Consider the following 69,610-nt stretch of genomic DNA (forward strand, 5'->3'; position numbering starts at 1 on the left):
GATTCTTTAGTTTTTCGAGCACGGCCGAGGAACAGCGGAATGAAGATTTGTTTGTAAAGGAATGAAACGTTTTACTGTTCTCGCTTCACGCGGTATGTTCGTACTATGAATCTTACACAAGTAAGCTGCCTCTTCGTTGTCCATAATTCCCCTTCACCTCACCCTAACGTCTTTACTAATTCCGTTTCTTCCATCTTACTTTTTCGACGTACGTCGTGTTTTTATAAAATGCAACGAAAGGAAATAAGGAAGAAGAAGATATAAGAACGTCATACAACAGTGCGAAACAGCGCGCCGTAAAGTTTAGACGCGCGTTTCGCTCGTCAAATACCAGCATAGCTTTGAATGATCCAAGGAAGTACGACTTCCTCTTCAGCTCCCGCTTTGCGAAGTTTTTTAAATTGTACCTTCTTCACTTTTCGCCACCAACAACCCACATACGAAAGTTTGATCTGAAATTTCTAAACGTCTTATTGTGAACGGTATCCTACACAAATGGCAAGAGTATAAACTTCTTGAAATAAAAATAATAATGGAACAGCAGAGATAATGTACAGAAAGAGAAATAAAAGGGAGGAGGATTTGCACAACAGCGACTAGAACATAGTGGAAGAGTTAACAACTCGAAGAAAAAACGTCCGGTCTATTTCATTTTTTAGATGGAAACAAAGTAGAATTTTACCGAGCTAATTAACCGACAATCACGGGCTGAAGTCGCGTATCGCAAACAGAGCAGACCCTTAAATCCGTGCTTAGCTACGTGAAACCGATTAATTTTACCATTTCGTTAAAAACTTCTATTCGACCGTCGCGTCGTGCGAAATTGAAGAGACGAAACAAAAGCTTCGTTGCGAACATAAATATCGTCCTTCTAAACCTACGTAGCACCGTGTGAGCAGAACAAATTTTCATATTTCAAAAATGGCTTGAAACATCATCTGCGTGAAACAGACAGCATAGTTGCATATTCATTACTGTTTCGTCTACGTTTTTTACACGCTTTACACGTTTTATGGATGTTCTTTCATTCGACGTTTCAACAGCACTGGTAGTTAAAATTCAAACACAAAGACCTGAAGCTTTTATGATTTAACAATGTTGACCAATGTTGGCTAAGGTATTACATTACACGACATAAAAGTACGGACAACGTAGCAAAGTATTCCCTACCATTCGGCAACTCCATTATTTCTGTATCGTATCCATCTCCTTTTATATAATTTTTCTCCTATTTCTACATCGTAAAAATAAAAACGATAGAACCATTATAATTGTCAAAATTCCATTATCTCCAATGAAATTATGAAAACGAATTTATGGTTAATCGACGTACTGTAATTACGATACAGCTAATGTGTAAGGTCTAATTAAACGTTTCGATGTATGCAATGTGTGTACGTCGATACCTGCGAATCGTTCGTATTTAATTCTCATACGTCAGGCATAATTATAGAAATAATAAAAGAGGAAATCATTAAGATAAGTGGTGAGCTTAATGAGCGCCAACGAAAGTTGAATTGATGGAATTGCTCGTGACAGGACGGGGCCCGTGATAACGAGCGCCACTAGAGATATCGCGTGGCATCGAATTTCCTAGGAATTCGATATATATAGTATATCAAGATCCAGCGCGCGAAGCTCGAAATATCGTTCCCGCTAATTGTCGGTTACTCTTTGGTACACGAACGGGTCAGTTCTAAATAAATTATGGCGGAACAGACGGAAAATCGATTCGGCTGGAGCGAAAGCTCATCGTCTGATTCCGTGCGTCGGCTTCGACCCTGTAACTTGCCGTTTGCCGATTGATGGCTGCCTCTTCTGTAGCGTTTCGTCAGCCACGAGAAACGAAAGCGTCGCGAATAGACGGAATTGGATTCCAGTGTAGTGATTGCAAATGCGACTACACCCGCATCCTTGTCATTCTGTCGTGCATCCCTGTATTCGCAGGGCACCTCGATTTTCAACTTATCGATCCGATTCGCTGGCGAGTTTAATTTTCTTCCAGCGTCATGCTTCTTCCGTCGCCTTGGCGTGCACCGCTGTCCAAGTATCCCATAAATATGTTACAGCTACACGGTCAAACACGTTTTTGCCCTGCTGACAGCCGCCCATTGATATTTCGGCGAGAAAGTCTAGCCTCGACGAGTACATTCAACGCTCACGATAATCTTCGTGCAACTGTCTTTCTATAAATAGAGGAATTTCGCAGCATGCGTTTCATGTTATTGCACTCTGTTAGGATTGCTTAATTATTATCTTTTTTTCTTTTTTTTTTATACGTGGGGAAATTATCATGGACACCCCGCCGCTCTTCTGCGAAGCGATTTCACCGACCAAAACCCCACGGTGGTCCGCCTGACGCTCAAGAGGGGTGCCCCGGGACCAAGAAAAGGCAAGAAAAATAAACCAAAAAAGACGGAGTTGATTAATTACGCTTGACGATTATCTAGTCACAGTTCGTTTCGGCGATAGCGCGCCAAGAATAACCGAGGAACACACTTACCGAAAGAATAACTCGATACTCTTTGGTTAAATCGGAAAACCAGGTCGACAGAAATACATGTGTTACTTTCGAAATTACGCTTTCACATAATTTTAAACCGGGTCAAGTTGGAACGGGGTATACGGTTCATATGCAGAGGTTCGTGCGTGGCTGTTTACTCAAGATTTTCGGCCCGGTCGGTTCGCCAGAAAGTTTGCTCGCGTTGCAATATTTCTGGTAACGTTTGCACGAGCCGACCGCCAAGGAACCAAGAACGGAGTCCACTTTGGGAAATTACTCGTAGATCATAAGAATTGTTCGACCATAAACCACCTATACGGTCAAGTCATAGGGCCGAATAAAATAAGAAACGTTCCATCTGTTTTCATAGTTTTTACCCGAAATTGCCATTGCAGCATGGATCGAAGTCGCTGCATCTCTCAGATACATCGAAAGCTGTGACAGAACTTTTGGCACCTCTTTATGATTAAAGAATGGATCCGATATTTTATATTCTCTCGTCTTTAAGCGTCAGACATTCTTCCGATAATTGAAAATAACGCGTAATATCTACTCGAAAAGTAAGCTTCAGAATTTTTGAAACGTTATTTCGGCTGCGTAGTCGGAAATGGAGTTGATCTCTGCTCTTGATGTTACTGAGAAAGAAGCTCGATGGAAGAAATTTCATCGCCTTCCGACGGATAACCGACAAAGTTGGACCTAAAGTCTATAGCGATATAAAAGAAACGCAAAACGAAGGAATGGGTCTATGAAGGGACTACGCGGAACGAATGATAGGATCGAAGTTCGATAGCGAAGATTAAACGAGAATCGAAAGGAAGCCAGAAGCAAGACGAGGGTGCAAGTCTGCCCGCAAAGTGAAACAAATCGCCGCGAACGAGCCCCGATTCGTCGACACAGTCGTTGATCCGTCCCCTAATTCCGTCATAGAAAATCCGGCAAGATTTTAAAGTCGATCTTCAATTCTCCTTCGACTTCCGGATAATCTTCTTGCGTTCTTTCGAGTACCGGTGAATTGTCGAATTTCGTCTTTGAGAAGTGCAATTTTCTACTCGATATGCTTTGCCGTAGAAATGGTCGAAGGGTATGATTTAAACGCTAAACGCTAAAACGGTCACGTCCCGCAATAACGGCCAGTATCAAAAATCTTGATCGCGAGAACAGCTTAATTCTCACTTTTTCGCTGCGTTTCCAGCAAAAACCTCTGGAAAGGCAATTAAAAGTTCCAAGCTGTTTACCGGCGAGCGAGCAAAAGCCGTGAACAGGTAAACAGAGAATTAAAGTTTCCGAAACGAAACGGGTTCGCCGGCTAGTGCTTAACGAGGACTCACGAAATGCGTCTTTTTAAAAATCCCGTAATTATGAAAACCTTCGTTATAAACTCCACCGACCAATCGTAAAATTTTAATGGTGCCACTTGGATCTTTACTCTTATTAATTTGATTTCACGCGTATAATTATCGCGGGAATAACGGAGCTGGCGGCGGCGCGTCGCTGTATATAAATGAGAAGCTTTATGCACGACATCGATCGGGTTCCAAAAACAGAGAGATATAGTTCAACACAGTGAACAGATTCCGCGTTATAACGCTTTAAAAGTATTTCCCTAGTTTTCTCTTATCGCCGGATGCCAGACCGTCATTTACGTTCACGGACATCGAATTTTAAACATCGTTATCAAGTCTCTTCCTTTAGTTACTTCGTGTTATTATAGAGTCACAACGTTTAATTGCTTCTTCGCGTGTTCGTTTCTATTCGATGAAACGATGAAACCATCGACGAGTTCGTTCCTACAATATTGATAGGTCGTTTGGCAATCGTGCCGAACTTATTTGCAGCAAGACTTTTTGCACGGTGTCCAACCCCGATAACGATCGGATAATGCACCATCCGTGGCAGAGAATCGAATCTAGAATCGGAAGTTTGAGATCTTAATCTACTTTTAATATCCTGCGTCTGAGAGGTCTCCCGTAGCTCAATGATCGCGGATCAACGCCAAGGAATGGAAAAGTTTGCTCGTTCGACTGGTGAACCGAGAGATACCGGTCGTTCATTTTCTCACGGAGATTGCAATGGAAAAGAAAAGAATACCCATCGATGGAAACCGAAGCTAACTACCCCGAGATCCTGGCCATCCATAGGGTCAAAGAGAAATGTCACGGAGGTGAATCTTGTCGAAACTGCAGATATCGTGTACCATCTCCGTTTTCGTCTCTGTCAAGATCAGGGAAATTCATCAATCTTTGTACGGACAATCCTTGTCGCGGCTTAATCTGCAAACGTATGTATCTCTCGTCACGTCTGACACGTTCTACTTTCTAACGAATAAAGTTCTATTCAATTGCCTTCCGATCGATTTTCCACGAATCTTATTAAACGATTATTTGTCTTCCAAGTTGATCGGTCTCGCGATATCGGCCGGATCATTTCTCCATCGTTAATAAAATGTCGAGCGTAACTAATACGCAATTAATACCGGGCACAGACCGAGCTATCGATGATTCAATGATTAGAAGTAGCTTCAACTAATTACACGCGTATCGTTCCGACCCTACGATTAATCATTAATTATCCTGGCTAATGAATTTCACGCAAATAAATACGATAACGTAGCGAAAAGTTTGATCTATGGCCACAATATACGGAAATACTTGTACCGATGCTTCCAGTCGAACGATAAATTCACAACTCCGAGATTAAATATATATATATCTTCTTCAACCAAGAAGCGAACACCTGTTTCAGAATAAACATTTATTACTTTCATTAACTCTGTCGTCGTTTCGCTCGCGTTTACGATACATTTTTGTTACTTGGTCCGTCATTCGTGCGTGTATGTGGGTCGAATGAACGCGATTTCTCTTTCGCCGGGCTAAAAAAGCTTGGTGCATATTAAAGTACATCGTGGCCAACTGCAAATCATAAATCAAAGATTATGTCTAAACCGCGTGCATTTTAAATAGCAATTAAATGTTTTTCCGCCACGTAGAAAATTTAATACATCTTCGTTCTAATTACTTTCCCTTCAGAGTGCTACTTACGCGCTCTTGCGCGTGGTTGCAACAACGCTTCAACATTTCTCCAGCATTTTCTCTCTGCATTTTTAGTCTTTCCTTCTGCATAGATTTTTTTCTTCGTTTGAAATTTGGTTGACCGCTGTAATAATTTTCGTTAAGTCAGATCCCCTGCTGGTAAGAGATATAGAGTAGGATAGTGTAGAAAAGTTTTGATATACTTGATACAGCGTGTCATCCGCATGCACTCGTTAATTTATGAAACTGCGCACCACCGTTTCTTGAACGAAACCGACCTTCATCCACTTTTAAGATATTTCACTCTCGTTAGACGTGTATGGCAAAAATTGTGAAATAACAAGTTCGATTCTAATTGGATTCAATTTACAATCATGCCGGTATGAGATCTGAAAAAAATATTATCGAAACGATAATATTAATTTTCGGACGGCGTATAATATGTGCGAGACTGCGAGATCAATTACTCTTGGAATCGCGTTACAAATTGTTTAACAGCACACACAATATTGAATTTCGACAGACTACTCTGTGTTTCGATTACATTCGAGGGTAACGGAATACATACCTTGTCTGCTTACTACCTAATGTATATCTGCTTACCAGAGATCCTTCATCAGTTGAATTCTAGGGGCGTTTGACTCGCAATATGCACAACGATCTCTAGTTGCAAGTTTACTTGGGCTCCGTTCATAACGGAATTGCAAGTGAAAACAGACTTTCGTCGATTCAAACGATCTTTTTTCTTTAATGCACGCTTTCTTGCTCTCTTTACGCATCGTCTGGTATGAAGTCGAATCGTCTGGTAAAAATCAAAGTTTAACGTGGAAAGGTAAAAGCTGAAAGCGAGGTTTGCAATCCGTCATGAAACACCGACTATGTGATAGGTAAACACGTACTTTGTTAAACTTTCAAACACAACACAGTGAATATAATCGCTGTAACGCATCGATTAAATTAACGAGACAAACGAGTGGAACTCGTCGCGTGACTATGGCTTTCAGAAGCTGTCTCTCGGTTGTCTAGCGGGTATATCATCGATATGATCGAGTCTGCTATCGACTAACTTGTATCACCTTCGATTCACGGTAACGGCGAATTCCCTCGAGTCTCGGTACCGACGTCTTACTTTATCAAATTTTATGGAATGGAAAAGCCGAGTATTTTCTCTGTTCGGTGGACAAGCGGCTTCTCGTGGGGATCAGTGAAACAATTTGTAATATATCGAAAGCAACAAACGGCAAGGAAACGTTGGATTAAATGAAATTGATAAGTGAAACGATCGCTGTCTCTCTCTCTATCCCCTTTCTCTTCGTAGCTGATATTTCTTTTTTCTCTCTTGTCAGAGCAACAACGTATTTGCTTGTGATCGTAGAATCCTTCAGGAAACCACTGCATCTCCAGAGACATCGCAGGAAATCTTCATTACCGGTATAGATAGGAAGAGGAGAAAATCCGATGAAATAGTCGGACGACGAGGCAGATCGGGGCAGGTGTGGAAGTTTCGAATCCAACGGGAGAGAGACTGCGTACACGGGTCTTGCATCAGAGCGTAATAAAGGCGATGAGCGTTCTTTCATCAGGGAAAAAAGTTTTGTCCCGTTTTGCCGCGGGAACTTCCGCGGCGCCAAGAAAATCTAGTTTGTCCCTGAGTGAATATGCATGGAATAGGAAAGGCAGAAAATATAGATATCGTTCTTAATGCGATGCGCGAAGATACGTTTACCAAGGTAAGAAGCAGAGGCGAAAAAGGAAAGAAACGAAAGGAAGAACCGCGCTATCCTCTATCTTTTGAAATGGGAAACGCTATTTTTATTCGGCTAAATACACCGGAAACATTCCACGGCAAAGAAAGGTAATTTACAATATGGTAAGGGGAAGGTTTCAACGTTATATACCAGCGAACCAAATGAAACGAACAGTCGATTGTATATTATCGGCGTGCGAAACCCTGAATGATCATTGAATGAGCAATTATATTTCGAAGAGATGGAGCTGGTTTCGATCGAAGGTGCGATAATATTTTTCTGAACGACCAAGTTAGAAAAAAGAGAAAAGCGACGATGATGGAGGATGATGAAGAGGTTAACGCGTTTTACGCACGACCCTCCATTGTTTTAATTTAATTTTTACTCGCGCGTTTGTATAATCCGCAAGGGAATACTAGCAAACGTATTCCTTATCCTGTTCGTTTTACCCTGTGTATGGCGCGTTCGTTTTATCGGTATTCTTCTAGTTTCATTACACGTATATACAAGCAGGCACGTACCAGCGTAAGTACAATCAGAGTTTTTAAAGCCAGAAGTGTGGAAATATTGTGTTTCTAGCGTCTGTATTAGAACGCACAAGCTTTTTCAGTCTCTTCCACCTTTTGTCTTCAAATTGGCACGCTCGCGCCGCTCCGGCCGGAATATGAGCACTAGACGCGTACATTTTGCTTAACTTTACATGTTGTTCTCCTCCTGTATCCTTTCGCTAGGAAGCTTTGTAACTTTGTCGCGCTAAACAAACGAGTTCAACGTTTTCCTTTATCCAATTTCTTAATTTTCTTTTTTCCTTTTCCAAATTCTCCCACCTAATTTATACTTAGAGCATTAACTTTATTTATAATTTGAGCGTATAACGTGGCGAGGTCTGATCAAATTTCTTGTATCAAATGTAAAGTTATCGCATACCGCGTTCAACCGAAACCGTGCACACGGTTATGCACGCTTGAATGAGGATAGGTAAGAAAAAAAAAAATCGAGTTGACCGATTCGTCGGTTATTCCATTAACTTTGGTCAGTGAGCAGTAACGAAGCGGGGCTAGGCAGGGAGTGCAATGTAAATTGGCGGTAAAATAAAAAGAGAGAAAATTGACCAGGGGGTGGTGGCGATAGGCAGCGCGCGTATGGAATTTCCGGTGGTGTCCTTTGAGCCTTCAGTGGCGGAATGAGAAGCAAAAAGTGCCGGAAACAGATGTATCCGTGCAGTTTTTGCTTTTTCCTCGCCTCTCTCTCTCTCTCTCTCTCTCTTCCTCTCGATCGATTCACCATTTTTCTATTTGTTCCTTTTCCTTTTTTCGTTTCGAAACACGGTGGCTTCCTATGGTGATATCGAGGGGATGCACTTGATCGCTAAAACGCGTAACATTCTTTGCATATAGATGCGATATCTCGCTTTTTCTTTTATGATGCATTCACCTTCATACTATAGATATACATACAGAGTGATAAAAGTCGAATTTGAAAAATTTATCTTAAAGTAATACGGTATATCTTATTTCTATTTTTTTCCATAGAAAAATTATTGGCTATTCGTGAATTATCTTCGCCGTGTTTCTGATAAATATCTCTTCAAAAAATACGCACGATCTATAACAATGAAATTGTTTCGTAGAGTCGTAAAGCTTCGGTGAAATCCCAGACCACGAAAAACGATTGCCTTTCCAATTATACAACATAATCAACGATGATGCATTAGGCGATCCATCGTTCCCAGTAGGAACCAGTTGTGAACGAACTCTCTGTTTGATTTCAATCTCTGAAGAAGTAGAACTGAGAAGATATTTGTACGGTAATCCAGAGGGTAAGCGTATCCACAAATCTAATAACGTAATTGCATGATACGAAGAACGAGCTACTGATACTCGTTCTTCAAGGCGAACAAAATAAGGGAAATAAATATCACGTCCACGTGAAACTAGTTTATGCTATATAAAACAAAAGGGGAATAACAACGTTCGTTCCTCTTCATGACCACAAATATATTCGAATATTCACCATTGATTCGTACAAAACTACACCTGTGTGCTACATATATCTATCTATATATATGCGTGTTCAGCATTCACATAAAATATGTTATCTGCGCCAGATAAGATACTCTTTCCACGTCGGCGAGTGTAGCAATAAAGTCAAACGTAGTAAGCGTCGATCCGTCAATCGGTCGTTTTATCGCCATCGTGAACTTTTCCACGTAGATAATACCGTAGAACAGGTAGAAACTTTCCGCATTTGGTCGTCGGTTATCGAGCGAAATGTTTTCACCAGCTACGCTCTTGTTTTTCCTCTCATCTGTTGTTCTTTGTCTAACAGCAGAATCCACGGTACGTATTTACACGTTTTTAACACGTTAAATTGTACGAACATTAATTACGCACTTTCAGAACGCCTGTACTCTATTTTCTGTTCCATCCACCATAGCATGCTTATAGGAATTTATTAATAGTCATGCAAACTCCGTTGCCCAATTTCAAACAAATTTTCGTTAGATTTCCAGAGAGTATAGTGAATACTCACAACGCACGGGGTAATTCATGACAGCGAGTGTTGCGAAATATTCGTCGGCACGTAAATACAGGCGAGTTAGCGAGGAAAGCAGAGACGTTCCGAGAGTTAAACGTCGTCGGCAGCCGTCTTCTCGCAATCGGTGTAAAATTGGAAAGGAAGGAAACCGTAGGTTCCAGTAGGCGTTGAACGCTCTCCTCGGGGAGCTTTAAAGCCCAAACTTCTCTGGTTTTCGTCGTCTGCATAACTATTGGTTGGCGCGCGCACACGACCTCGTAAAGTTCTGCTCGTCGAAAGTCCGCTCCCGGTTATCGCGTGATTAAGCTGTTTATGCGACCGATATTGCGTTTCCGGGTCGCATGATCTTAACAAGGCAAGTTAAATAATAAACAAAAGAGCCGTCCTATCTGACAAACTTTTAACGAGAACAAAACAAGTAGCTGGCCAACAAATATTTTAACTTAATTTCGTGAGAGATCTCGAGATCGTGCCTTATTTTCTCGCGACAGCAACGTAATCCTTGCAGTTTTCCCTTTGTAGGGATCGTAAAATCGAAAAACATTCCCTCGATTCGATTTTCGAATCGGGACAGAGTTTCGTTCTCAAACCATCAATTTTAGTTATATCGTCGCGTTGGAAATGAACTGCCGAACGAGTCGGTAAAATTATTATTGGGCCTCTTGCGAGCGTGTCACAGAAAATATGTCGATCGGTATCTATATAAACGTTTACTTTATGGAAATGTGGCGTCATGGACTACGCTAGGAGATTCCAATTTCGATATTCGTACATCCAGCTTTTCTTGCTATTGACAAAAGAGCAAATATTTCGTTGGAGAAAGTTATTTCAGTTGTTTGCCTTTAAGAAAAATTCATACGAATACCGGACTTTTATGATTCTTATAGAACATCCTTTTTTCCTAACAACCACAGTCTCCGCAGTCCTTTATATTTCCTCGAGCGTTGTCTCTCTGTCGCGCTGTCAAGCTTCGTGTTTATATTCTAATGAATCGATGTCCAACTTTGATACGACATACGTATTACAATATAACTCAAAGAAGTCGTGACTTGCCACGGGATCAATACGATTTACAGAACGAATCTTTCTTTGGTGTTTCAGCGGACGTAGCGAATAAGAAAGAGAATGGTCAAAGTTTTACTGGTTTAGTTAATTATCGACCGATTGGCTGGCAAGAACGGAAAAACGTTGAAATTTTGTTTGTTTCGGTTGCCCCCGCGTTCGGTTCAACGAAACAAAGGCCCGGCTATCCTCTGGTTCGGAAACGAGAGAAACGAGGGGACGAAGACCGCGCCCCGAAGAATATTTGCATCGAAAACTGGATTATAAAGTTTCGTTGTGTTATCACTACTTAAGAGATTAAGGTTTTCTTGCGCAGAGTCTCTTGGGAATTCTAATCGTGCTCGTTAACACTTTGAAACTCGATCGACGGTCTTTGTCTTCTCCGTGACTAAGAAAAATTGCGCTCCGTCGTTGATTAGAATTCTCATATGTCGCAGGAAACTACAACGAAGAACACAGTTGTCACGTTATCAGACTCGGAGATTCTTCTAACAGTAACGGCTTGTACGACTGCGCCCGTATTAGTCGTTCTTCTTCCAATGCTCATTTACTAGTAGGTATCCTATAAAAAGAAAGGAGCGTTTTAGCCATCTTGTGAAATGTACGTTCTTTGTCCTAGTCGTTTGCTCGATATCGACGGTACGTCACGCTATACACCGTATAGAACGTATATTTTGCACTAATGAAAGAACGTATTCTCAGAGGGTGATAAGGTTAATCGCACTGGCTAATGAAATCGCTTTGTTTCTGTCTTCTATTTTATCAGTTTAATTTTCGTCGTGTATCACGTGGTAGCGTCTTGTGTCAAATAAAATAATTCCTATGTTTTTATTCGTTTAAGGGTACGATACTTCGAGTACTAATTCATACTTTCTATTTTGTTTAGCAAATTTTGTAAAAGCGACTTGCTAAATCAAGTCGTATAGAGATGAGCATTGACCAACAGCACGGGGACGACACGACCATCGTAATGTAAGATGTTATAAAATGTCTAAATGCGTAAATACGTAATGTTATGGAAAATGTAAAATGATGTAAAATACAGATCTCAATTTTCATAAAACCAGTTCGTCTATCTTATTGAACTGAATTGAACGAATGAGCGAATCCGGATTAACCGCAATTATCAATTTCATAGGGAATTTCATATGGGAAATACGATGTCCACCGGTGTCCTCGTTATACAAATTTTCTATCCTCATTACGATGAAACGCTACTGTCCACTCGCTGTTAGTACCGTTAACGCAGAATTAAACGTAAAATCATGTATGATACCGTTCAAAATCATGTGTGATGATGCACACCGATTTTGATTCGTGAATAAAGTTTTACGATTAGCGAAGGATCAGCCAGTATAAATCGTATAGTCTTTTAAACTCGACGGATAATAGTGTTTGAACGTCGTTATATGTTGTCGATAACGGTATGGCAACGGTGTGTGGACTACGTTCGCGTTGTAATTTTAGGGAATGAAATTTTGGAGAACGTCGGTTCGGATAATTACTAGGATGTATCGGCATGTGTTTGTTAAAGCCGGTTATTGAATAATAATTTCGACCAGGCAGTCGCGGCATCGAATAGTCGAGTGGGTTGGAATAAAAACGTGGGTCCATCGTCACCGATCATGCTGTTCGCGTTTAGTTACGCAGGACGCGCGACCATTTCGTTTAATGGAATATCCGTACACGATTGAACAAATCGATCCGCAGAATTTATCATATTATTACGGGACATTGAGAAACACGATGCTTTCCGATTCGTTTGGCCGGCTACGACATCATGGGAACAATTGAAATTGCTGATAATATGTTTCATCGATTCAGTCAGTTTAACTCGTACGATTTTTTAACTTCGATGGATATTCATTTTTCATTTTTTATCGGACATCGCGAATATTTTCTTAGTCCGGTAGTTGTTTCTTCTTTCCAGTTCATTATCTTCGTAAATGGAATATCATATTGCGAGGGAATAGAGAAATTGTTTTAAAATTAGATCAAAGAATTAACGTTTGTCTCTTGTCACCGCCGTTTATACTGCCATATATCATCTTTCCTTGACGACTCTGTTAGTCCAACGTGTAATTGCACACGACGAAGTATAGAAATTCGTCACTGTAAATTCCGTATAAGCGCTCGAACTTGTGTCACAGATACATGTCATTCGCGTTCAGAAATCTAATTCGTAATGTATTACACTTCCATTGGCGTTTGTAATTACACAAACTCCAAACAAGCTTGAAACAAGAGTGTTTCTACATTCGTTTACAAAGGATAACGTCGAATATTCATTACATTTTGCAATTCAGTCGAGTTGAATGCAACTAATTTAAAGAGCAAAAATTTTCAAGAGCATAGGACAATGTAGTAAAACGAACCGTATACATAAAGCTGTTGTGCAACGAACAATAATATCAAATTTGATATAACCAGAAACTTTCGCGAGGTATAATCGGGTCGTTACCCGACTCGGCAATGTTTTCTTTCACTGCATTGCAAATTCGAAACGTCTCGTTAACGCGTGAAAACGCCAAGTTTTATAGAAACGTAGAAGCTTACTCAGGAATTTCAAAGCTACTCACCGTGAAAATTTTCTTGTCGGTCGTATATATGAAAAGTTACAATGCATACTTTTATTCATTTCCAGTGAATAAATAGGAAACACCTTGTCCGAATCGTTTCGAATCTGAAATCATTCGATAGATATACCTGCTGCCAATTAACCACGCTTATTGATTTATCTTAATAAATCGGTTATTTTCTTGGCAAATTTATCCACGGGACCGTATTGCACGATAATTTACTAACCAATAATATCAACGAATTGACAAGTGATGAATTATGAATTCGAAATTTTTGTTCTACGAACACTCCTACATAAAAGATATAACTTAGAAAAAACGAAGCTGGCACCCCGCTGGGGGTAGCCACCCACATGCTATATTTATTTTTATTTTATTTTTTTTTTTCTTCACCAATAAGATGTAACACTTTACCAAATGTCCATAAGGACAAATTGTAAAATAACCAAAATAAAATAAAAAAAAAAAAAACAAACACTCCTTATCATTTTACCTTCCATACGACGATTCGTTGACCTGTAATTTGTAAAATTTGCTTAAGCTTTACTATTTTTATTATTACACTTATTATTGTTACGTGAGAATATTTATTTATTAGTATTTTTATAATACTTGAAGAATTTCATTAACAATTTTCGTTTTATTTTATTCAATACAGCTCGAATGATAATATAGAGCGATATCGATCGTCTATACGTTTTCATTGTACGGTAAGTACGATTTTACCTACCGTCGACAATACAATATCGCATAGAGATAAACCTTACTATTGGCAGTGATAAGAAATCAGAACACGTCTCGAATTCTAAAGGTGTAAAGCTTAGGAGGTGAATGAAAAGTCACGCGATAAGGCGAACAAATATTCGGGTTTACCGTGTTGCATAGGGTAGTAGCATAAATGTGCGGTATAGGTAAGTCGTATTCTATTACTGCCGGTTTCAATTGGATTACTATAGTGGGATAAACTAAACCTCGATAACGGATCGGTATCGCATGTATCTCAACCGCGGAGGTTTACGTGCACGTGTTAAAGAGTATTTTAGATCTCAAAAGCGAAAGAATTCGGCGGTGCTCTAAAGCTCTAAAGCGATAGAATCTTTACACCTTCAAACATCGTAGCACTTCGAATTTCCTGGCGTTGTGCATGGTGTGTGCCATGTGAAGGAACTACCTGCGTATGGATGCAACAGAGAGTGAAATAATCGAATATGAAAGATATACGTATAGATGATAACATCTGTATCGTGCATACACCAACCCCGTTCCCTATAATCTTCGTTACTATCCAACAATTACGTTATAAAACACTACTTGGAACATCGAGGAAACTACAAAACGGACCCTTTACTGGGAAATAATAACTCGGACTTTCCGGATACTCTGCGTGTGATATGTAACAGTCCTACACTGAATGATTAATGAGAATAGTTTATTGATCTTCGTTGGCCGCTGTTTTACGAACATTTACATCAGGGTGAAAGTTATTTCGTTCCATGTTTCTAAAGAACATTCAGTGAAATGAGCATGTTTAACGTGAACATTCGTCAAGTACTGTACATAGTGGAATTGGCTGGAATGTTCACGTGCACCTGGCCAGTTGATCCGAATAGTAGTAAGAAACAAATCTTTCTTCGCAACATCCGATGGTCGTTTGCGATATTAAATGTTATTTTCCTAACGATATCCTTGGTGTTCGCTATCTTTCACTTTCGACACGATATACCTATTTTAATGAAAACTGCCTCCGAAGTAACAGCTCTACTGGAGGTGCTCTTCGATTTGATTCTTTGTAGAAGGAATAACGCTCAACTACAGGTTATTTGGTTTTGAAGCACGAGCTTAAAGATGTTTCGTAATAAAGATACGGTAAAAAAATTTGTCGATCTTTTTAATCGATTCAGGTTCTGATAGGAAAAGTCAAAGCATTCCTAGAAGTGGCCGGTGAACACGAGACCAAGGCAATAGAAAGATACATGGATCGTTACAAGCAATTTCTCTCGGTAACTGCAATGGGGTATATCACAACCGCGGTCTCATTTAGTTTGGCGCCTTTCTTCTCGGCCCAAGAATTACCAGCAGATGGATGGCTTCCATTTTCCACCGAATCGCTCGGAATATATTGCATGGTCTACGTTAACCAAGTCTACTGCATTTTTCAAACGGCATTCTGCATTGGCGTTGATTTCACGATCGCTGTTTTGTTCAGTTTCTCCGCAGCCAGACTAGACATACTAAGAATGAAACTACGGCATGTAGATAGCTCTGACATACTGGTAAGCTGTATCAAGGAACACCAAGAAATAATAGGGTAAGATAAATTTCTTTTCTATTAAGATATACATACATATATAGCCTTAGTGTAACGTTTGGACAATAGAACAACGCAGAATGAGATATTTGAAAAAATTAAATTAATCGGATATTTAAGAAAATTGAAAAGCATAGTAAGAAAAGAATGGTTTGAAAAATAGGCTACTGACTATGAAGCGAATTTTTAAAATACTTACTGTCAATCGCTCTGAAGATAACACCCGAGGTGGCATAGGGGTAAGAAATGCACTCCTCTCACACGCACGTCGTTTCTTCCAAGTGTTCTCCTCAGGGGGACGACACCATTTGATTGATTTCTAATAAATATACATATAACAATGTCATATGCTCTATGATACAATCGCGATATTTTGCTAATTCATCGTACTGATAGATTGTACTGACATATTCAGTAGCTTCGTCTAAACATGAATCAAAATTTTTGTACTATTATCTCGTGTTATCAAATAATCGTCTAAGAAAACAGCCGAACATGACGCTTATGTCATTTGTTATTTGAATTTTTCTTTCATATAATCAATATTTCATTGGCTGCGTTGAATCAATGCATGATGCAGTGCATCGTACTGCATTTATCATTTAAAGGTATAGAATAAACAATGCCAGAGAGTTAAATCTTTACCGAGTTAAGTAAATTGAGACCGTGTCATGGTCAGATTTGTGGAGGATACTAAAGCTACTGTTGAGACTTTATTATTCAAAACGAACGCCACGATGGGAAGCGCTGTGATATGCGGAGCTTTCCCTCTGATTTACGTGAGTCTGGCCTGCTCGACAGCTTTCCTTTCTGCACCATTCGTAGCGTAGCGTAATAAATAAGCAAGGAATGGGATCTTAATGTATTATACATCGAGCCGTTTTAAATGAATATTTTTATAATAACATTCAGAATCAATCATTGGCCGTAATGAGTCAGTATCTTTCTTTCGTGGTGTCTGGTTGTACCCGCCTGTACGTCATCTCCTGGCCAGCGGACGATTTAAAAGAAAGTGTAAGCTAACCAAATAGTAACGTTGATAGAACATCATCTCATCTGGCATCAACTTCGTCTTCATACATTTTCTTTGCAATTAAACGAGATTCTACTCTCCTCCATTCCAGAGCCCATAATATTTAGCTTGAGAATTGAAGTTAAACTTCTATTTGCAGAGCGTGCAGTTCGCAAAATCGATCACCGACGTTCAGTGGTTAGGAAAGCCAAAAAACATGAAAAGCTCCTTGCTTATTATGATGCAGAGAAGTCAGAAACCGCTACTCATTAGAATGAGTGGTTTGCTACCGCCTCTTACCTTGGAATATTTCGCAAACGTAAGCATGTTACTTTCAGAGGTATTTCTCAAAAAACTGATATAATTATTTGGTGAAATGATTTATAGTTTATAACTACAGTATCGTCCTACTTCATGGCAATGAGATCAATGATTGAATCGTAATTTTCCTGATATACGTTATTTGAATATGTAAATTACTGAAACATGTAATAAATTTATTGCGTTCGAGCAGAAAACTGTACAATATTTGCTTAATATGTTTCTTTAGAATTAGATATGTTAACACTAATTTTACCAGGCCATTATCAAGCCGACATTGATCAATTTCTCAATTTTTGTTAATATAGCATGTTTGTGTTAATATTACGTAAAGAAATTAGACGAACAAAAGAAATAACAATGAATGTAGAATTTTAAATTAATTTTGAAACTGGTCATTTGACCGGGCCTGGTAAAGTTAGTGCTAATGGAATGTCTTACCGATTAATCTAAAGTTTCGATGCGTTGAACTTCCTTAATACCAGTTTTAGCTAATTGTAAGATCTGTGTCCATCGACGTCCGCATGTATTTTTCTGCTTTCGTCACTTACAGTACATTTCGCGACACTTGTAAAGACGTTTGTAATAGCACTTTTGGTCCTTTCGAGTGGCAACATAAGAAGATCGCTTCAGAAATAGGGACGTGCACTGTAGCTTCGTGTAGATACAGTAAACAAGTATTTGTATAGCTGAATATACACATGACTTTATGCACGTATACAATTCTTTTTCGAAGAACGTTTTCTTACTTTCCTGAATTATTAGCCCTGTTGCGTGATAACTACCCTTTGCACCTGTCTAGCACGGTACGTACTCTTAATGTATAATGCAACCAATAATGATTAGCGTTAAGTCAGATAGCAGCGCACTACTGTAAAGAAAATCGCAAACCGGTGGTACATATTCTTGGATGTAATAATTTATTAAATTTCTCGTACGTATACAGCAATTATATTCAAGAAACATCTGCGAATACTCAGTTGCTTTCAAAGCATTTTAGTTACATATATTCTCGATAGTTTGTAATATATCGCACCATTGTGCCGGTTAAATCTACTTCATTGGATTCATAAGGCAACCACTTTATATAGTTATGTTGAAACAAATAACACCAGAGAAAGTTATCCATATTACTTGGCTCAGCGTAGTGATAAGCCTTTGTTGGCCACTTCCTATCAATAGCAACAGAAATAAAATCTTTTGTTTCAAGATTCTACAAATCTGTAGCGGCATTAGTGGCTGCTTGCTATTTATGCCGATATTATATTCGATTTATTTGCACTTAAATGATATCGTCATTACCTCTTCCTGTGTGTGCCTTTTATTAGGAGTGTCTCAAAATATTTTTCAGACTCTTATATGCTTCATCAAGCACGATTCTCTACAGGTAAGCTTTAATTTCAATCACCATCCCACGTAAAACTAGGTATGTAATTGTTTAGAATACATCTCACCGATTCTGATAAGCTTGAGATCTTTCTGAGTATGTGTTGCAGTATCAGAAGTGATAAGATTGATCTTGACAACATATTTCAAACTTATCTAAATCGGTGTGACGTGCCCCATTCTACACACTTGTCTAAGATTACAACAATGTGTTTTAATTACGCGTTACAGCGTACAGTCGAGGAAATGATGACTTATGTTAGAGAAGCACAACAATACGAGAAAAAAATCTTCTACAAGTACATCAAGAAATGCTATGTTTTCTGCGGTAGTTCCATGGCATGTACGTATGTGACAGCGACTTGTTTTTCGTTACGACCTATAGTCTTGCCAGTTTCTCTCCCATTTGATGCGGAGTATCCATTTCCTATCAATTATACATCAATGTATGTTATCATATATGTGCACCATGTTTGCCTTTGTATTCAAACCGCTGCACACGTATGCGTAAGCTCATTTGGGGCGCTTTTACTTTGGTTTACGGTAGCGAGATTTGAGTGTTTAGCCGCGGAATTGGAGAAGAGCACGAACATTGATGCGTTGGTAGTTTGCGTAAAGAAACAATTACATTTAAAAAGGTAAAGATAGTATTTGAAAGGTAATGTGTGTATCAAACGATGCATTTATGTTTTAGTAATATTTTTCTAGATACGCGGAAGAAGTGTTTAATAGTTTTCGATTTTTGGTACTGTATGCCATTGGAGTAGCCACCTTTGGTATCACTCTTTGTTTTCTTATGGTGCTTGTAGTAAGTGAAATTTCGAAATTTACCACATTTTACATATAGTGTAACGTAAAGTAAAATGATGCTACTATTTAATTATTGACATGATTTATTTCAATAGAATGTACCTCTGTTTGTGAAACTACAGTTTATAGGCGTATGTGTCACGGTACTTACGGAAATTTACTTGTACGCGTGGCCAGCTGATTATTTGAAAGATATGGTAATAACAAAGATGTGGTTTCTATGTTCTGGAGAAATACAAATGTTCACTTTTTGAAAATCAGTTAATTTTTCATAATTTCTAGAGTATGGACGCTCCACAAAGTATATATAACTCAACGTGGTATGAACAGAAATTGGGAATGCAGAAAAGTCTACTGAATGTGTTAATATATCGACAACCGCTAACGCTTTCAATCGCATGTATAGTGCCAGAGCTCTCTTTGCGTTACTACTGTTCGGTAAGTTGACGTTCGTGTGCCATAATTATGACGAGGAAATTATTCAAATCTTCTATCTTGAATAAATGGCAAATTTATAATATTTCAGTACCTGTCCAATGCCTTTTCCATCTTCACTACTTTGCGCGTTATGATACACGATTAATCAGGATGGATGTGTTCTGAATGTGGTTCTATTCGTATAAAAGAACATTCGTTGTATTCGTTGTAATCGTGATTAATGTCACTAAATTTTATAACTAATTGTGTAATAACATCGTATTTTATGGATATAACACACAAATGTATGTACGAATAAAAACTATTGTTAAAATATAATTATGAAACCTATGAAATATGTCTAATTAAATGCGCACAGTTAACAGTGCTAAGTCATTGAGAAAATTTGTAACAGAGTATGGAATGATTCTGCGATGAGAAAGAAATGAATAAATTTACATACCTTAAAGAACATATGGCAACACAATAAGGGTAGTAGTAAAATTTGTTGCTTCGAAAAAATAAACATGCGTTTATTATCAGAGTGAAAGTACCACGCGAAAAGTTTATGCAATAAGCTTATTTCGTCGAAATTGCAAATAATAAGAACATTTTGTTGAATATATTTCTTTAATATCAAATATATAATATTAATAGAATTATTTACCAGGAAATTGAAACCTAAAATTTTTAAGCATCGAGCTACTTTAATGTCAGTTATGGTTAAGGATTGTGTTCATAATAGTTCACATTTCCCTTCTCCTTGCATTACTTACAGTATATTTCGGAACATTTTCGGTGCTTTTTGCATTCGACGTAAGAATATCGCTTCAGGAAAAAGGACGTGGTCCGTAGCTTCGAGTAGATAACGCAAACAAGCTTTTGTATGACTGAATACGCATATAACATTGTACGTGTACAACTCTATTTCAATGAACGCTTCCTGACTTTCGCGAATATTAACTCTGTTGCGTGATAACTACCCTTTGCACGTGTCTAATACGGTACATACTTTTAATGTATAATGCAGCCAATAATGATTAGCGTCAAGTCAGCTGGCAGCGGCCTACTGTGAAGAAAATAGCAAACCGATAAAACTTGTTCTTCGGTGTAATAATTTATTAAATTTCTCGTACGTACAAACCAATTATATACCAATGACGATTGTGAATATCCGCTTGGATTAAAAACGATTAAATTACATATGTTCTATCCCTCGACAGTCTGTATATATCGAACTCTGGCACCAGTTAAATCTATTGCATTAGATTCACAGGGCAAACACTTTTTGAAGTCATGACGAAACAAATAACACCAGAGAAAGTTATTCACATTACGTGGCTCAGTGTAGTTATAACTCTTTGTTGGCCGCTTCCTATCAACAGCGACAGAAATAAAATCTTTTGTTTCAAGATATTGCAGATCTGCAGTATTATAAGCGCCTGTTTGCTGTTTCTGCCAATGATATATTTTTGCTATGTACACTTTGATGATTTGGTCGTTACTTCCTCGTGTATCTGCCTTACAATAGGTGTATCGCAAAATATATTTCAGACGATCGTATGCTGCGTCAAACACGTGTCTTTACAGGTAAGTTTTAGCGTCGTTACTTGATGTAACGGTAGATAACTATTTGGAATAAAGGACGCTTCATCGATTTTGTTGAACTTGAGGTATTTTTTAAAGATTAATACTTTTTCTTAGTATGTGCTGCAACGCCTGGATTAATGATATTCATCTCATTATGTACTATCATGATTTAGATGGCTGTAAGACTTTTGGCAATTTAACATTATTGTTGTGTCTGATTTAGTTTACTTTTGAAGTATCAATGCAGGTGGAAGAGTTAATAATGTAGGTCGAACCTAACTTAAATCTAATACAAACCTAATTCAGATAAATTCAAACAAATTCGAAACATTAAGGGCATGGTACATAGTAACGATACTTTTACATATCACTATGACCGAAAACTATGACCGAGTTGGAATTATGTGTACTGGGAAAAATTATGCAGCATATAAATCTCGATATCACACATATTTCAGACCTATCAAAATCGGCGTGACGTCCCCTATACTACAGCCAAAATTATACCAATTCATTCTAACTATGAGTTACAGCGTATAGTCGAGGAAATGATAGTTTGTGTCAAAGAAGCGGAACAATATGAACGAGAAATTTTCTACAAGTACATCAAGAAATGCTATGTTTTCTGCGCTTGTTCCATAGCATGTACGTATGTGACCGCGGTTGGTTTTTCATTACGACCTGCAATTTTGCCAGTTCCTTTTCCATTTGACGTGGAATATCCGTTTCCTGTAAATTATACATCAGTATATATTATCATATATATGCAACATGTTTGCGTTTGTTTTCAATCCGCTGCGCAAATATGCATAAGCTCGTTTGGAGGGCTTTTACTTTGGTTCACGGCAGCGAGGTTTGAGTGTTTGGCCGTGAATTTGGAGCGGAGCACAGACACTGATACGTTGATCGATTGCGTTAAGAAACAATTACACTTAAGGAGGTAAAAATAAATAAATGTGGAAGATGAAGCGTGTATTAAACGATACATTCATGTACAGTATTAGCGATTATTTTTTATAGATACGGAGAAGAAGTGCTTAATAATTTTCGTTTTATGGTACTTTACGCTGTTGGAGTAGCCACATTTGCTTTGACTTTGTGTTGTATTATGCTGATTGTAGTACGTATACTTTATAATGTTTTGCGTGTAGTATAATGCATGTAACAATGATTATTCTATTTAACTATTGACACAAATTTGTTAAACAGGATGTACCTCTGTTCGTGAAGATACAATATATAGGTGCATGTATTACTGTACTTACGGAAATTTATTTATACGCATGGCCAGCTGATTACTTGATAGATATGGTAAATCGTATTCTATTTTCCGAAGAAATAAATTTTTAAGCTTTGTTAATGTGTCATAATTCTTAGAGCATAGGAATTCCGCAAAGTGCATATAATTCGACCTGGTATGACCGGAGGTTGGAAATGCAGAAAAATCTACTGAACATGTTAACATATCAAAAACCATTAGTACTTTCCATAAGATGTATAGTGCCAGAACTCTCATTGCGTTATTATTGTTCGGTAAGACAAATTGGTGTGGACGTGTCACAGTTATGAAAGAATTAATCAAAGGTATTATATAAATAATAAATCTTTAACATTTCAGTACCTGTCCAATGCCTTCTCCATCTTCACTACTTTGCGCGTCATGATACAGAATTAATTCAAGATGAATGTGCTCTGAACGTGGTTCTATTCGTATAAAGAACCATTCTTTGTGATAATCGCGATTAATGTCACTCTATTTCATAACTAATCGTGTATTAACATCGGCTTTTTATGGAGTTTTATGAACACAAATATTTATTTGAGCGAAGACCATAAGAAGAATATAACTGGGATCATTGTAGCAGCTAAATTATTCGTAATTGGATACTCGTGTTCATGGAGCTTATACTAATGGAGGGGCTCCAATATGTACGGATAGGATCAACGGAAAGAAATACACTTTTCTGTTTCTAGTCATTATCGTGGTTGTTGGCCTTGTGGTCATATAGCCGTAAGTGTGTGGTCCGATGACCGTATTCTACTTTATCTCTCAAATAACTAAAAGTTCCTTTGACCATTTACTTCAAATCTTTTTGTATAATTAAAAGAGTATACGATAATATTGTTGAAATTAATAAACTAGGTCAGGCATGACATCATTGATATTATTTGCATCATTGATTTGGTGCAAAATATAAATTACTTATTAGAGATAATTAAAAAAATATAAATGTACAAACAGTTAAACAAAATGGGTACATACATATAATATATATATATACAAAATGAAAAAAATCACTCTCCTTCGCCCCCCATCGTGATCCGTCGTTATTTGAATAGCGCCCCGCAAGAGAAAAACTCGGAGTGATAAATTACTGTAGGGACAAAAGTAATACCTCTCCAATGATCGCACATGATACGCACTTGCTTATGTCTGGTATATGGTCAAGATCCCTCCATAGGTACAACCTCAATGCTTGTGCTATAGTAACTTGCAAACAATACCTTTCATTTAATTCATAATACCTCCACATGTAACAGCGATAACACTTCGAGAATAACGTAACATCAATTATTTGTTTACTTGGACAGGCAACTTTATTACCTATTACCGCTATTATCGTTCAGACATTTTGTGTACAATTATTATTTCTAATATTCGCAGATAGTAAACTTATGTTACACATTGTACTACGAAATGTATCCAGTAATTTGCTGGCTGTTCCATATGCGATGTCTCCCACAGTAGCAACCACACATGGGAGAATTACGTAATAAAGCGGAATTCAAAAGAAAACTCTCAGGCTGTTATTAGTGCTGCAATAGGGATTCTTTCATATTTTATTTCACTCGTAATAAGAATACTCGCGTAACTGTATACAACCGAATCATTACCTCTATATGATTTCATTATTAGTTTCATTACAATTCTTAAGAATTATTTCAAACCAAAGCGTTCTGCTTGAAGACAGAACGTTGTGATATTTTGACACGGTAGTTGGCTTTAACTTTACGGCGGTATGTTTCGAAATGTGACGCCAGAAACGGCGATAACTTTTACTCAATTTATCCTGGGATTGTCTTGTTGTTGGCCGCTTCCATCGACAGCTACCAAGTCTCAGATACTTTGTTTCAAAATTTTGAGATCCGTGTTATTTCTCAACTCACTTTTACTCTTTTGTCCTTTGCTATACGCAATATACATGCACCGTGAGGATACAGCAATGTTTTGTAAATCAGTTTCTTTGGCACTTGCTGTTGTACATGTACCTCTGCATTCCACCTACTCCTTCAGTCAACACGATCGATATCAGGTAAAATTCGTCTTTAATAGTCATCTCAAAATTTAGTGATCCAAATAACGTACTGCAGCGATTAATCGAAGAGATGAAATCTTGTTGCGAGAAAGGAAATTCGTACGAAAGACAAATCTTCCAACGATACGTGGACAAGTACGCCATATACTACGCAGCATCTGCAGTTTGGTTTTATTGGAGCCCATCTATTATTCTCATCGGAACGTTCTTCATATCTGATCCCTTCCCAACAAATGCAGAATATCCGTTCCCAGTTGATTTTGAACCCGTGAGGAGCATTATTTTCCTGCAACAATCGCTCGTCGGTATGCAATGCGCGTCACTTCTGTGTACCAATATACTTTGCGCGTTACTATTGCTCTTCGCTGCAGCGCGCTTCGAGATTTTAATGACCGAAATACGTACCGTTAACAGTGTTAAATCATTGATAAAATGCGTAAAAAAGTATTACACTCTGAAAAGGTATGCACCGACTCTGCGGTGAAAAAGAACTTGATTAAACTGTATATCTTAGAGAATATAAGGTATTAGAAAATATCATGGATATTTTTCAAACCTGTGGTTTTAGATACGCAGAAGAAGTGGCGAACACAGCTCGATATACAACTCTGATTACGCTATGCATCTGTGGCGTAGAAAGCGTATTTGCTGGTATCATTTTTATCGGAGTGAGTAATGAATAACACAAATTAATATGCAATTACAATAAAAATGATTAAAATCTGCTCGAACAAATAGCGACAACCATTTGCTGTGAAACTTCAATTCGTTACCGTATCTATAACTGTGCTGTTGGCGGTATTCATGTGCGCGTGGCCAGCAGACAATTTAATAGATGTAGTAAGTTTTAAATTTTAGTATTGTAGCTTCAGATTAAGAATTACAGCTAAGTGTATTTTTCCACCAGAGTGAAAGTACCATGCGAACGGTTTACGAATCTAAATGGTATGAACAGCCTTTGAGGATACAAAAATTTATATTGTTCATGATGATTCCACAATCTCCGGTGATCTTGAGAATCAGGTGTATCATTCCAGCTTTCTCATTGAACTATTATTGCTCGGTATTCGAATGATTTATATTGTTCTTAATTTATTTCACTGCCATCTTTATCATTGTAATAATTTAGGTACCAACTATTTGATATTTCAGTTCATCACAAACGTGCTTTCTATGTTTACGGCTCTACGAGTTGTCATGTTTCAAGATGAAGATGCAATACTTGACGATATTTAGCAGTCGTTTGAATTTTGTAAATTATGTAATGACTTAATTGTCATGCAGTAAATTGTTTCACGTGTTTTGCTGATTTTGTTGATTAAATTTCACTAGTACAACTGTTAAAAAAGTTGCATAAGCGAAAGAACGCGTTTCGAATCCTTGGTGCATTAAGCTCTACGATAAGTCTTACGGAAAAAATTTGAAGCAATGAACAAAAATTTAGTAAGCTGTCTGATTTAAAAATCTAGTGAAAGAAAATTTATTTAACTGTAAGGTACCTACCGCTTCCTCGTATAAAATAATACCACATAGGAATTTTGTTCTTGAAGAGGTGCATTCTAGAGCAGTGTGAGTTGATGATTGAGCTAAGTTTGAGAAATAGAGTAGCAGATGCAATTTGTTATTACAAATAGGAAACATACGGGTCTTCTATTTGATAGAAACAATGACATGCATTGAACAGTTGCTATCTTTGAGAAGTAGAAGTTTAGTGTTTCGACCACCTGTGTGGCAGCACTCAAATGGTGCGTGAGTAATTCAACGGATGTGCTATACGCTTTTAACTTGTTCACGCCACTTTTCCGGTGCTTAATAACTGAGACTCTGTCATAAACCTTGGAATTTTCAAACGGTCATACGACGGTCAATCTAATGGTTTCCGTGATATAAGCCGAACCCTTTCGAATATTCCTCAAGGTTGCATGTTCCACTTCCTGGATACTCGCACATAACACCGAATCTCGACGGCCTTTCCAAGGGCACAACGTGCAATGGAAGGGAGGATACGAGGTATTAAGAATACTGAAGCAGCACATTTTCGTCAGAAGTACAGTTATATCTCAGAAAAGGCAAGTCAAATTGCTATCTCTCCGTAAATCGCTTCACACGTCGCGAAACGTTTTAAATATCGTAACAGCATCGCGATCTCTGCACAGCTATATACACATATATAAAAATCACAATCAATCAATAGTAATTAATCTCTCTTGCAACTACACATCACAAGAGGAAACAATGTTGGTTAAACCTCTTAATCAAATGGGAATCCTTACGCTCGATTCCATATGGTTCTTCGAACCGTATGTCGGTACCAAGAAGAAAGCATCAGTCTGGAAGAAATTGAAGATCACATCACTGAAGTCGGTAACATCAGGAGTGTCATCCTCGGAAGAAGAACTCTATCGAACCTGTGTTTAGAAGAACTCATCGTCTCCAAAGGATTCGGTTACTCGGAAAAAGTGATATCCAACAACGACAGAATCGGATGAAGCAAGTGAAGTCAACCGTTCAAGAAAATTGACATCCGCTCTCAGGACAGGAGCCATCGCTTAGAGTCAATTGCGTTGGAAGCGTTAGGAGCGTCACATCCACGCAATACCCCTTCAACGACAAGTGAACACCATGTAAAGTTGTAGTATTCGTAAGCTTGGCTAGAAGCATCACATATCTCTTCATCGTGCCAGTCGTATCGTTGCTTCAAACAGTAAGTCGTACTTTTGCTTCCGAGTCACTTATTTATCTTACTTAGATTCCGTGTTTTCCTACCCTATCTCTACATAAGAGCACATAATATGGCTCCTAGTCACGAAGGTCGCATGAAGTCTTTGAAATTGAAACGTCACGCATTTAAAGTAGAATTCGCATGCTTACTCGATAATTACGAAGAAGAAACATCCGTAACAAATATTCGTATATAGTTAGAATATTCAGGAGACGAATTTACCTCCTTCACTAAATCACAGGTCGAATTAGATCAGATGGACGTCGTATACTCTGACGTGGGACGATCGTGACTCAAAATATCTAATCTATCTATGCCTTATCACTGTTACGATCCAATTAAGATGCTTAAGCAATTTCACTCTTAACCACCTGTATTGGAGTAAATGTAATGTAGTAAGTACCATTTTCTTTTTTGTCATATATTTTGAACCACTATCAGTTCACACCACGGACGAATAACTTATGCATATAACTTATGACTCTCCGCTCTACAGCATATCCAAAATTCAACACATAATATAAAACACATGACATGAATTCAACACACAACAATTGGAGTCGGGGCTCTCTTTTGTGCATAAGTATCAATTGCTCTACTCAGTCGCAAAACTCGATAGAAAATACACGGAATTTTCAAAACACATTTCAGTCCCATACCGACTTCTTATAAAATAAAGTCACATTTTCTAAAATAAATTTGCCAATATTTATGGATTCGTACGAAGAATGGCACTGCTCACGACAATATACGAATCGATTATTGAAGAAAATTCATGTATATACTTGCGGTCCTGCCTGCGCGAAACCAGTACAAGCGATCGAATTTTTCGGTAACAACGCGATAAATTATTCACCTGTTTGGAGAACTCTAGAAAGACGATATAATCAGCCAGCAATAATCGTTATGTCGCTTGGAGGTTTTGTTTGAACTACCTTGAACTTATCGCGCTTCGAACCAAGACCTTCGATGATTCCTAAATCACAGGAAATCTCACTATCGCGCACTAGAAGTTCTCACGCAACCGACTGTAGACACCCTGCTTTAATACTTATTTAAATCAAAAATAGACCGCGAGGTAACACTGAAATGGAAGGAACTCGTACAGCACACAACATTTCCAAAGCTAGAGAAATTGTTCATACTCATATACGATCGCTGCAAGATTTCAGAACCAGTCGGATCTAGTTCGTGCGTTTCATCAATAGTAAATATTGAAAAAGTCACCCCTTGACGTAATCAGCAATCTTTCAGTCGCAATGAACCACACACAACACGACAAACGGGTCGCTAATTACGGCCAACCGCTCAGTGTTCCTTCATTATCGCCAAGATTGCGTGTAGCTTTTCCCAAGAATCACATCTTTTGCAGAACTGCTAATTTACGTATTTACATTAATACTTTCCATCAGACGTACAGCACCAGAGTTCTCTTTGTGTCATTTCTCTTCGTTACCTTAAGTTAGCGTTAGATTGTCATAATTATGAAAGAATTAATCAGAGATATTATATGGACCATATAAAAAGAACGATAATCGCGACTAATGTCACACTATTTCATAACTAATCGTCTATTAACATCGGCATTTTATGAATTTCTATGAACACAGATATTTATTTCAATGAAAACCACTTTCAAAATATAAATACGGACACTATAGAAACTGCGTTATTCGTAATTGGATACTAGAGTAACTGAACAAATGATATCTTTCGTTTCATTGCGTGTACTTACACATCTAATAAATTCTCGAATCATTTAACATCAATTATTTGTTTACTTGGAAAAGGATCTTTATTACCTGAGCTATCATCGTTAAAACATTTTGTGCATAATTATTACTTCTAATACTCGCAGATAGCGAACTTATGTTAGACGTCGTACTGCGAAATGTGTCGAGTAATTTGCAGCCTGTTCCATATGCGATATCTCCCACAGCAGTAAGCAAGTAAAGGAGAATTACGTATTCAAACGGGATTCGAGAGAAAACTCTCAGGCTGTTATTAGTGTTGCAACAGGGATTATTTCATATTTTATTTCTTTCGTACTAAGAATACGCAAGTAACTGAATGCTACTGAACTATTACCCCTACACGATTTCTTTATTAGTTTCATTAGAATTCTCGCGAATTATTTCAAAGTAAAGCGTTCTGCTTGAAGACAGAACGTTGTGATCTCTTGACACGATAGTCGGCTTTAAGTTCGCGTCGGTATGTTTCGAAATGTAGCGCCAAAAACGGCGATAGCTTTTACTCAATTTATCCTGGGATTATCCTGTTGTTGGCCGCTTTCATCGAAAGCTACAAAGTTTCAGATACTTTGCTTCAAAATCTTGAGATCCGCGTTATTTCTCAATGCACTTTTACTCTTTTGTCCTTTGTTGTATGCAATATATGTGCACCGCTATGATACAGTAATGCTTTGCAAAGCAATTTCTTTGGCACTTGCTGTTTTACAAGTACTTCTGCATTCCTTCTACTGTTTCAATCAGTATGACCGATATCAGGTAAGATTCATCTGTAATAGCAGTCTCAAAAGTTAATGATTCCAATAACGTATTGCAGCGATTAATCGAAGAGATGAAATCTTGCTGTAAGGAAGCAAATTCATACGAGAGACAGGTCTTCCAACGATACGTGGACAAGTACGCTATATACTATGCGGCATCTGCAGCTTGGTTCTATTGGTGCGGTGCAATTGTTCCCATCGGAACGTTCTTCTTACCCGATCCCTTTCCAACGAATGCAGAATATCCGTTCCCAGTTGATTCTGAACCCGTGAGGAGCATTATTTTCTTGCAACAATCGCTCGTGGGTATGCAGTGCTCGTCACTTCTGTGCACTAATATACTTTGCGCGTTACTGTTGCTCTTCGCTGCAGCGCGCTTCGAGATTTTAATGGTCGAAATACGTACCGCTAAGAGTGTTAAATCGTTGATAAAATGCGTAAAAAAATATTATACTCTGAGAAGGTATGCAACGATTCTACGGTGAAAAAGAACTCGATTAAACTGTATATCTTAGAGAATATAAGGTATTAGAAAATATCATGGATATTTTTCAAACGTGTGGTTTTAGATACGCAGAAGAAGTGGCGAACACAGCTCGATATACAACTCTGATTACGCTATGCATCTGTGGCGTAGAAAGCGTATTTGCTGGTATCATTTTTATCGGAGTGAGTAATGAATAACACAAATTAATATGCAATTCTAAAGGTTAATATTATTAAAATTTATTCGAACATATAGCGACAACCATTTACTCTGAAACTTCAATTTGTTACGGTATCTGTAACTGTGCTGTTGGCGGTATTCATGTGCGCGTGGCCAGCTGACAACTTAATAGATGTAGTAAGTTTTAAATTTTAGTATTGTAGCTTCAGATTAAGAATTACAGTTAAGTATATTTTTCTATCAGAGTGGAAATACTATGCGTGCTGTTTACGAATCTAAATGGTATGAACAGCCTTTGAGGATACAAAAATTTATATTGTTCATGATGATTCCACAATCTCCGGTGATCTTAAGAATCAGGTGTATCATTCCAGCCTTCTCATTGAACTATTATTGCTCGGTATTCGAATGATTTATATTGTTCTTAATTTATTTCACTGCCATCTTTATCATTGTAATAATTTAGGTACCGACTATTTTATATTTCAGTTCATCACAAACGTGCTTTCTATGTTTACAGCTCTACGAGTTGTTATGTATCAAGATGAAGATTGAGTAGTTGACGATATTTGGCAATCATTTGTGAATTTTGTAATGATTTAATTGTTACATAGTAAATTATTGTGATCTGCGTATTTCTTTGATTAAATTTCACTAGTTTCAACCGTTAGAAAAGTTGCGCAGAGGAAAGGTAACGCGCTTCCAATCATCACGGAACATTAAGCTCTACGATGAGTCTTAGGGAAAAATTTTTAAATGTAAAATTGAGTAAGCTGCCTTATCTAGAAACCTAGTGGAAGGAAGTTTATCTAATTGTAAAGTATCTACCATTTATTCATGTAATGCCAGCTAATACTTTTGTTCTTGATTGGTTGCGTAGTAAAGCAGTGTTGGTTGATGATTGAGCTAAATTGGAAAAATAAAGTAGCAGGTGCTATTTGTTATTACAGATAGAAGATATACAGGTCTGCTATCCCATAGAAATGTTATGCATCGGAATAAATTTATTATTCATTATTTTCGTCTAATTTTTTTATTATTTCCTTCGGGAATTCATTTTCCATAGTTGTCCACTTTGCGGAAAATTTTTTTGAGCAAGATGTGCATATTTTTATATTTGACGTTACATCTAAATAATGTTTTATATTTCATTCTCAGAGCACTACGATCAAAAGGATATACTTAGGACGCTGGCAAAATTATAGAAACGATTTTATAGGATAATTCGTAAAGATTACCTGTACATCTGAAATAGGCACGTAACGTTGCCTATAATGTTTATGGTGTTCCATGGATGGAGATAATGACAAACGTCCGTAAAGATGTACGGACTTCAAAGTGCCTCTCTTTCAAATTCTATGTTAAGGTAAACTTGATCTTGTAATTTAGAAATATTGTTAAAAGATTTCTTTTCATATCCATTTCACAGGTTCTGTACGCCTTTAAATTTTTAACCTTTTCTCAACATTAAATGTCGAATTACGCGTCTAAACAGTCTCGAATAGATAATAAATTAAACCAAAATCCTTTCTAACAATATTTTATTTTTTCTATTGACGTAATGAATGTCCAATAAAAATGTACGATAAATCACAACTACTGTTATTTAGTCTAAATTATGCCTCGCTGTATTCGAAGTGTTGATTTAATAACAAGAAATATAATATATTCCTATCTATGCGGTTCTTTGCAGTAACTAGTGCTTGATTATTATCGTATAGACTAATATCTATTCACGAAACGGAAACGAAGTGGCTTATTGGGTACATTCACCATCATAAAATTGCTTTTGATGTCAGCATAATCATATTCAACTCTGAATTGTCGTACAAGCTGAAATATGAATAACGCGATCAATTAATAATGATTACAATAATATAATTAAACCTAACAGTAAATACCTTTGCTGTCAGTAGCATCATTTGTATTTCAGCCATACTTTTCCCTAAACATGATCTCACACCATATCCAAAAGGTAAATAGCTGAAGTCTGTATCTTCTTTTGCACAATTAGACAACCATCTTTCTGGCCGGAATTTTAACGGATCCTCGAAGTTCTCCTCGCGTTGCGAAGTAATTTGATTTGCCATTATGACGAATGTCTATAAGAATTTATTTCTTAACGAAGCAATAATCTTATTTAATTACATTTCGCTATTACGCTTACCCCTTTAGGTATCGTATATCCATGAAGATGTATGGTTTTTGGTAACAGTCTAGTGATGTAGGGGATAGCAGGGTGTAGTCTTTGAATCAAATAAATCATTATCGTGATAATATAATAGTGATATCTACTCGATATGTACTCTTAAGAAAATTACTACCTTAAAGTTTCTTGAAGGCAAGCTTTCAGATATGGCATATTTTTCAATGTTCTTTCCGTGAAAGGAGCATCGTTATTTGGCAAAACAGAGGTAATTTCATCGTAGAGTCTTCTTTGAGTCCGTGGATTCTTCGCCAAATTATATAATACGAACGCCTCGGAGTTTGCCGTCTAGAAATCGAATAAACGTTAAATTTCACTATACATAATTGTCACTGCTATTATGCTGCTGTTAATCATTACCGCTTGAACACCTAAAATGATCATGTCCATCAGCAACGTACAAATGTCGTCTGGATGAATACCTTCGTTCACGAGAAGCTTTTCCAAAACAGGTGAACTATCCTCAGCCATTAAACTTTTCTCTGCATGGGATTTGCGAATTCGAAGTTTACTTTGAGCTTGGCGGACATATTTTCCTATGACACTGAAGAAGACGTTGACGAAATTTCCTGGAAATAATTCCATGTGTGAAATTTTGGTTATCGACTTACTTATCGAGCACGTCACAAGCTTCGAAGAGCTTCTTGGCGAATGGAGTCAAGAAAAATCGCCACACTTGAAAGCCAGTTTCACAGCGGCTCATGTACTTGTGAGCTGTTAACAAGGCGTTAATAATTCTTGACGTTTCGGACGTCGGATTGTAGCCTGGTGACTCCAAAAAGCCGAGGCGCTTGTTAAATGTTACGTCGTAAAAACACTCCATGGCCCAGCGAATCATGTCTTCGTGGAAACTAGCAGGCACCTATTCGCGTCATTAATTTATCATGTTGTATCGTAAGGTTTACGTTACCAAATTGTATAAACTGTAATGTATATACTTCATTTTGTCTGTTACGTATTTTGTATATCCTAGTAATAACTTCGTCGCAAATCGTATCGATCTTCCCAAAAAAGCTTGGGGCAATTTGACCGAATATTTGCTCCACCTTTTCTCTCACTTCTAACCATTCCGTACCTTGCCTGAATAATTTTTTGATCAACAGATTTAAATTTTACGTGTATACAAATTATTTATGATAGGTACATGTATTTACTTACATAGAAAACGGCCCTGCAAGACGATATTTACGATAGTTCAGTCGATAATGTTGTAGAATATCGATTCCGCTTCTTATAGGCGTATCGCCTTCCTGCTTAAGAACCTCTGCTATGTGTTCTGGTCTACATTAATGAACAAGGGTAATGAGCAAAAGCGTAATAAGGCAGAGCTATCGAAAATTATTACCTTGGAAAAGGTTACCTGTGAATCATGACAATGTCTCCTGAAAGAGGTCCGTTAATCCTTACGATACAACCGTATTCGTTGAATAAATATTTTAAGGGTGTTACATTGCGATTCCACGTCAGTCGTCCTGAAAACGACTCATTTGAAATTTAACAATCACCCATCTTCGCAGAGACAGGATTGAAACTAAGCTATTTCAAACTTTTACGAGATTTACGTGACATCGTCTGAATTTTTTTATTCCTGTAACTATTCTCTCATCGAGATATCAAAGGGAACGCGCAATTGGAAATTCGAAGAGCAAATCGAATTTTCCTTTTAAAAGTTTTCTGTCCACTATTTCTTACGATCACATTTGAAGTTCTCTAACGATAATTGTACAGATAGAAACAATACTGGTCTCTTCGAATTTCAACCTATTGGTACTTCAACAGATCGTACCCTGGGTGAATCTGTTGATTAGCAGACTGGAAAGCACTTGCGTACCGAGGAGCGGCACGTATTTCCAATATTTCTCCCAGATCTTCAAAATCGCCGGTCCAGGGATCTCCTCGAATGGCAATGGCGTCTTATCACCGATAATCTGCGACTCGATCTTCGATGTGGTCACCTCGAACGTAGTAGTTGAAACTTCTGCGGCCGTTTGATCCAGCAGAGGAATCGCATCTGCGCGTAAAGACTCGTTGACGACAGAAGCTGCTCGTGATTGAGTCATGGATGCAGCTAAAATGCAGAAAAATATTGATAACCTAAGGAGGACAGTATCTTCAAAAATACTTACAGAGAAGATCGGAAGTGTCGATATCGAGACATTTCTGACTCTCGCTGGCTCCCAGAGGTTTCGACATCTTCATCACCGAATATTGTCGAGAAATCGACATTAAACGTGGTAATAATCGTTGCATTTTAAACCGCAGTTTGTTAGGCCCCGATTAATATTTTCTTTTAGGAAAGAAATAACAGCTTAGTTGTCCTGGTAACCGGCAAAAAAAATGTTAATATCGTTTTTATAAATGGCGTCAGAACAGGGTGAAGTACGTGTCGAATCCAAACAAACGGAATAAAGCTGTTTACGTATAAACTTTATTTAACATAAAAATTTATCATTACAGATTACAAACTAGACGATATGAAACATCGTAAATGTACATTGTAAAATTCACACATCAACTTCGATCTCCACATCCTCTTCGTCTTCCGAAACAGTCTTTTCAGTCGTTGCACTTTTTGTATCATCCTTCGCTAATTTCCTAGACGATTCCTTCTGGGAATCGGAGTTCGACAAAGCAGTATTTTCGCTCTCTTTCGTGTGCCGCCATTTCATTCGTCGATTTTGAAACCAGACTTTTACCTGAGAAGAACAGATCATCGTTCGAATTCGACTTTTCCAATTGCTTTACGTTCGCAGCTAATTTAATGTTATACTTGTGCGTCCGTCAAGCCTAAAGTAGCAGCAAGTTGCCGCCTGTCCGGTTTCGTGATGTATTTTTGCAGAGAAAATCTTCTTTCCAAACCTTTTCGTTGCAAAGAACTGAACACAGCCCTCGACCACGATCTTTTTCTTCTGGTATTGGTCTCTGATTGATTGGTCGGTGTCGAGGCAGACGATATCGGTACTGTAAAAGTTCGTAAAAAGCTAAAGGTTTAAATCGCTCTCGAAATATTTCTAGATCCTACACAAACACGGTAAGGGGAAGTGCTTGGTTGGATAAAACAGAGACCCGAGGATTCGTCGCTGTGGACGCTAGTGCAAGATTACAAATTAGAGGGAAACGTGACATGATGTAAACATTGTAAACGGTAGTCTTAGCTGGATGGGTGTCTGTTTCAACAGATCCTATCCCGAACAAGAGGCCTCCAAGATTGGGTACTTCTGGCTGATTTACAGCCCTACAGAAGTATACAACATGTGTACGAGTTTAAACAGTGTGGTTCTCTCTCCGGTTGGTACGGTCCTCAGCATGAATTGGATGGCTAACAGTTAGTAAGGTCATACTTATTTCGGGAACTTTGTGCTATCGTTTGAAAGTGCAACTTCTATTGATAAATTCTTACTTATTCTATTGTTAGTCGTCGATTATAAGCGGTTGAATCATTTGGAAACATCCGTTTCTGCTTAGTTTTCGGTGATCTTTTATTATATCAATATTTTTATCACATGTAAACGATATACGAACGAAAAGCAAAGGGGAGTCCAGGTTTTCGACTTTTTAGCTAACCAAGAAGGAGTACGACGAAACCGCTGTTTACATCGACTATAAACGAATGGTGGCACTTAAGATGTCGTTTAAACACGAACAGGAAACACGGGAATACACTGACGCGTAAATATTTTGCTCTACTTGCTGTCGAGTATTCGGAGACAAGACAGTAGTCCATATGGTCACATTTGTTAATGACGCAACTTTCGTTTCATGAGCCAGGGTTTTTAGACGATTTCCGTTAAAGGCATCGAAACGATCACCGATGACGTTAAATCGATTAATTCGCTCAATATAGTTATATTAATTTAATTAGAAATACGTTTATACATAAAACAAAGAATATATTACGAGCAAAGATTAAATTTTTCAATTTCTCACCTCTGGGAACAGGTCGAAGTGGAGCCGGCCGATAAATACTGGTATAATTTTCGACTACTCCGTTTCCATGGTTGGTACTTGCGTAGTTTCCGGAAATCGCAGTTTGAACGTAAGAAAATGGAGGGCAAATTCGTAGGGCTTCGCACCTGACGCAACCTCCAGGACAAGGACACCGCACCGTGGAAAATTGTACCGGAAGCGGCCTTAGTACATCTTTCGAAACATATATATTTATTCAGAAGTTGACCATGCAGGTCAAACAGGCAGTACGATGTCCATTTCATAACGATTACTTTTTTTGAAAATCGAGTCAACTAATGGAAATAAAGAAAATAATTTGAAGAACACGATAGATAGCCGTTTTTCGTTCTATTACCTGTTTTCTTCGACGAAATTTCATCCGACAATATACGTTCTACTCCGAACTTCAATTGCTTCGAACAATTCGTATCCACAACGCGGGTTTTCACTTCGTTCATCTTTGTCTTTTCCCTTTAACTCACTTGCACGAGATTCCGATTATCCTAATATTTCCGACGCACACTTTTAACGACTACGACATTTTCCAACAATGCTCCACTTAAAATCGTAATCCAAATAAATCACGCACAAATACACTCCACCGAACTACGAAGTTTATGTCATGATTAAAAGTGGACACGGTGTTTTTGACAATGATCCGATTCTTCGCCGATTACAAACAGAAGATGATCGAATTATCAGTCACTGGTGTCAACGAAAATAGTTACAGGCTAAACAATGACTTCCACGGAAGTGCATCAGAATGAACGAGTGAACGAGTTCCTGCCATGTTCAGAACGGAATTTGGTTTAAAAAAAAAATGATCCGAGCGAGCTGCAATTTCGTACGTGGGATTGGTCCACATGGTCGGCGTAGGCGTGGCTCTCAGAAGATTGGTCCCTGAAGGACGATGAGTCTGATGTCAGACTCGATGGAGCATTGCTCGGAAGAATTCCCGATTCGATGCGTTTCACCAAATAAATATTATAAAATACGCTTAACGCATAAAACGGGATAAATTACCGGGAAATTTAAAAATAACTTTAAGAAAAAAAAATGTAATTAAGAAAACACTTTGATATTGCAACTAGATATAATTCCATTTTATTCGGATATAATTTATTATACAGATTACAATTCTTTAAGGTCATCTTTTTATAGAAATTATAATTTTTACATGTACTACTGTAAATCGTTACCTACCGCTATCGTTAAATAAATTCGATTACATCGAGGAATCACGAGAACGAAAATTTTGAACGTAATCGGTAATCTTTTTAGAAATGAAGTTCCAAAAAACAGAAATAGACGCTATTCGGGTTATACATGTCTCAGGAATAATAGCATAGAGACGTATGGCTGATGATATCTCTGGAAGCCATATGGTTATCTTTGCATGCAGACTTTCGGAGTATACAGTCACTTAGGTGTTTATTTGAAGAGCCATGTTTGAAGCAGCCTCTACCCACATGCTAAGAATATTCTTCGGGATATGTACACACCGTGATCCTCTATTCGATTTTATTAGGTTTTAGGATTTTCAAGAGTCCGGCGAATCATGATAAGCGAACCCCTAATTGAGTCCGTCAATCACGATCAGAAATTTTTACCACGAATCACTTATATTCTCGTGTCAATCGATCAGATCGATCCTCGAATACGAAACTTACGTTTTTAACTATCCGAGATTCTACTATCCGTGATTTTCTAGCAAAAGTCTAGCGATATCCATCGATAGTGGCGAACGTAAGTCTTGTATTTCTACTTTTAGATCCATTCAAAGCATCATCAGTTAATATTATACATTGTATAAGATTTTGACAACAGGATCATTCCCTGGTACAGCTTCTCGATTTCGGAATCGTTCTCTGACGCATCGTGCATAAGGGAGTTTCTTTTTGGACGATTATAGTTTTGCAAACCCTGCAGGTTCTGAAATTCGAATGTCATTTTTGTATATAGAATATGTCAGCTTTGATTCTCAATTTTGTAACTCAATCGCCTAAAATAAGAGATTAACTCACTGAGAGCACTATAACGTTTCCATTGCCCGTGTTTCCTATTGCGTTTTGACGAATTGCTGTTATTATAAGAGTAAGCAGATAGCCACCGAAAGCAAGAAACGAAAGCGCTGTGACTGACAATTGGAATATCTTTGAAATTTTCGTGTCTTTTCCTTTTTCTTCGTGATAATCTTCGTACCGTCTCATTGGCTTTTTGTTCATTCTTTTCAAAGGCTGTGCAACGGGCAATGACGACGAAAATGTTCTACTCGATATCTCTTCGGCTTGTACATCTTCCCCGACAACATCTACGCTCGTAAGTTTATTTAATTGATTTCATTTTTCAATTACCTTCTTAAATTGAATGTGTTTCTAAGGTTTCGAAAAAGTTTACCTTCTTCATCCGCGAGCGAGGACTTTATTTGAATTAATTCACTCATTGGTAGTTCGCTCAAACAATAAACTTCCTGCGTATAAAACGATGTCCGATTTGCCAATGTAACTTTCAAGCAGAGACATATCAATAGAAACGGTATCACGCCGGTATTCATGTTAAACTGTATTTTACGATTTAAACTGAGTTGCGAGTCTCGCGAACGATTAAACGATGCTTCGCCGGCAACGATGTTTCATCGACAAGGTTCGTTTCGTACTAGTTCGAAAAAGTAACGAGGTTCTCCGAATCTGGAGATCTCGTCTCTCGTGCTTGGTTGACAAAGCGAAAAGAGTTTCAATCGTGGTCATCACGCGACCAACTAGGAACAGGAACGTTACGATTCAACAAGGTGGAAACAAGTAATTAACATCCGTTAGAACCAGGTCGAATGTAACTCTTAGTGTAGGAAAAGCTTCAGTCGTGATACAATGCAGAAGTTTTTGTATACCTCCTTCTGCATTTCCACTATAGCGTTTTGTGCCTCCGGTTTACCTCAAGAGGATGATGGTTAGTGGTAAAACTTAAGCTTCACGATAAATCAACAGCCCGTTAATTGATTCGACTCGTAGGTGTTCTCGACAAGATAAAGACAGGCTTGGAATATGCGACCAATTATCTGGAGACTGCAAAGGATATCGCTGATCTGGTTGCAAAAAGTTTAGGCGGTAAGCAGAAGGAGAAACAAGGAGAGGATCATAAAACAAGGGAGCAAGGAAGTTTCGGTCCTTCTAACGTTATGTCCGCGTTCTTCCGTCTTTTTGGACTGGATTCGCAGAAAGTTACAGCCATTGCTGTGAACAGTGTTATATTTCTTGCGCAAATGGTACGTGTCTATTGCTCGATGTTTTACTATCAAATAACGGCGAGTCTCCGATCTGCAGATAAGTTCGTTGTTTAACTTGAAAGCTCCGAAAGAAAATGCCGGTAGGAGTTTGGAAGACGAGACTGATGCTTCATCTTGGAATCCAGCTAAACTTATCACGGAGAGCAAGAGCGAGAGAGTGAGTCACGCCGAATACAAGAATGAAACAGAAATTGTAAGTTACGAGATAACAGATACGAATAATTTTCTTTTTAGATACAAAACTTAATCGAGCAAGCTCATGATGAGAATCTACCGGTTCGACTGATCGAAAAACTGGATGGTGCTGATTCCGCGTGTATCAGATTGCTGGTATGCAAAATTTCACCGGTGATAAGGGCGACGCAGAATTTCCTAAAAAACAAAGCCCAATGTAAATCACATCGAATGACTTCGTGGTTGCCCAAAAGAGACGAGTTCGAGAAAAACAGCGATGAATGCGAAAACACGCATACCGATTGCAATTTATTTTCCTAGCGGTAGTTATTGAATCGACCTGTAGTTTACTTAACTTTATTTGCTGCGAACTTGGTCGGAGAAAAAATGACGGTGGACCTGCAGGAATTTTTCAGAAACGCTGTAAAACTGAACACTTCGAATATCGTATAACATTCACGTATTAATTTGAAAGGAAAATAATCGAGACCTCTTTACGTGTAATAGCTGCGTGTAATGGAATTTGCTAGGGATGAAGGTGTTGGTTTGCATAGCATATATATTTGCGTCCATACAAATATATACTATAATACAGAATATACAAGGTATCCCAAAATTAATTTACTGAACATTGCATATAGTAATATCCCTGGCGTACCGATGAACGAAAAGAAGAAAGCAGCGAAGTCAGAACTATCTTCTTTTCTTCAAATATGCGCCATTTATTTTGAAATAAACACCGGTTAATTAAGTTTGGCAATACCCTTTATATTTCGAGCCATCTCCGGAATGGCTGCGGCCGCATTCGATTATCCAAATAAAATTATATTGCTTGAAGTCGTTTAATCTTTACAAACAACATTTGTCTCTTGTATATTACATAAGAAAATGCTTATGATCATGGAATATGGAATCGAAGCGTTTTCATGGAAAAATTATCCCGACCGCGTTACGAGGACGCTTATCGTCCGCTTACCGATTTTTAGCGACGATTAACGAAATATTCATCGATAATATCTGTATAAAACGCATTGTGCGAAAGACATAATATTCAGTTACGTAACAAAACTACGCAATCGAGTTATAAAATCAACTACTCGCAAATTATTGCACTGTAGACGAAGCACCTTTTGACCGATTAAATAAACGTAGAACCATCGGACGTAATATATTAACGATTTATCAACTTCCGAAGCAATAAACGATGATGATACATATTTTTCACCGAGGGAAGATACTTGTATGATTTATAAGGACGGTGCTAATGAATGATCTCTACTCTTTGAAATCTTCGTGTCAGACGAAAGTGTCAAACATCTTAAAGTGACCCTACGATTCCAAATATCGACTCAATGTCCTATTGGCATTAACTTTAATCGATACAAAATCAACTATATAGTTTGTTCGATCGCTGTTCTTACGATACACGAACATCGATTAATATCAGGGCCGATTGCTAAGTAAAAGAATATCGAATGAAATATCAATGATAAGATTATAACAAGAAAGAAGGAACCATTCGAGCAATAACTACTTTGAAACAAGGTTCCTTGCGAAATTACCGGAAAGTTTTCTACGGTATAGTTACGTGTCAGACATTTCGGTGTATGCTGTCACATTCCACAGTGTAGAAACTTTAGTCGTTCTACGCTATACATCTAATGAGATCAAAATTATTGCGATCCATATGCAGTCGAAGGTTAAATGTCGATCGAACGTCTCTAAAATTAATAAATCGATACGATAGCGTTAATTAGTGGCTTCTGATTATCGATCGATCCAGAAACCTTACGGTACATACCGTACTTACGCGTGAGTCAGTTTAGAAAGTCGATAATTATGAAACTTTGGCGTTTGATAGACATCATGGTAAACGCAGCAGAGAACTTCGTACGCGCTCCAAGTTGGAAGCTCGAAGAAGTTGTCGATAAACTAACTCGAGTCGTCTACGAATCCCTGTCTACTATGGTATGCGACTTACAACATACACGATAATTAAGTAACTCGATACAAAAGCTAAGTCTTTCCGTTGACAATTTTGATTCAGATATCACATACGATCTGATAAAAGGAAACCCGAATCGACACTTCTCGTACGACGAAGATCACGCATCGGTTTGATCGCATATCCGTCTCAAACGCGATGAACGTTACCTGAAATCATTCGAAATATCCGATACATGTATATTATAGTAAACGTATATGATATAGGAGGTACGCATATTATACATTCTCGTTACATTTACGGAAAAATCGATCTCGAAAATATATAAAGGTTCAACAGACTGTTCGGGGGAAAAAGGAACCAGCGGGTCGTATCGAGCGATACGGCCATCGAGAAATTCTTATTTACAACAGAACTCCGTCGCGCCTGTACTGATCTTTGGGCTTCGCGCAAATTCACGCATTTGGCTCGTTCCCTCAACGACTCACGAGCTTTGCACGCTGAACGGCGCGATGATTCGCTTCCCTTTATGAAAGTCTTCCGTTTTTACATGGTCATCCACTGTAACGTTAAAGTTACTATTAAACGAACAGTGTCGGTTAAAATTTTTGGGTAAAATAATAATTACATCGTCCTATAGGCTGCTGTTCCGGATAAAATTTTAAGGAACGCCGATGCGACCGAGCGTATTGGAAATGTAACGCGATCACGTGCATGTCAGTAGTCTCGTCTCGAAGCTCGTATCCATTTCGTTTGATGTTAGAGGCTCGAGACGACGACCCTGCGTGCATTCGGTGAACGTCCGCGCTTCATTGCAGTCTTTGTGGTAGATTCAGCGATGAAACGAACTGAACTCGATAGGAACAAGCAAAAAGGAGGTTCTCGAATCAGCATAATAGGCTTGACCAAGATGGGTACACGATCCAAAACGTGTTAACGACGAATATCGATCGAAACTCTCGCTTCCAAACGATTTCTAACGATTAACGAAAACACGTTTTCTTGAATTGGTTTAGAAACACGTGTAAGTACATAGAATCTACATCAACGAAACGGGTACTCGAATCCCCTAGCGTATGTCGTTTGGAACCAAACTTTTCGATGGACTGTGGGCTGTTTTTTAGAGTGTCGTTCGACCTGGGCTGATCTGTGCTCTCGACGCAAGTTTGTCGCAGCCAATCCCGTAGATTCCACGTTCTCTCCATCAGGTTCGAAGAGTTCTTCTCAACGGTACAAACGCTGGTAGTGAAACCGCTATTAGGACCATATTGGGCGATGATGTTTTGCGTGTTGGGTGTCGGTGGTTGCGTTACAGTTAACTGAGACAAGATGTTTGACTGAATATTCGGCGTACCGAATGTTCCTGAAAGAATTTCGGAACTTGAAGAGAAAGTCTTCGTGAAATTATCCAAACGAAGATTTATACTCACCTTGTATATTGTTCGATTCGGCTGTAAGGTGGTGGAAACGTAGCCATCGCAAATAAGAATACATCAAAGTCGGCGGCGGTGGTATATTAGTATCCTGGCGTTTATTCAGCACGCCCCAGATCTCACGTATTTCCGAGTTTAGGTTTTCCAGGCTTGCGATGATTTCCGTCGACTCCTGGTAGTGATCCGGTTTGTCTGAGTACGAAGGATCAAGACCACAAGATCGAAAACAAATTCTTGAGTGGAAAAAAATAAACGAAAACAGCGCTTCGATCGACTCGAGGAAAATCATTTAAATCATTTGTGAAAATAACTAATAAAGTGACAAAGAAAAGGAAGGCAATGAAACGATAACTGATAGCGTAATAGAGAGAAAGAGAGAGAGAGAGAAAGAGAGAGGGTCTGTTACAGAAACTTACCTATAAACGTATCCGTTGCCAAGTCGGTTGAACTGATACCACTGCTCACGCTAGACATATCGCTCAACGTCAGTTCTTCGTTTTTCGTCGAAGTCGCGTCATTTTCGTTGGTTTTAGCATTAACCACTCTCTCCAGAGATTGCTCCAAGTGCCTTAATTGAATCACTTTCTCACCCAGAAGGCTCTTAGTTCGATGCAAGTTCACTTCCATGTCCGAGAGCTCGCGTTCCTCCTAAAATCCATCGTGCGGATTTAACGCGCAGCTTTTAAGAAAATACAGATTGAGACGCAGGTGTATAAAAATAATACCTGAACTAATTGCTCGAGGGTTGCTCGGACGCTACGTTGCTTCCAAGCCCTCTGCCGTCCTTGGAATACGTTCTCCTGGTGCCGAAGAGCCTCCCGTGCCCTCTTCACTGAATCCCTTTCGACGTGAATTCGGTGCCGAAAGAACTCCAGCTCCGAAGAGGCATTCGCCGGCGCTAAAAAATTGAGCAAAATCCTTTTCGATGTCATCCGACTAGCTCGTACACGCGCGATGCTGGTGAAAGCAGCGTGCAAAGAAAGATGTAACGAAAAAAAAGAAGGAAACCAACGAGAACAGACTCGACTCGTGGCGATAAAAGGAAAATAAAAAATCTGGTGACGCACTTACGAGCAGGTGATAGAGTACAAGCCGCTAGTTAAAGTGGAGTGTATAGATGCCTGGGAAAAAAACAAATAATAACCGATTCTCAAATTTCAGAAATAAACATGGGAGTATTGGGAGTAATCGAGAGAAACAAACGATTGATAAAAAGAAATTCTCATCTATATTTCGCGCGCGTCAGAAATGGAAGCGATTAAGCGGTGAATTTTTAATTATCCGTTTCTGAAACATTCAGATTGCTAAAAAATGAATATTGTACTAATAATAATAAATAGGTGGAAATCTTCTGAAGAGAGTTACCTTTGTCTTGGAAAGGATATCGCAATGTATAGGCCGTTTCGTTGCTTGGCAATTGATCACCGAGATCCTCGAGCTTTTCCAATTGTTTCCTAATGTTCTCGACCGGGTTCTCGAGGTTATTATTATTGTTATTATTGTTGTTTCCGGTGGTAGCGGTGGGTTTCGCGGTGCTGGTTACTTTCTTGCTGATGTTCTTCTTCGTGGTGGTGGTGTTCGCGTTCGTCTCGCTGGCGATGCTCGTGTCATCAGGTTGGAATCTCACGTTCTTCGCGTTCGACGTAGCTGTGCTCTTCTGAAACCCCGAGTTCGCCTTCTGAACGTTCGGTTCGTTCGGATCGTGTAATTCTTCCGACTGCTCGTTCATGGTCGTCTGAGTCTCGTGCGCTTTAGTGTTCGTCGTCGCCGAGCTCGAGTGCGTGTTTCGTAGTGGAGTACTGCGAGCACGATTTAAGGCCTATAGCCAGACATTAGGACGAATCGTATGAACGTGAGGAAGTACCTTCACAGTTTCTATCTCGCTACGTGAATAATTGAACGAACACCGATGGGTTTCGTTATTTACAAAGAGCGTCGAATTTCATCATCGAGATACAGAAGATGCTGATTCATAGATATACAACATACAGAAGATATACAACAAATGTGCTTGGTCAAGGTATAGTAAGTGGTATTAACTATGAAGGTACTGGAACTGGTGACAAGGAGAATGGATGTGCAAGAACTTAATACTAATATAGTGAACACTTGATCCAAATATATAAGTAAATATCGTAACACGTAGATAAAAACTGTGCTTCCGACTGATTTGTTAAAGTCATGGCACGTACAAGTAGTTCAGAGCGCGATCCAACGTGTCAACCCTTCGCGATTCAATTCGTTTTTCTGATTTCACGCGCCCTCCTCTTGTATAACGCCGCCACAATGGCGCGACATCCTAAAATATTGCAATGAAATACCGAATATTGCACCAAGTATGTATCTAATTATGTATGTATTACGGGAAAAACACACGGTTGATCGGAAGAAAAACTAGCGAAGCGACAAATCTAAACTCCACTCACTTTTGTTCCGATGACTCGGTTCTGTCGGTTCTCGTTCTCGTTGACGTTGACCTTTCGGTTTCCGAAGCCGTGGTGTATCCCTCCTTCCTTTTGCTCCTCCTCTCGATAGCCAAACGAACCTCCTTCTTTAATTTCATATATTTCTCCTTCAACGCCATATATTTGTCTTGCAGTAGTCGCTTTTCGCAACGCATTTTCTCGAATTCGATGCTCTCTTGGTGAATAGCTCTCCCTGTCTGTTTCCTCGCTTCTTTTTCTACTTCGCGTGAAAAATCGGCACGAATCTCCTCCAAATGTTGCTTATACATCTTGCGAGTGCGATCCTCCTGAAACCGCAACAGCGAATTTTTTCCAGTCACGTGTAATCGCAAATACGTAATGTAACCTTTCTTTCAGCTCTTCGTCTTCCATCGTGTCAAGAATGAATTGAAGTAGTTCTTTTTTTTTTTTTTTTTTTTAACATACATGTATTACAGGTAATCAGCATGTCGTGTGTGTCTAGGTTAAAGTATAAATGTAAGAGTGCAATTTTGTAATAGCATGCTCTGCTGCTTTATTGCTCTTCGAGTATAATTTTTTAAGATACAACAAGAATTTAGAAGAATCTGTCTTAAAACTATCTTATAAGGCGTGTTCGAAGCTGGACGGTGTTATACAATCGTGGGTAAATCTGGGAAATCGAATGACATATTTATTTATACCAAAGTAGCTGGTAAATTGGTCGCTTTAATGCGTTCGCAGAAAAATTGCGCCTAATGGGTTAACTAATCATTGCATAACATTCATAGTTCGCATCATATACACAATCTAATATCCTTAAGAAACAATGGACATTGGACTAATAACACATTCAACAAGGAAAATAAAAATCTTCGGAAACAAGGAGAGAACGTTGCATATCACGCAACAACAAAGAGTAAAATTTTTTATTATAATAACAGACATCGTCAGGTACTCACGTTGATTCTAAAATCGCGTACAATTTCAACCAGACGTTGCTCGTGCTCCTCCGTGATTTTCGAAATATTTTCCCTCTGCTGCTCCCGTACCTGAGAGCGTAATTCGTCAAACTTCTTGTCCAATTCCTTCTTCATAGCTTTAATTCTCGCGGAGTGTTGTTTCGTCAGTTTGATCTCGCTAAGTTTCGCGAGTTTCTCCTCGTCTAGATCACGTTCGTGTTCGTTCTCCAATTTTCCTATTTCTTGGTTCCGTAGTTCCAGCAGCTCACCTTTTCTCTCGTCGAGTTCCGTCTTCAGATTCGCCAAAATTTCCTGTCTCTCCTTTTCGTAGCAGATTTCCAATTCGGCCTTTACCTTCTTCAAGTTCTCCAGTTTAGCCTCATCCATTTCGGCAATTAATTTCTGAATCTCCCGTTCCTCCTTAAAAGATTATAAAAGATAACAAGATGAGATCTAAAATAATAACAGAAGCAGTTTAATATTACAAAATACCTTTTCAACCATTTTCCGTCTCGATTCCTCCAGCTTGTCGTTCATGTTTTTCTCTAGCTGCTTCTTCTGCTCCAGAAAATTTTCCTCCAACTCTTTCTTCGTTTGCTCTAATTTATCTTTGTACTGTTTTTGCAAGGCTTCGATGTCCTTTTCGTGTTCTTGACTCAACCTTAGTTTCGTTTCCTCCAGATTCTTGTCCTGCTCCTGTTTTCCGCCAGCATCACGATAAAGCTTAGGAAAGTCTGAGGTATCATCGTCATCGGTCTGTTCGTTTCGCGAAAAATCTACTTTTGATTTGTTCTTCCGGCGCGCGTCGATGTCACTGTAATCGGTTTCGCTTTTCGAGTTCCTACCCTGTTCCTGTTTCCCAGCAACCTCGTTGCGTTGCTTCTCTACGAGATCGAGTTCGCGATAGACCCTAGGAACGTCCGAGGTATCATCGTCGTCGGTCTGTTCGTTTCGTAAGAAATCTACCTTCGATTTGCTCTTTCGGCGCGTTTCGGAGTCGCTGTAATCAGTAGTCTCGCTTTTCGAGACCAGATCGATGTTTTTGATTTTGTTAAATTTATTGGTGTACGTGTAATCCAGGCTGCTCTCCCTCGACAAACTTTCTCCGGATAAACTATCCCTTGTCATCTGCATACGGTGCTCCTTGTCGGAAACGTTCTGCGGAACAAATCTTTTGCGATGCTCGTTCTCGGAAACGTTCCGAACGACGAACCTCTTGCCCACGACTTTCCCATTTTTCTTCGATCCTTCGATTTTCTCTAACGACGAACTCTTCCTGATAACCTCGTCGATTTTGTCTTCGGACTCCTCTTTGGTTTCCTCGTTGAATCTTTGGCAATTTGTCTTTTGCGACGAAGGAATCCAATCGGTATCTCGGTTAGAGAACATCGCGAGCATCTGAACATCCTGCTCCTCAGACTCGGACTCCGAATAATAGGTGAACTTGATGTCCAATTCTTTTTCTATGTCGAAGCGTACACTTTTCCGCTCTTCGTCCACTGGTCTGTCGTCTATCGAGAACCGGTTAAAATTTAATAATCTGTACCAAAACGATAATAATACTATATATAAATTTCTTACCATCCTCGGATTGTTTTTCTCTGAGAATCGATTTCAATTTGTCTCCACCGACGTTGCTGCTCTCGTCCGGGATCAGCATGGTCCTGAAATCATCAAGTTTAGCGCCTTCGTGACTAGGTGTAGTGTCCCTGCTTCTGTTGCTCTTCAGAAACATAGTCCCTCCGCCACTTAGAGTGAGTTCCTTTTGTTGACCAAACTGACTCGGGTGTTTCTCCTTATCAAACTTTTCAGACTTCTCTGACCTGGCTAGCGTGGTGATGCTGAGTTTATCGATATCTATAATGTTCTCTTCGGAACTAAATTTGCTGGACAACTGTTCCCAGTCTTTCTCATGCCTCGGACTAAGAGATTCCGATCTCTTTAGCACTTCCTTTAAATCTATCTCCTGCTTTGGCGTAGTAACCGCGGACGTATTGGTGGTTGCGGTTGATGCGATTGTTTCTAGAAGCTTGGGGCACTCGTAGAACCTCGGATCTTGAAATTTGAGGTTGGTGTAATCCCTGGCGGCTCTGTTAGTTGCCAGAGGATTATCTATTTTCGAGTCTTCTCGTTTATACAGCTGTTTGTCTTGGCCCATAGCGTCCTTCTTCCTTGCACCATCAATTTTATCCAATTTTTTCAGAGGTGTCAACTTCGTAGGGATCCTGGTAGGTGGGGGAATGGTTTTGATAGGTTGTTTTACAGATTCCTTCGACGGAGAGGATTCCTTGGGCAGAGTTGCTTCCTCGTGAGACTCGAAATCCTTCGCTGTTGTTTTCGAGTCCTCTTCTATCGATCAGAAAACACACTTTATATAGCTTCCTAACGCTGTTTCGCTATGTTGTTGGGAGGGGAAAAGCTCAAAAGAGGCATGAATCGATAGTCGTTCCACAGATCAGAGAAAACGCGCGTAAACTTTTCCACGCTTACGATGACCCTCTCGAGTAAAAAGAGGCGACAGTGTCAACGTTCTCTCGCGAGCGAGTCAACGTCTGTTTTCTCTTTTTCTTTCACTCTCTTTTTTTTACACTCCAAAAAGGGTAGAGAGGCACGAGCGATGAAATGGATAAGAAAATATGTTTAAAAGCTCAAAAGTGCGCGAAAGCGACTATTATGTAACAACGAAAAATACAGTTGTCGCGTTTAAAATGCTCTGCATATTTTTCAAGCGCAATTTTTTTTTCTAATGATTTCGTGTCTCCTTTTTTTCATCACAAAAGAAAATAAATCTTTTCCAAGCAAAGGATACACAATGTCGGATTTGTTACATCGATTCATGAGACTTTTGTAGATGCAAAACATGTCACATCGCCTTTGACTGACACTTGCAAAACAGATGTATGTGGAAATGAATATCGTATCAGTCGTAACGAGGCAAAGTAAATAAGAAATAGATCCATGCATATACATTATAACATCGATATACGATGACCTGTGTAACAGGTGATACGATCGAGAGCTAAGTACACACTTAGGTACATATAGAGCCTGTTTTACAATCTCAAATTACATTTTCTAGAACAATGACATTTATCTCATTAGGGTGTGTATCCTCTATCTAAATAAACATTAAAATTCTTCCATCGCACAATCGTAATTTTTACATTTGTGTGTCACTAAGTACGATTTTTCTAGATTATTGATAAAATTGATTTTCAATGAATTTTGTTGTAGAATCATATTTGAAAATAATCCATCGCGAATCTTGTTTCCTGTTGAATTCATTGTGGCGTAGGGAGCATGTTACTTCGTGAACAACCATCGAGAATACACGATGGGGGAAAATTTTAAAAACTTCACCCTTTAGACTAGCATGCCTTTAATCTTCCACTGTTTCCGGTGTAAAAAAAGAAGAATATCAAAGGGAAGGGACTACCAACAAATATTGACTTTTCGCGCCCGTGCAGCTCTCTCCAGGCCACAAAAGCCACAGCGAGTTGAACTTGAGACAATGCTTTCCATTTCTGACTAAGGATGGGCGATACACTGTAATTGAATGATAATGTTTCGAGCAAAGGGACACGTTGCACGGTATTGCATCAAATGTTTATCGCGTGCGCCGTGAAACAGTGGTTCGAATCATCGTCGTTTCATCGTCAAAGAGAAATTTCGTAAAATTCGAGTTCGTCCTAACGAAACTAAACGAACAAGGAGAACGACGATAATTTCATGTGAACGCTAATTGGCTTGCATCCCTTCGAGCCGTGACTGTGTCAGCAGCTGTGGAGCAACAGCCGGTAAGAAGTGTCCGCAATACCAACCGAACAATTCGCGTTCGATGGACGGGGACGCGATAATTGGACGGATCGACGTTCAAGCAACTATTACGTACTTGCACGAGCAAGTGCACCAACGCGCGAGTGCCTTGATGAATATGTCGTATACCGAGGACCGGCACGTAAGAGTTTCAAGGGTCCTTTATGCAGCTAGCAGCGCGTCCACGCGCACAGCAGCTCCATCCAGTTGGAGAAATCGCGCGACAAATTCAGTCGTGTATAACTTTATTGTACCCGAACCGATTACAATAAACAGCTTTTAACCTCGGTTCACTGACTGTGTCTCGTTTTATACGAAAACAATTGTTACATTTTAGTCACAACGCGAGAGATAGCCTCTTGGCGATGAACTTTGACAAAGAAGGAATGTTGGAATTAATTTACACTGTACAAATGATAATCTTGTTTCTTATATAAAAGCAACGGAAGAGTCGGGTAAGATAAGATTAATGTTACCGCAATCAATACACGTGTTCGTCAATAATTAATAAACGAAGCGAGTCAATCTTTCGATTCTATCGCATGACACGCACGCGAATCGAAAGGTTACATAAAACTTGAATGCCATACTGACTTACATACATACTTAGCAGTAAACTACTCGGCGTTACGTAAAAAACTCGAGTCAATAAGTAGAGACTATTTCGTTGTCGGAGATCTGCGGTCGTTGAAAAAGAAAACAAAGTGGTCTGTAATTGTACGAACTCGGTGCTTCAAGGTCGAACGCAAGAAAATATCTTCACTTTACGTAATTGATATGAATCGCTTGAGTATCGCGTATCCGAATACGATCGACGATCGAGCTTCAAGCCGAGATTAAGAAATCGAGATGCGTGATTGCAGATGAATATTAAAAGATAAAGCCAAAGCTGAACAGCCTAAAAATACAAATTTACTAGTTGAAGAAAAGCCAGCTTGGGTTTCGATTGACAAACGAGTCCTTGTCGTTTGGATATAGGAGTTTGGCAATGCGAGTTGACAACACGATGTACAGTACTATAGTGGGAGACGCGTAGAACGATAATTGCCGAGATTTTGGCAATTGAATCGTAGAAAACACATGTCTTTGAAACATATGCCGTTTAGTAATCGTATCACAGACAACTGTTACTTTTCCAATGATTTAAAGATTTAACGACGCAAGAAATCACGGACATACGTGCAATTTCGATGATTAAGAATAAGGAAACAACGATTATACGATATTCGAGCAAGTACGATTATCTTATCTTGTTTACTGGTATTCGCGCCGATAAGTTGTTCGAATACGAAAGATATCGAACTGATGAATGCAAATTCTATTATCGAAATATTGTGTTATCCGCTGAAAGTCAGACTCGAAAAGTCTCGATAAACCACAGAGTCGTCGATTTCGATACTCAGAAACGAATGTTGAACAAAATAATAAGAGAACGATCGGTAACCTTCGTCCCTTCGGGTGCCAGGTTTAACCCTTTGCACGACAACTTCTTACTGCATTGTCTGGCATAAGATGCAAAGAAAAATGATCATGCCATTAAAATTCAATGATACGTATATTATACTTTATTTATATACCATCATCTACATACATGTACAAAACGCGAAGATACGTGGTTCGATAAATAATCTACCCTCGTTTGGAGTAGCAGTGGTCGGAGAATAAAAAAATATTACATCGTGTATCATTTGTAATCAGTCTTCTCATCGATTATATACGTTCTACAAATCGATATGTATCGATCGCAGAATAGGACAAATACAAACGTGCGATTCGACTATATCATTCACGATCTACCTTCTATCGACTATGCGTGTACCAATAAAAAAGTGGATGATGCATCGGTTAATCAGTCTTTGACTCTGTTAAACGCTAAGTGCAGCCAAGTGATAACAGTCCAAGTGCAAAGGGTTAATCCTATATTTTCCATTCAGCCGTAATCACGAGGCAATCCGTACCAACGCTGATTTGCCTGGTGTTATCAGGTTTAGCGTTGCCAGCCCTAGCCTGCTCCACCATCTCCTTGTAGACTGCGTCCAGAGGATGTTGCCAGGTGGTGATTCCGGTGGAAGCTTGGTAGTAATACCAAGCGCCGCTGGTTTCATGGAAGCATGGTAACCATCCCTTCGGGAGGGCCGCCATCAGGCCCTCCCGAGCCAAATTCAGGAGGTGTGGTTCTGTTTCTGGATCGATTCCCAAGCGCCTCGCATATTCGAGTACCTCTGAAAAAGCATACGTGCACCATTAGCTGATTACAAACAGGGCGGTGGACCGTTAGCTTCTTTCGGTATGCATGGGCATTAATTTGCCTGGAAACGCGTGTGTCGAGCAAAACATCAAACAAGGTCAAGGATTTGCGAGGGAACGAAGATGAGCGAAAAATAAAGAAATTCTTCGCTCGTTGTTTCCATGAGAACGTCGTTACATTTTTCCGAGTATCGTTAACGCAACAAAACTCCATGAGAATAAAGCTTTTTATACCTTGACAGAAGATAGAATTTAGAAACTATCGGATACTGTAAATATGCTCGTCGATAAGTAACGAAGAAAGTATTAATAAGCTTAGTTAAAACAAGTAATTTCAAGGTTCTCTGGGTCACCGTATGTAAAGCGTAACGACGTTCATCGATTGTTAGCCAGGTGGAAGTACACGTGGTAATATGGAACTATTCCACTAGAAAAAAGGGATCCCAAAAATGTTTACGCATCGTATATACGTTCTATTAACATTTACCTACGATATTAAAATTAATACGTTCCGATGTAGCTACATATAAAATAAAAGTCTATTATCAAGGCAGTAATTGGCATATCAAAGTGCAAACAAATTAGCGATAACGCTAAAAATTCGTCGATCCGAGTTCCCGCTGTTTCAGTAAATTTTGACATTGAGTCAGACACTTGTGTTTACTGGTGAAACACTTCAAATGAAATGCGTACAACATGGCCCGATATAAACACGAAAACACGTATTTCTTTATGAAAGAATAAATCCATTATTTTTAGCATTAATTCTACCACTCTATTAAACAGCTCATTAGTTACGTCATAGACAGATACGGTTATTTGTTTCTCGTTAAAAATAATTTATGTTTATAAAAAGCAAGGACTCGCATCAGCAAACGTCGATTTCGATTATTGGTTTCCATCGACGATGGGAAGAGTTACCTATTCCTATTAATTTCTCCATCTTTATTAGCATCGAGCATCCGCTCGTGATTCTTTCACACAAAAATGTATTCTAGTAATTGTGAAATCACGATCAGAAGCCGTACGCATCGGCGGAAGTGCCGATAACGTCTAATATTAAATACGCAATTAAAGGCAAAGTCGCCGAATAAAGAAAAAATGTATCTTCAATTATACAACCTGAGTGATTTGCATCTTCTTAGGACACTCAAATCGACAGACAGCTTTACAAAAAGGGCCGATTAAAAATTCCATCATGGAAGTCTTTGACAGGTGGCTCCGGGTATAGGGGAAACCGCCACATCTGTCTTTCTTGCGGTGGCTAAAATTTCGTAGCCATAACAGTAACAACACACGAGAATTTCACGCAACTTTAGTAGATAATCGGCAGAAATAAGGTCGCAGAATGAATTCTACTTATAAATTTCGCCCATTTGGCGGATTTTGCCCTGCGTAAACTAACCAGTAGCACAGATAGCAAGAGGGGAGGTCCTCGAGGCTTATGACAAAACTTTCGCCGCACTGCGGATTCTATTGATTTTCCTCGCCATGCTAGGGTACGAGCTCAGTGTTCCCGTCCTACCAGGGTGTAAATAAACAAGGAAACTCACCGCCGAAACTATTCAACCTTCTCTCACTTTATCCATGATCTTTTACATTTTAATCTCGTCGTGATGATCTTTTACCTCCTTTATTCACTTATTATTTCTCAAATGGATTTGACCTTTTTTTACATATAATTCATTTTTAAGTAACTATTGCTTTTGTTTCTTTTTGCTCTTTCTACGATCGAAAAATGAACGGGAAGAAATCGTAAATTTGTTATCTAAGTGCGCATTTTGAAATTTATGTTTGCAGAATGGACGGGTACTCGTAAAAGTCAAACGAAGCGTATCAGAAAGACATCGCATCTTGATATTTTGATGAAAAACAAAGCTGTTGTCGGTTGGTTTAAATTGCGAACAATTATGCGATAATTTTTCAACGTTTCTTGTTCTACAACGTATCGTTTAATACGGATAATAAATATTTAATGTAGGTTATTCGATCTTTGGTTAAGCTAATTAACTATTTCATGGTCTGATTCGCTGATAGTCCCGGGAAACTAGATAAAGGATGAAGTAAATATTCTATCGAATCAGTGATTACCGAATCACCGTCGTTTCCAAGGATTAACGAGAAAGAAAGAGCGAGAGAGATAGAAAGAAAGAGAGAGGGAGAGAGAGAGAGAGAGAGTGAAAGGGAGTCAGAAGTGTGAATAACAGCCGATGGCGAGCGAAGAAAACCACCCCGTGCTACATCGATCGAGAGCGCAAAGGAGGAAGAGCGGAAAAGTAAAAACTAGCATACGTTCATCGAGTAAATTCGCGAATTTACACGTACCTTCGTCTGACGGATGCGAGGTGCCGTCGAAGATCTCCTTGCACACGATTGTGGCTGCGCTTTCCTGAGAAATACTCATGCTAGCACGAACAGCCGTGTCCCAAGTGCAGGAGATTCACATAACACGTCAAACGCGGACGTGCTTGGACCGCGGACAATACACCGAGTAGTCGCGTGGGCCGATGAACGTCATTTTCCGTAACGACGACGCGTGCACGCCAGGCTTTCGCTCCGTTGACGAGGCCTGTCCGACGACAGTCAACGTTCAATTCGACTTGAACGTAGGCGGTGGAAGGAGGAGCGAACACGAAGCGTACAGCGCCCCCGGTAGTCTGACCTCGAACTAGGCCAATGATAAGGAAACGAGTTACAGCCGGCGGCAACTGTCTTATCGATTAACCGAAACCCAGCGGCGATATTGTTCTTGTTGGCACCACCGCGCGGGAAACACCTCGAGCCAGCTGTCCAACTTGCACTCTGACGTTTTTCCTTTTCGCTTCTTTTTCTCATTCTAGGTTGATTCGCATCATGGAGAATTGGAGTGGAACGCGTCACTTTTCTGCAACCTAGAGAATGGACCGTTGTGATGGAAATGACCTCGCCGTTGCGGACGCCACTTGGACCGTACTTACTTACCTTCGTGCTTCAACTTCTTGAAGAAAATGAATCTGAATGAAGCTTGCTCTTATAATACCTCGATGGACTGTTCTAAATAAGTTTACGGATGCGAGTTTAAATCTGTCGCGTGTTTCGCGATGCTATATCTTGGGAACTGGATGAATTTGATGAATTCGTAAGTAGAAGAATACCTGAACGTTTTTCTCTTACTAAAGATCCATGGTCATTCCTCCATTTTGAAATATGTTAATGTAGTGACACACATACTGCGCAATATTTCAATATTTGATGAATAGAATACGGATATAAACACGTATGTATTTATTTATGAGGGAATGAATAACACATTACGATCCTGACATCTTAAACGCAGTCGATCGTTCTTGGAAATGATACATGTATTTTTAGAAAATAAACGTCCCGTGATTTATTCCTTCAGTCCTTTCTATAAAGCATTTTTAATCTTTGTACTAGTATACGACGAGAGTTTAGTTTAAAAATGGTATTATGAACGTAACAATAAAAGATATAGCTCAACAAACGTAAATAGAGTCTGCCTTTTTACAAAGTAAAAAACATATTTGTAAACAACTATTTTTAGACATCTATTTTTCATATATCTATATTAATTTTAAAATATACGATCTTTTATATTTTATCGATCATCGTATAAAGTCTAAAAACTAGTGAGAACGATCGTAGCGCCAATGTAACAGGCGTCGACTCTCATGGTGAATTTCTAGAAGATAACAGTTTTCTTCTTTGCCGATAATTCCTAGTGTCTCTGGTTATCAAAGGATGAAGAAGTTTCCCCTAGATTATGCGAACATTTTTAAACAAAAAAAAAGGTCCGATTAGATTGTCAAAACATAGTCAGGTCGATTATTTTTTGTACATCGTATCGATAGCTTGGTTGCATAATTTGTACAAGTTGCAAAATATTATGCAAGAAAATCACTACATTTGGCTGTCCTCGGTAGAGATGGCGCCAATATATGCTTAACTTCCTCAAAAATGAATTTCTGCAATAAACTACTAACGGGTTTCTGACAAATTAATTTATTGCTAAATGAACAAATTCTGTAAACGACGTCGAACCTCAATCGCTTTCGTTGAACGGGTATTTAATTTTTATACATTTTCGACCATTAACTATTTCGATTTACATATTCATTATGCTGTACTATACTTCAATTTTGTTATATGAAGTGCTTAAATATTTTTTACTATTCCAAATTATTCTAAAAGTATTAAAATTTTAGAAAAATGAATGTACTTTAACTAAAAAATTTTTCAATACAGATTGCAGCTTGTTATCGAGTATTACCAATTAATTCTTTCGGATTTGAATCTTTAAACTAATTCCATAAGTAGAAAGTGTAATGCGCTTAGATCTGAAACACTATATTGAAATACTATTATTTTAAATCACACAGTACATCAACGTTCTACAATTCAACATTGAGCCTTCGAAAAGAATAAAATTTACGGAAATTAGCAATTCTAAATGTCAGTAATAAATTCGTCGTGACTGAAAACAGATAGTTTTGCCATTGAAAGCGTGAGCTTTGCATTTCGTTGATTAATCTAATAAATCGAGAATATGCAATTACAACCAAACTCAACTCGTAATACAGCGAAAAATTCTTTCACCTAGTGAAATAGAATCAACATATATAAATTACGATCGCTAAAGTTACTTTTTCGAAAGCGAACAACAACTTCACTTTTTAGAAATAGAAATATTTCTTTGACAAGAAACAATATTGTATTTAGCCTCCAATCAAACTTGAGTATCTCAAACAATATTCGTTGCAGCACAATCAAAGATACTACGATTACGAGTCAATCGTACTTTGCACGTAGCGAAATAAGAAACAACAAAATAAAATAAGGTGGTGTAGGGAGTGAAACGGTGAATTTGTCGAGACGCGAATCATTTTGGACAAAATCGACGTTTCTTGACTCGAAGAAATGTTTCAAAGATGCATTTGTTCGGTGGAAGACTGGTATTTTCAATATCCTCTCCCATTTCACCGTGGTACCAGTTACGCGAGAAACCTGTCGCGTTTCCAGCAACAGCGAAAATAATGATCGGCCATCGATTGGGACATTTAAATTTCACGCTCTATAGAAAACAACGAGGACCGCCGAATCATGGTGTTAACGTTAACGACACCAGGTTTCGGGCGCCGTTTCGTCAAACGCGAAAATTAAATGATAATGATATCCTACAACGACGCTGAGCGAAATACTTGCGGCCTCGAGTCGAGAACATTTATTTTTTCCTCTCTCTTTGGCCATTCTCGTCATTCTTTTTCTTTCTCTCTTCGCCTTAGTCTTCGCATCTCTTTCCCCTTTTTTCCATACTTTCGTCTCTCTTCGTCCTTCGTTCCTTTCCCCGCACAGTGCATTTTTTGTTCTGTAAAAATCCTCGTTAACTCGAATCACGACTCTCGCGTATTATACGTGTAGAGTCGGTACCGACTCTCCTCCACTTTTCCCGGGCTAAATAAATCGTTAGAGATGGCTTGGTAACCGAGCACGGGCTAATGGCGTTCTTTTTATTATTCTTCTCAGCGTTCCTGGTGAATCGTAGGCTTAATCAACGTTCGAAGACGTAGAAACCATCGACGGATGGCATCGTCGAATGTTTAATTAACAGGTTTCCGTGATAAACCGGGTTCAAACGTGGCACTTGCCTTCGCCGGATTTTACCGGGGAACAAACAAAATGGCTGAAATATATACCTCAATGGGGAAATATTCGTTTGGTTGGCGATGAAAGCCATATTCCTTTCTCGATAATTTAATATCAATAGAAAAATGAAATGCAGGAATTCAAAAATTCAAAATGATATTACGAAATTGATCGATGAAATTGAATAATATCTCGTTGTTGAAATATTATGTCACGATTAAATGATATTATGGTACAGAGAAACCGTAATAAGGTAAGCTGCTTTTTAAACAACATTTCTTTTTCAGGGTTTTTATCGAGAGGAACCAAATACTGTAACAAAAAGATCATTTCGGTTTCTCTAAATCGCGGCTCGACGTAAAAAAAAGTATACAATAGAAGGAGCAAACCGATGGAGGTATAGAAAATCCGTTACGTAGCCATCATGGGAAAACGTAACAACCGAAAAATCACGTACATTACCCGGGACAATAAATTCTATTGGTTCTTAAACCCTCGAACTCGCGCCGGGGAATCCCCTAATCTGACCTAACACCGTAATGTCGTTACCTTGTTAAAATAAATGTCACAGCAGGAGGGTTGCTCGGGGCTGGGCAGTCGATCCACAAAAGACCAACCCCTAAAAATTGGGCCAACGTCCGCTCCGTTCAAAATGGTGGACCAATGCGCCGCTTGAGAAAGCAGAAAGGCACAAAAGAAATGACGTTCGACTGACTGCAATCTTTCTCGGCAATGGCCGATTGCAACCTAACCCCGACGACTCGTTTCGTTGAAAGACGAGATAATCGGGTGTTGATGAAGTGGAACCGTGCGATTCACGTTTGTAACAGACTTGGCGATTGCGATCTTACGGCTCGTTTGGAGAACATCGTTCTTTTCATGTGACAGAAACTTCTATTGATGCAAACAACGTGCTTTAAAGTATGTAATCTTTTCAATTCGGTTTTCAATGTGTGTAGCTCAATTTTACATATAGATAATTCGAAATAGCTGTTAACATTTTTACAGTCTTAATGCCAGCAATTGATTTTCCTTGCACGAACCTATTAAAAATAAATTTCTCAGCAGCGTTATGGATTATTGATTAGCAAATTATATATGTATTTGAATGATTATGATAACTCCCGAAGAAACATCTCTCTCCTACTTGTAAATTATTATTAATTATTTTTATATACATCGGTCAATAAATCGTGCGTGTTCTATGGAAAACGTAAATGATTAGAAATTAGACAACATTTCATGAAAATCATAATGAAAAGCAAGGTTGTTAAACGAAGAAAAATATAGAGCTATTACATCGAATCCTGGATCGCAGAATCATAGGTGGTAAAATATCCAACAGGTCGGATCTTACGAATGAACGTTACACGATAAATTAAAGTCATGCAGACACGTTTCTGTGTCACTGAAAGTGTTGAAAATATTTGTAGCTACATACTTTGCGAAAGGCCTAAAAGTAGAGAGGAAATGCGCCATTGCGACGGCAAGCAACTTTCATATCCGTTATTCCTTAAATCATTCCATTACCTTTGCTATCTCTGTATGAATTAAAAAAATATAACAGAAATGCTCAGCTAGCCGACGAGAATGTAAATAATTGTTATCTTCAAGATAGCAACCGCAGAAGTTTTTCATAAAGTATTCGTTATTCCGTGCATTGTGTGCGAGCTTTCTATTCTTCGAGTAGAAAACACTGTTTAGCAAATTCATCCGCCGTGTGTTTTCATGGCTTTAACAACGTGAGCCGATGATTATCGACGATGACAGTTTTCACGGTTTCGAATAATAACGCAATTCTTCGTCATCCGGTTGTGAGATGTTTATCCGAAATCTACGTGCACCTGGTAACAGATGTCCGTTTCTCACGTAAACGACAGTCGAGATCACTATCGATATCCTTTGTTTGACCCACCGTTTGATTTCTATTGGATAACCATGAGATGGACGTTTTAGCGACGTGTACAAAGTTATTTAGACTTAATGATATATTAATTGACAGAGACGCTACAGCGATGAAAATAACATACGTAACGAAAATAGATATTTGAGAATCAGATAGGCGAAACAGCATGAAGGATTCGTTTTTAACTCTTCTTGATGTAATCAGTACCACTGAAACGTAACCTATCCTGACTATATCGCGTAGAAAAATAGAAATATCAAACAATTTGTACATTGTCACCAAAGAATCGAAGTTCGGTTCGTTCAAAACGATCGTCGACTAAAAACTACTTGCGAACCGTCTGAATGTAAGCGACTGCTCCGAAAAGCTTCGTCTCTAAACTCTATCGTCGATAATAATCATTTGCATGGAGCTCATTTGAATGCAACGAAGTCCAAATAGGCGAGAAACCGTGGCGACAATTACGATAGTCAGGTGTGAGCGGCTATACAATGAGAAAGACGATGGAAAGAAGAGCTCGCGGCGGCAGGATCCTCCTTGAGGCCGCCAGGACGAGCGCAGACCACAGGAAGACCATTAGCACCGTATCGTCGGCTCGCGGAGAGACTCGGTCTAGCATTTAAGCGCCATTTTGCTTTTCAATTTTAAGGCCGCAATGCCTGCCACCCCCTCAGCCAAGAGAATCAGCCGTCCGCCACTGTCACTAATTCCTCAATGTTCTTTTCTACGGGGTCTAATGCCAGCTGGAGGCTACGCGACTACCAAAGCCAGGATATAATGCGCGGAGGAGGAGGAAGAGATAGAGGGTGGCCGGGATGGTTACGGAGGGTGGAAAACGAAGGAAGCCGCGTAGCACACGTATGTGCCCGCTCGGCATGTGGACGCAGGAACGGTATCACTCACACGCTGACAGAAGCGCGGAGCGCACACACAGAGACCGCCGGTCGAGAAGAAATTTTACAGCGCGACAATCCACAAGGTACGAGAAAATAATTACAAGTTCCGTCAGCGACGAGGGACGTTCTCGGGGCCGGAGGGGCACGCGGAGTAACAGAGACGGACGGAGAGTTTCGAGCAGAGTTTTCTTGCCGCAGGAAGAAGCAGCCGAAGGGAAGGAGGCGTAGAACGGAGCGGCGTGGCGCGGCGCGGCGCAGCGCGCGAGTTGTTTGACGTGCGTGCGACAGAGACGGAGAGATCCAATTAAAAATATTACACATTACCCGCTACACCGCTAAAATGTATTTACTGTTTAAAAGCGGCAGAGACAGAGGGGGCCTGGCTCTCGCCCACACTCGAGATTCGCGCACATAATTCTTCGCGCGCTCGCGCCTTCTTCTACTCGCGCTTGAACGCGTCCGCGCGCCTTCACACACATGTCACTGAATCGCATTATGTGTGCAGTCGCGTGTTACCGCCTCCGGTGATGTGTGTATCTACTCGTGTGAGTCTCGCGATGCGAATCGCGTTAAGGCAAACTGAAAATATTAATTTGCTCGACGGCGGCCTGGTCGAATTTGCGGCATTGTGACGCATATCGATGAGCGACCTACACCTCGAACATGATTTTTAATTTCCCTGCTGGATCACGATTCTTCCTCGCCGTCGTTTCGTTCGAGAAAATTGGCCGCCTTAACCATGCGTTCTATGATTCCAATATAAACGATATAGAAACGATTAAACGAACACCAAGAATCGAGTTTGGAAATCGTGAGAAATGTTAGTACGCGTCCGTGAATGTTATGTCGCGTGCGTGGTATTAGGAGTAATGAAAATCCAAGTCGTACACTCGGTCATCATTAATTCAACATCAGGCAAAGTGAATTGGAAATGCGAGCATCCTTGGAGACGTGTTACTTTGGTCTTCCTTTTTCCCATTCTGCGATATTATACCATGATATAACTCTATGTGTACAGGTATATATTTAGAATGACAAATATGATATTTTCCTAAATGTTTGTCAATGTTGAAAATTTCCTTTAGAATAAAGGCACGTTGGTCTGGTCTTTTTTTCTCGTTCTACGATATTATCTTATGATATAGTATTATGAATACTAATACGCATTCAAAATGACACATATAATGTCTCTTTAGATGGTCAATGTTCGATTGCCAATTTGGAAAGATTCTTTTAGGATAAGTATAAGTCGAAATATTTACTTATCAGATTATAAAATGCCATCAGCTCCTTGCCACCAGGAATTCTTTTTCAAGCTAGAAGCGTGTAAAATTAAATAAACGTGCATTAAATCCTTTCCGCTTTCGTACTCGGACGTGTATTAGGCATATTAATTCTCGCGATCTTTGTAATAAATTTATGTTATCGATTCATATATTATCAAATCAGTTAGTTGATACTGTTCGTAACGCGTGAATTCGTGCATATCGGATTTGCAGTGCGTAATCGCTTGTAACATTAATTGAAGCGGAAATTGGTCAGAATACAGTTGATAGTAAATTATATCATTTACATATCAGGAGCCGAAACAATAGAGACCAAAATGAGGGACTATAATCCATGTATCAAATGCAAATGATAAAATGTCAAAGCTCGGCGCAGTCAAATGAAATTTCTCAACCGAAGTCGTCTCATTCCGCGTTCAAGCTTGTAGTAAAGCGACAGCAAAGAGGAACAGATTAAGAAACATCGGTCATTTACGAAATACGATAGGAAGTCGGAGATTTGAGCATCAAAGGGAATCAGAATTTCACACCGGAAAGGAATGCGACAACAGGAAGGCTCGATCATCGTAAAGAACTCGGGTTTCAATCGCAAATCTAGAAGAGCCAATATATCGATCCCTTTCATACCCTTCATGCTCGTTTGATCTATCTACGAATGATTAAACGTCGAAACCGGAAGAACAGACAACAGCGAGTACTTTCCGATCTCTAGCCTGTCAAAATAATCGAACGAATTGTATTGAATACAGACAACCGAATCGATTTAGATTCTCTAGGTACCCGTTCCTTCTGTTTTTTTCTTTTCCTTCCTTTTACGATGTCGAGACGAAGAGAGAAATCAAGAGGAGGAATTCTCGATTCTAGCGAAAAGATCCGATCCAAGAAACGGAACACCGAGACGAAGCCAGACCGGGTCCAGCCGGTATCGGATCGATGGCTAGCGCCAATATTGGAGGTGACATGTTTTGAAACACACCCCTTTCATCGGTGCCCATGTCTCGGTTTCTATGAGTGTATTTAGGAGGCGGTTTCTTCCCACGTGCTTACCAAGAAGGGATATACGTGTCGTGTTACCCGGTGTTCTGTTGCAGCGCGAACCATGCCCACCGGAAGAAATTTTGACCGGTAGAAACCCGAAACTTCGATGAATTTTTATTTCTCGATTTTCATCCTGATCCGTGTCATCTTTGATCGGCCCGAAACCTTTGATCGACTTGCAGTCAGTTAAATTTCTCAGTACGCCTGCACAGCTTTTCGTACAAGTTAAGAATCGAAATAGCTGTGACAAAGATAATTCATCAGAAAATATTAAGGACATAATATTAGGATCCCTTGTTATACGTTCAATTGGAAGTACGATTTTAATAGCTATAAAGCAAAGAACAGGACGAAGAGTAGAGCCAAACTTGCAAACTTGCTCTTCTGCTCGAAACACGTCGTGATATGTTCACCTTCGCGTAACAGTATGACCGTAGTATCCAACTACTGAGCTAATAAAACGTTCCAATGACGTTTCGTACGTCTCAATACGTTTTAGGATGATCGTGTGACCTGCCATGTATCCGAAGAGATCCATTTAAACGTCTTTCTCATGTCCGCGTCGGTGACATTACATATCCGGCCAGATATCGTTTGAATAAGTTAATTAAAACAGGTACGGCTTTCAGTTTAGCCGAAAACAAAGGCGCTCACTGTCAAACCAAACCAAAATAAGAACCATTCACGGCGACCGTACTGTTTCGTGACACCTACACTTCGTTCAGAACGGAAAGAACCTCTTTTTGTTAGTGCGTGTTCACATTTATTATTTTTCTTCGAATACTTCTTCCATTACGATCATCGAACCTGACACGCGCAAGGACGTTTTTTCGATGATTCTCGAAAGCAGCTTCGTTTCATGCTGTCACCCGTCTTTTACGTTTAAAAAATTGTAAGAATTCTGTCTAACGATTATAAGAAAAATAAAAGGACAGTCCGGTTCAATGCAGCGTAATTTAGGAAAAGAAACGACTGGTAATCTGTCGGTATTGCTTGTCCGTCGATTGTAGGAACGAAGATGGAAGGAACGAAATGTTAACTGCATGAACTAGAGTGTACATCTAGAGACTGATGACGCATCATCAATTGCCCCAAAAAGTCTTTAATGTTCGTATTGCTTTTGTGGTAGTCGCGATCAGAAGGAGGTGTAAGGCGCGCTTTGAATAGGAAACATGTCTCTTCTGGCACCCGCACGCCATTTTTGAAAGCGAGGTGAAGTGTTCCATGGGGTGTCGGCTTAAGACACTCCTTTTTGCATTAATTGAAAAAGCCGATGTCACGAGACGCGGTGGTACATCAAAGAGAATGTTTTCGTTGTACGGAGCCATCGTGCAAACGAAATAATAAACAACATCTCGCTCTCGTTTCTAATGGGATGGCTGGTTGCCGTCACAAGCATATCGTCAGGGACGGTATCAAACCAGAAACTTTCTCGTGTAGTTACTCAGCGTAGTCTCATTGTAGTTACTCGCGAGTAATTGTACGAGCTCTAGTTGCCATTAAATTCAACCCGACGAAACTAGAAGACAATTATCCGGAAAAGTAGAACGAGTCAATCATACTCTGTTCCATTTCTAACGGAACGAGCGATGTCCTAAATGCATTTCCTTAGCAACTTCTCGATTCGTTTGTCTGTTCTTTCGATTCGTGCCGCAAGATTCAGACACGCCAAGGGAATTAGATTTTCCCAATCACTTCAATCCGCGAGAATCTTGTTCGCTATCGAATTTTTGCCCGGTGAACTACCACGTTGGACAATAATCAGCGCGAAAGGGATGGGAAAGGATAGTAGAACGGGAGGAAGGAAGGTAAGGAGGAAGGAAGGAGACGCGACCCCGTGCCCGTCGGCGGAGAAAATTCGCAGGAGCTGTTAGGACGTTGACGAGACTGCATCGAGGCTGCATCGACGTTCAGAGCAAAGCGTGAAGACAAGAGTGTGCGGGGTATAAGGCGCAATCGAGATTTCTGAGTATTTCGCGCCTACAGTCGCGTAACACAGGCGTCCAGGCGTGTACGTATACGCGCAGACAGAGAAGAAAGGTATATCCACATGTTTCAACGTGTCTTTGCATACATTATCTACTGTGGGGTTAGGTGTGTCGGAACGGCTTGGCAACCCCCTCGGCAGTGATCCGCAGCGAGCGGCGAGACTCCCCGCGTACTCCGCCGCAAGCCCCTTTCCGCGGGACGAGCAGAGAAAAATACGCGATATAAAAGGAAAAATTTTTCTTTGCCCTCTGATTGGCGGTTGCCGTGGCAACACCCGGGCCACCTCGGCCTCTAATTATTTCCAGACACTGAGAATCGAACGAGCTCTCCCACGAGCTGGCGGAATAGCCCAACACACACATTTTTCCATCGTATCCACCGTCAGCATCGCGTGCTCCGCGGGGTGGAGGAGGAGAAACCGCCACCTCCTTCGCCTCTCCTCGCCACCCCTCGCTACTCCTCGCCACTCCTCGTCGTGCTTCTCCATCTCACCCCTTTCTTCTTCACCCCCTCTCTGCGCGCCACCGCGTTGCTCTCGAGGGTGTTGATTGTTGATAGTCGTGCCACTACGCCACGGGAGCGAAAGACAGAGAATGCGAACCAGGCAGGAAGCAACGAGGGGTTGGGCCTGTCACTGGATAGATGGATAGATGATAGATGCGAGGCTAGGTGGTCTTTACCGCGGTTTAAGGAAGATAATCGGTAAGAGCATCGAATTGCAGATCAGCGACGAATTAAAAGTGGAAATCTCCGATTTGATTGGAAAGAACTTGGCTATGCCGATGCATACTACTATCGGTGCTACTGGTTACAACTGTGAGCCGATGAATGGTTTTCCAAGTAACAACCATCGACCATCGCCGGAAACATAAAATTTAGATGTCAAGGAGGAAAAGAAGATTTCGATAACCCATTCAGAAACAGATTGGAAACGAAGCTAGTGAATAGAAATGAAAAGGTTGCGAGATACAAATGGACTGTAGTTCGGTTACAGCGACAACAGTACATTCGCACCGCGCCGCTCTAATCAAACGCAATTTTCTGCAGGTTCGCAGTCGCATCAAAGCGAAGCGGTTGAAAGTCTGCGAGAGGGCGTAGACGATTCGTAAACGACAGAACTTTTCACGCTGCATTTCCAGCTGGTACATCAAAGCTGTTTTGTCGCTCCTCTTCTCGTCGCCGGTCAGGTTAAAGAGCACACGCAACGCTCGCTGCGGGAAATGATCAAGGAAACCTATATTCTTCTGGTAAAAGGACAGCGAGTCGAGAGTTTTAATGGACGGCACGTAAATTTAATGAAAAATTTCTTCTAAACGAGGAAATTGTCCGATGAAACGGAATAACCTACGCGACGAGCATCTATTCTTATACAACGAAAGATATGTTGGCATTGCGACGTCGAAGCTTCGTCGAAGAATCTCTCGATGAAAAAATATCCCCGCCTCTTGATCGGATGATAATGCGCGTTCCTTCCGTGTTTGCGAATCTCCTGACTCTCCCAATATTCCCCTCGATCAACAACAAGGTTAGCACGAGGTAGTGAGTAAACGAAGTGCAACAACGACGTCGTTGTTTTCCTCGCGACGTACTCGAGTTCCCTGCTGATGATGGGAGATGTGAGTATACCAAGGATCTGCAATGCAGAGCCGCCACAAGGAGGAGAGGTGAAAGAAGCAGAAGGAAATCACTGGAAACGCGAGCAACAGGAGGAAAGTGGACAATGCGATTTTGTAGGCCTAGCCGCGCAAATACCTCCATTGTCGCGTTGCTAGCACCAGCTTCATGTAAATGGATGCTGCGAGGTACGTCGCGAAGTTTGCATCTAGGTAATTTTCGTCGTTCCACGCAACCAGCATCACTCTGAGCACATTGTGTCGAAAGAATGTCGAAATGCGCGAATACGCGTTCCCCTTGCACGAGAATCATGGAAAAAAGACTACCCTCCTTCTACAAATGCAAAGACACTGCTACCCACTGTTTTCGATAGGCGATGCTAGTTAGGGTTCTTCTTTCTTCGTCCGCGTGAAAAACTCGCGCGCAAGGGTATTCACGCGCTTCCCTCTGCCATCTGAATATCGTGGTTGTTCAGAAAAATAGCATAACAAAAGAAATATCATTTTTCGTCCGGAGTACGAATACAGTTGCGACAATAAACACGCAATGTGTATCGGGTATATGCTTGCAGGTACTGACAAAATTGACCATCAATGGCGACAAAAGACTCTATTTTCCCTGTTTCTTCGTTCAACACGATCTTCGACCACTGCACAAAAGCGACGATATAAATGTTTGATAACTTCAGGCCGGAAATTCTGTCAACGATCTCGCGTTTTGTGCTCGCAAAAGCTGTCGCGCGATTGTCAAAGCAGGGAGATCGCAGCAGCTTGTTTCGAGAAAGTGGACATAAAAAAAAACATGCGTCACCATCGGAAAATAATTTCAAATTTCAAAATATCCCACAAACACGATGGGTCAATCGTGGATTACAATGGGCAGGTACGGAGTGGGGGAAGAGAGTGGATGGTGTAGGAATTGAAGGGAACATGAAAAGGTTCGCTGACAAGTCTCAAGGTGCGGCTCCATGGCTCGGGCACTTCTCAAATTTCAAAACTCGATTCATCGACAAATTAGCTTAGACATTGAGGAGGTGGCAGAACCCTGACGGACTCGTTTTCATTCGATTATTCGCGTCCGTGGGACGTTGGCCGCGTTTTTACGCGTCGGTCCGCGACCAGCTCGAGTGGATCGACTGAAAGCGACCAAAGAATACCTTGTTTCGGTCTTTTACCTGACACGGTGTACTTGTGCATGCTTACGGCGAACCAACAGGCTCGGGATAATGTACGATGAAAGGTATTTTCACAGGCTTTCTACTCCTTTGTGAAATCTTTCTGATTTTCCCCGCGAATAAGAAATTCCTGCAATTTTAAGACACAGTTTCTTTCGTCAAATAACTAAATACAAGCGTTTAACTATTTCACTGTATCGAATACAACGAAAATCGTAACTTTTTATGTTGCGATCGAGAAATCGTGTAAGGAAAGAGAAAAAAGTAAAATACCAAGGATAGCTATTTCCCGACGATTCTTCAGTGATGAAAATTGACGGCAATGTTGTCGCGTCGCGTCGCCGATACGATATATCGATGAGAAAATTGAAAGATTAGATTTCGACGTGCAAGGTCGGATATTCTCGAAGGATACCGATGCCACTTTGGAATCCTTTCAAGTGCGACTTTTTCTTATCAACTCCTTTTGTTGATCTTTTCAAAAAAAAAATTCGCACGTCGAGAAAACAAGCACATTGTAAAAAATAGAATTCACGCTGGAGATTGTTCGAATAACGGAATATGAGAGAGTCAAAGGATCTGCTTAAAATTTAATTCCTAGACTGTTAATTGCAGCACCAAGCTCTTCTCTTAACTGGCAATCGGAGAGAATCGAATTCAGGCTGTCGAGCGTTATCGGTAACTGCTACGACGAATACAATTAACACCGAATATTCTTGTAGTTCACGCTGCCAAGTAGAACTGGAATAAATTTAGAGAAATCGAGACTCCTGAGTGCCTTCGCTAATGATTCCTTAACAGGCCGACGCTTTTCGTTAACTAAACGCTTCGTCACAACTGTAATCCGCGCCAAATTTGCGCGTGTGCTGCAATTGGCATGCTAACGATTCTGTTCTTCAAGGAAGAAAACGAAAATCAAGAGTAAACGTGCAAACTGTTCTTACTGCGATGGAAGATCATTGTCGTTGGTTGCAATTAATTTATCGCACAGGTAACGTAGTATATGTTACGTACTACATATTACTTACTTTATTTTTTTTTTTATTTTTTACGTCTCTTGTAATTTATTCGTTTTAATTAATTTCTATCGCGACAGGACGACACGA

At 39.5% G+C, this 69,610-nt stretch overlaps 10 protein-coding genes and 2 long non-coding RNA genes across 20 annotated transcripts; 8 read left to right on the forward strand and 4 right to left on the reverse strand.

Moving 5' to 3' along the window:
• Positions 1-1,709: 1,709 nt before the first annotated feature.
• LOC132906073 (uncharacterized protein PF3D7_1120000) lies at positions 1,710-55,637 on the reverse strand. Of its 9 annotated transcripts, none has more exons than XR_009657933.1 (12): positions 55,284-55,637; positions 52,670-52,933; positions 48,477-49,244; positions 47,388-48,406; positions 46,896-47,315; positions 45,937-46,262; positions 44,876-45,309; positions 44,236-44,408; positions 43,927-44,158; positions 43,508-43,702; positions 42,706-43,440; positions 40,674-42,638 (listed from the first exon to the last, which is right to left on the reverse strand). XR_009657933.1 is itself a non-coding variant. In XM_060957933.1 (12 exons), the coding sequence occupies exons 1-12, from the start codon at positions 55,360-55,362 to the stop codon at positions 42,632-42,634; spliced, it is 4,143 nt and encodes a 1,380-aa protein (XP_060813916.1). In that variant the 5' UTR covers positions 55,363-55,637; the 3' UTR covers positions 40,674-42,631. The 9 variants fall into 9 exon arrangements, 8 of the variants coding, with proteins under 8 accessions (XP_060813923.1, XP_060813916.1, XP_060813918.1 ...); XM_060957933.1 differs by having other exon boundaries at positions 43,215-43,440; XM_060957935.1 differs by lacking the exons at positions 40,674-42,638; positions 42,706-43,440 and having other exon boundaries at positions 43,524-43,682.
• On the forward strand, positions 9,463-11,946 carry LOC132906080 (uncharacterized). The gene is made up of 3 exons (XR_009657935.1): positions 9,463-9,622; positions 11,321-11,436; positions 11,770-11,946. It is a non-coding gene; the product is annotated as an uncharacterized LOC132906080 (long non-coding RNA).
• LOC132906078 (uncharacterized) lies at positions 14,471-17,300 on the forward strand. The gene is made up of 6 exons (XM_060957948.1): positions 14,471-15,277; positions 15,364-15,770; positions 16,450-16,549; positions 16,683-16,784; positions 16,943-17,101; positions 17,170-17,300. The coding sequence occupies exons 1-6, from the start codon at positions 14,981-14,983 to the stop codon at positions 17,224-17,226; spliced, it is 1,122 nt and encodes a 373-aa protein (XP_060813931.1). The 5' UTR covers positions 14,471-14,980; the 3' UTR covers positions 17,227-17,300.
• Positions 17,392-20,239, forward strand: LOC132906077 (uncharacterized). Its single transcript, XM_060957946.1, has 6 exons — positions 17,392-18,490; positions 18,721-19,127; positions 19,198-19,297; positions 19,395-19,496; positions 19,582-19,737; positions 19,826-20,239. Exons 1-6 carry the CDS (start codon positions 18,197-18,199, stop codon positions 19,880-19,882), a joined length of 1,116 nt encoding a protein of 371 aa, XP_060813929.1. The 5' UTR covers positions 17,392-18,196; the 3' UTR covers positions 19,883-20,239.
• LOC132906076 (odorant receptor 85b-like) lies at positions 20,997-23,385 on the forward strand. Its single transcript, XM_060957945.1, has 6 exons — positions 20,997-21,306; positions 21,840-22,246; positions 22,327-22,426; positions 22,516-22,617; positions 22,684-22,839; positions 22,925-23,385. Exons 1-6 carry the CDS (start codon positions 21,013-21,015, stop codon positions 22,979-22,981), a joined length of 1,116 nt encoding a protein of 371 aa, XP_060813928.1. The 5' UTR covers positions 20,997-21,012; the 3' UTR covers positions 22,982-23,385.
• On the forward strand, positions 24,046-25,923 carry LOC132906074 (odorant receptor 49b-like). Its single transcript, XM_060957943.1, has 6 exons — positions 24,046-24,620; positions 24,679-25,085; positions 25,192-25,291; positions 25,362-25,463; positions 25,531-25,686; positions 25,776-25,923. Exons 1-6 carry the CDS (start codon positions 24,327-24,329, stop codon positions 25,857-25,859), a joined length of 1,143 nt encoding a protein of 380 aa, XP_060813926.1. The 5' UTR covers positions 24,046-24,326; the 3' UTR covers positions 25,860-25,923.
• LOC132905883 (uncharacterized) lies at positions 29,059-31,109 on the forward strand. Its single transcript, XM_060957605.1, has 6 exons — positions 29,059-29,852; positions 29,911-30,317; positions 30,424-30,523; positions 30,597-30,698; positions 30,766-30,921; positions 31,011-31,109. Exons 1-6 carry the CDS (start codon positions 29,559-29,561, stop codon positions 31,074-31,076), a joined length of 1,125 nt encoding a protein of 374 aa, XP_060813588.1. The 5' UTR covers positions 29,059-29,558; the 3' UTR covers positions 31,077-31,109.
• Positions 32,046-35,004, reverse strand: LOC132905885 (probable cytochrome P450 12a5, mitochondrial). The gene is given in 11 exon segments (XM_060957607.1): positions 32,046-32,354; positions 32,423-32,623; positions 32,689-32,767; positions 32,846-33,015; positions 33,088-33,271; positions 33,339-33,589; positions 33,666-33,807; positions 33,886-34,008; positions 34,088-34,199; positions 34,514-34,842; positions 34,844-35,004. Coding segments are annotated over 11 exon segments (1,836 nt in total). The 5' UTR covers positions 34,978-35,004; the 3' UTR covers positions 32,046-32,243.
• On the reverse strand, positions 35,140-37,677 carry LOC132905884 (H2.0-like homeobox protein). Its single transcript, XM_060957606.1, has 4 exons — positions 37,031-37,677; positions 36,655-36,867; positions 35,498-35,688; positions 35,140-35,423 (listed from the first exon to the last, which is right to left on the reverse strand). Exons 1-4 carry the CDS (start codon positions 37,131-37,133, stop codon positions 35,232-35,234), a joined length of 699 nt encoding a protein of 232 aa, XP_060813589.1. The 5' UTR covers positions 37,134-37,677; the 3' UTR covers positions 35,140-35,231.
• On the reverse strand, positions 37,750-39,669 carry LOC132906079 (uncharacterized). Its single transcript, XM_060957949.1, has 3 exons — positions 39,073-39,669; positions 38,700-38,986; positions 37,750-38,607 (listed from the first exon to the last, which is right to left on the reverse strand). Exons 1-3 carry the CDS (start codon positions 39,227-39,229, stop codon positions 38,464-38,466), a joined length of 588 nt encoding a protein of 195 aa, XP_060813932.1. The 5' UTR covers positions 39,230-39,669; the 3' UTR covers positions 37,750-38,463.
• LOC132906108 (uncharacterized) lies at positions 39,668-40,503 on the forward strand (the record flags this gene model as incomplete). Its single annotated transcript, XM_060957976.1, has 3 exons — positions 39,668-39,937; positions 39,996-40,115; positions 40,193-40,503. Coding segments are annotated over 3 exons (651 nt in total), but the record flags the coding sequence as incomplete, so codon positions are not given.
• A 325-nt stretch (positions 55,638-55,962) lies between the features above and the next one.
• LOC132906082 (uncharacterized) lies at positions 55,963-56,334 on the forward strand. The gene is made up of 2 exons (XR_009657938.1): positions 55,963-56,076; positions 56,157-56,334. It is a non-coding gene; the product is annotated as an uncharacterized LOC132906082 (long non-coding RNA).
• Positions 56,335-69,610: the final 13,276 nt, after the last annotated feature.

Source organism: Bombus pascuorum, chromosome 4 (genome assembly GCF_905332965.1).
Source record: "Bombus pascuorum chromosome 4, iyBomPasc1.1, whole genome shotgun sequence".
NCBI lineage: Eukaryota > Metazoa > Arthropoda > Insecta > Hymenoptera > Apidae > Bombus > Bombus pascuorum.

Bases quoted from the DNA above. Each gene is read 5' to 3' on its own strand.
- LOC132906076 (XM_060957945.1), top strand. From the start codon at position 21,013: ATGACGAAACAAATAACACCAGAGAAAGTTATTCACATTACGTGGCTC. The intron at 21,307-21,839 runs GTAAGTTTTAGC...TATGAGTTACAG, and splicing joins TCAAACACGTGTCTTTACAG to CGTATAGTCGAGGAAATGAT. The intron at 22,618-22,683 runs GTAAATCGTATT...CATAATTCTTAG, and splicing joins CTGATTACTTGATAGATATG to AGCATAGGAATTCCGCAAAG.
- LOC132905883 (XM_060957605.1), top strand. From the start codon at position 29,559: ATGTTTCGAAATGTAGCGCCAAAAACGGCGATAGCTTTTACTCAATTT. The intron at 30,318-30,423 runs GTATGCAACGAT...GTGTGGTTTTAG, and splicing joins AAATATTATACTCTGAGAAG to ATACGCAGAAGAAGTGGCGA. The intron at 30,922-31,010 runs GTATTCGAATGA...TTTATATTTCAG, and splicing joins CATTGAACTATTATTGCTCG to TTCATCACAAACGTGCTTTC.
- LOC132906078 (XM_060957948.1), top strand. From the start codon at position 14,981: ATGAGCATGTTTAACGTGAACATTCGTCAAGTACTGTACATAGTGGAA. The intron at 16,785-16,942 runs GTAAGCTAACCA...TTCTATTTGCAG, and splicing joins CGGACGATTTAAAAGAAAGT to AGCGTGCAGTTCGCAAAATC. The intron at 17,102-17,169 runs GTAAGCATGTTA...AATGATTTATAG, and splicing joins CCTTGGAATATTTCGCAAAC to TTTATAACTACAGTATCGTC.
- LOC132906073 (XM_060957933.1), bottom strand. From the start codon at position 55,362: ATGAGTATTTCTCAGGAAAGCGCAGCCACAATCGTGTGCAAGGAGATC. The intron at 49,245-52,669 runs GTACGGATTGCC...TCTGATCGATAG, and splicing joins CACCAGGCAAATCAGCGTTG to AAGAGGACTCGAAAACAACA. The intron at 44,159-44,235 runs GTATTATTTTTA...GATGGATTTTAG, and splicing joins CCCTCGAGCAATTAGTTCAG to GAGGAACGCGAGCTCTCGGA.
- LOC132906077 (XM_060957946.1), top strand. From the start codon at position 18,197: ATGTTGAAACAAATAACACCAGAGAAAGTTATCCATATTACTTGGCTC. The intron at 18,491-18,720 runs GTAAGCTTTAAT...TACGCGTTACAG, and splicing joins TCAAGCACGATTCTCTACAG to CGTACAGTCGAGGAAATGAT. The intron at 19,298-19,394 runs GTAAGTGAAATT...TTATTTCAATAG, and splicing joins GTTTTCTTATGGTGCTTGTA to AATGTACCTCTGTTTGTGAA.
- LOC132906079 (XM_060957949.1), bottom strand. From the start codon at position 39,229: ATGAATACCGGCGTGATACCGTTTCTATTGATATGTCTCTGCTTGAAA. The intron at 38,987-39,072 runs GTAAACTTTTTC...TTACGAGCGTAG, and splicing joins CTCGCTCGCGGATGAAGAAG to ATGTTGTCGGGGAAGATGTA. The intron at 38,608-38,699 runs GTGAGTTAATCT...TTCGAATTTCAG, and splicing joins GAAACGTTATAGTGCTCTCA to AACCTGCAGGGTTTGCAAAA.
- LOC132906074 (XM_060957943.1), top strand. From the start codon at position 24,327: ATGTTTCGAAATGTGACGCCAGAAACGGCGATAACTTTTACTCAATTT. The intron at 25,086-25,191 runs GTATGCACCGAC...CTGTGGTTTTAG, and splicing joins AAGTATTACACTCTGAAAAG to ATACGCAGAAGAAGTGGCGA. The intron at 25,687-25,775 runs GTATTCGAATGA...TTGATATTTCAG, and splicing joins CATTGAACTATTATTGCTCG to TTCATCACAAACGTGCTTTC.
- LOC132905884 (XM_060957606.1), bottom strand. From the start codon at position 37,133: ATGAACGAAGTGAAAACCCGCGTTGTGGATACGAATTGTTCGAAGCAA. The intron at 35,689-36,654 runs GTGAGAAATTGA...GAACTTTTACAG, and splicing joins ACTTCGACCTGTTCCCAGAG to TACCGATATCGTCTGCCTCG. The intron at 35,424-35,497 runs GTATAACATTAA...TGTTCTTCTCAG, and splicing joins TAGGCTTGACGGACGCACAA to GTAAAAGTCTGGTTTCAAAA.